The sequence below is a fragment of the Solanum lycopersicum genome, chromosome 8 (assembly GCF_036512215.1).
Source record: "Solanum lycopersicum chromosome 8, SLM_r2.1".
NCBI lineage: Eukaryota > Viridiplantae > Streptophyta > Magnoliopsida > Solanales > Solanaceae > Solanum > Solanum lycopersicum.
The window spans coordinates 9,044,406-9,116,494 of record NC_090807.1 but is presented as its reverse complement, the minus strand read 5'-3'; the positions used below and the strand labels follow the sequence as shown (position 1 = coordinate 9,116,494).

Sequence of the window (72,089 nt, the reverse complement as noted above, 5' to 3'; positions counted from 1 at the left end):
TATTCGTCGACATACCCAGATTCATATCTGTTCTCGGTCATATCCCACTTCATGTTGACAAGCCCGGACCGTTCCTGGGGGAATATCTTAGAGAAAGGTCTTTTGTCATTCTCGTTGTAATCGATAATAAAAGAGCTAGGATCTCCTTGGACGGGTATGACTTGTGTTCTACCAAATTGTCGCATCACTCTCATTGGGTTGTAGGGACGCAATCCTCTGATGTCAGGAAGGACTAAAAATGGAAGTTTGGCCCCTTGTGCTGCTATCCTCTCGAACTTGAAGCTTGGTAACATTCACTTTATGTCTCCTTATTTCAAATCATAAAAAACCTTTGCCCACGCATCCCTGGTGGTATAAATTGGAAATCTTCGGACACTTAGATAGAACTCATAATTATCAAGAGGACTCATCTGACTTGGTTTGGCCAACTCCTATGGCTGGGTGTCGTCCCTTTTAAATAGATGTTCAATCAACTACCATTAAAGTAGAATGTTGCAACCTTGGAAAAACGGGAACCCATTTTTACACAGACTTAAGGATCAATAAATGTCGGCCAAAATTGCTGGGGCCAAACAACAGTACTTCTTTTCTTCTGGTTTTCTACCAATTCTTCTGAACATGACGTTCATTACCATTACTACCCGGGTGTCGATTTCCTTTCTTTCATCTTTAGGGAACACCATAGTTCCTAAAAGGCATGCGGAGAAAGCAATAGCCTGAGTTTTCCTCCAGGTACTGTGATCGTGGAAATCATTCGGGAATAGTCTGATATAGCTATCATGCCCTTATCTCTTGAAAAATCGCATTAGTGGTATATCGTGGGTCCCTAACCAGTTTGCATTTACATGCAACAATATGTCCTTTAATTCTTTACTACCATGGCGTTCACTACCATTACTACCCGGGTGTCGATTTCCTTTCTTTCATCTTTAGGGAACACCATTGTTCCTAAAAGGCATGCGGAGAAAGCAATAGCCTGAGTTTGCCTCCAGGTACTGTGATCCTGGAACTCATTCAGGAATAGTCTGAAATAGCTATCATGCCCCCATCTCTCGAAAAATCACATTAGTGGTGTGTCGTGGGTCCCTAACCAGTTTGCATTTACATGCAACAATATGTCCTTCAATTCTTTACTCGTTGGCCTATCTGGAAGAAGGATGTGATGATTCAGACATTTTTTCCTTTTGCCACATGTCCCAACTGAGTCCAGACAGTCCTTAATTTTCATGGGCATTTTTTCGATGTCTCTAAATTGAAAGACCATCTTCTCATCATCCCAGAATCGAGTGATGACCTCGATAAACGTGGTTCATACTTTGAAGTCCATTATTAAAGGTAGGTGACCCAAGTAAATCGAGATTTCTCTCTTTTGACAATCTTTGAGGTTGCCCACCATACTCGGAGAATGTCGGGCGTCTCGGTGACCATGTTGAAATTGAGGAATTGACTTGAAATCTATAAAAACATACAACTAGTTAATTGTTAACCCCCCCGATACAACAATCAGTTAAACACGCAATACATCCTTCAGAACACATATATATGATTGTCTTATCGAGTTGTAGGCTTTTTGGACTCATGGTGGTCTTTCTAATGGGCCCAATACTCCTTGGGTGTGGGTCATCTTAGGCAAATGCGCTATTTCGTGATTGAGTTTCGCTCTATCTTAGTTTGACTAAGAGTGGGTTGTATTTGGAGTGGAAAGGGTAATCCAAGCGGACTACTTGGGCTGGGACAGTTAACGATCGTTGACTATCAAGTAGCCAACTACACTCGTCAGAGTGTCCCGAGAAAATTTTGGTTAACGAACTACTGCGAACCCGCATAATTGTCCTTTAGTGGAAACAAAACAATTGTCATTTGACGGAATTATGATATGCCATGAATGCAATGAAAATTTATGAAAATTTAAACATATTCGGCACAAACATCATTTAACAAGTAAAAATAATTAGTCAATCAGTCAAATCTTATGGTTATAACTTAATTAACCCCAACAGAGTCGTCATTTCTTTTTTATGTTTAAATATATATTTATTTGGTAAAAATGGTGAAAAATGACTAAGTTTCAAAAAATCAATTAATCTTATTATTTAAGAAAAATCAATTTTCCAAATTACGGAGCCGCCACTTGATTTTTGATAAAATCAAGAAAAATTTTAATAATTAATTTTCAAAATAAAATCAATTGAAAAAGGGTTCGAAGTTCAAATGTACATCCCGAGAAGGTGTTAGGCCCTCGGGATGCCCGCTAACTTTCGGTTGACCGGCGATTTGACTAAAATGACTTTTCAAATAAATTATAAAATTTTTAACTAAGTAAAGAGAAAATTCGTTTTATATTTATTTTAACAATTTTATTTATCATTATTTTCTAAAGGATACATTTAGAGTAAATTAACCTAAGGGAGTGAACTAAATGGTGACAAAAGTCAATAAAACAAAGTAAATAAAATAGTAATAAAAATTTATGATTAAATAAATGTAGTAAGAAATGACTATCTTTTAGGAAATTAATAAAATTCTACCAAAATATTAGTCAATCCAATCAAATAATAAATAAAGGAAAAATTAGTAAACTAGTCAAAATAAATAATATATTTAGTAAAAATATCCATACTTTATAAAAATTAGCAATAATGTCATTAATTTAAAAAATTTATGTGTCCCAATTTTCCTCCTATTTTATCTCTCTTTTTCAATTAATTCTATATATCTTTTTTTTTAAAAAAAATCATTCTCTCTCATATTTATCTTTTCAAATTGTTAATTCTCTCTCCCATTTAATTTTTTTTCTCTCTCATGGTTATCTTTTCTGATTTTCCTCCAACATTCAAGTTGCAAATATTTTCTGCCATATATTTTGGTTGTTTTTTTAATCAAAAATTGGATAAACAAGAATCCCTTTGATTAAGGTATCTCTAATCTTTATCCTATTTTCAGATTTCTTTTCTAATTTTACTTTAGTTTAAATCTTAAAAAAATGTTGTTTGTATTTTTCAATTTCCGTTATGATTTACTCTCCAATGGCTGAATCCAAGAGGCTTACTAGAGGTATTCATCTTAATCAATTAATTTCTGGTGATTTTTCATCCTTTAATTTATTTATTACTTAACAAATAGTGTATAATGTATGATCGCTGCTAAAATGAGGGAAGAAAGAGTGTAAGAACATTTACAAGAGTCATTGGTGTGAAAAACCTTCCTCAAATTTAGAATGCATGAATGTAGAATCTTTGTCTACTCGTGAGGATCTTGAAAAAAGACGACGAAGATCGGATAGTTTTCGAACAATTTTCTATTAGTTTATTTTGTATTTATAGTTCTTTTTTAGAATTTGGTATGCTTTCTCAATTTGTATTCAAACCACTATGTATACTATCAATATTTGTATTTATTAAAAATTTCATGTTGCATGATTTATGAATCTTGTATTTGTCCCTAATTTGTATTCATCCAGATGTATGTCAACTAGTTATGTATTTTATTTATAAGAAGAACAACTTTCTATTAGTTTATTTGTATTCTAATACAAATACAAATAATAGACATATTGGAATAAATACGACTTAGAAAAGGAAACAAGATTTTGAAAAGAAAAATAAATACACAGTGAAAAATATATACGAATACAAATGTATTTCTTAAATAGCTATATTTTATTTGACATACTTATTGGAATGAATACAAACTAATAAAGAAATACAAGGTTCATTATACAAAATACAACATGAAACTAGAATGGATACTAATACAAACGGTATACATATTGGAATAAATACAATTTAAGCAAGGATACAAATTTTTTTTAAAAAACAAATACATTGTGAGAAAAGTATGACAATTACAAATAACTATAGGTGTTCAAGTTTATAAATTAAAAAATAAATAAATTTAATGGATAAAACTATAATGTATCATCATAAAGTTTCATAATAATAATTAGTGAGAATGAGATATTATATTTTTTGATTATGATTTTCATAACAATAATTAGTGAAAAATTGATATTGAAATTTTATAGATGTGGTACTTCTTTAATTTCGTGATTTTTATGTGAATAATTAGTGAAAATTGGATATTTATTTTGGTTAATAAAAGTGTTTAGAAACAAAAAAAAAAGATTACCAGAACTGAATATTAAATTTTTTTAGAACAATGGAGAAAAAAAAGAATTTTTTATAACATGATGAAAAAAAGAAAGAAATAGATAAAAGTTGGTGTATTTTAATAAATTGTAACTGATGAAACTTTTAACATTTGTTCCTTTTTAAAAATAATAATCTCCCCTAAATTCATCTCAATCTGTTATATAAAAATTATATTTTTTAAAAATAAAACAAATAATAAGAACATAAATAAGATACATAACAAACTTGAATTTTGAAATTCTTACTAAATATTGAAAGTGTTGTTAATGAACCCTCTTAAATGTTAAAATATTGACCATTTAAAAAATTTCCCACAAATAAAAGAGAGAGAGAACATTTGAATTTGGGCTAAATACCCAAAAATTCATCAAATTTGGGCTTTGCCCCACCTATCTTATATTAATTTATTTAAAATGTGGACGTCGGCCCTTATCCAATAATTCAAACCCTGCAGAAAATGTTGGCCTTTGGGCCTATTAAAATAATTTTCAAAATGTCAATATTTTAGCATTTAAGAGGACTCATTAGCAACAATTTCAATTTTTTATAAAAATATCATTTTAGTTTGTTATGTATCTTATTTATGTTTTTATTATTTATTTTTATTCAAAGAATATAATTATTTAATAAGAAAAAGGAGAAAATTAAGGGGGGGGGGATATTTCAAAAAAAGGCAAGCATCCTTAATGTTCTCATCAGTTACATTTTCAAATAAAATTTAAATTTTGTTTTTTTTTTCTCCAGAATTTTTTACCTTTTTAAAATTATATTCATTCCACAATATATTCTATTTATATTTATTATAGTTTTTTATTAGTTTTTATTCATTCCAATAGGTATGCCGAATTTATCTATATAGTCATTTAAGAAATATATTTATATTTTCATATATTTTTTCCCTATATAGTTATTTTTTTCTTCAAAAATCTTGTATGTATTCATTTCAATATGTATTTTATTTGTATTTCTATTTATTCTAGTTTTTATTTAGAATTTTGTATAATAATATATAAAATACAAAAAAATTAGTATGATGAAAAAGTGAATGAAATATAAAATTGAAAAGAAATAATTGAATATTTGGTGTACTCATTCTTAAATAAAATACATAACTAGTTGACATACCTATAGAATAAATACAAATTAGAAAAAAATGTCAAATTCAGTTGACATACCTTAATTAGTTTGTATTCATTCCAATATGTATGTCAAATAAAATGTAGCTATTTAAGAAATACATTTGTATTCGTATATATTTTTCACTGTATATTTTATTTTTCTTTTCAAAATCTTGTTTCCTTTTATAAGTCGTATTCATTCCAATATGTCTATTAATTGTATTTGTATTAGAATACAAATAAACTAATAGAAAGTTGTTCTTCTTATAATTAAAATACATAACTAGTTGACATACATTTGGATGAATACAAATTAGGGACAAATACAAGATTCATAAATCATGCAATATAAAATTTTTAATAAATACAAATATTGATAGTATACATAGTGATTTGAATACAAATTAAGAAAGCATACCAAATTCTAAAAAAGAACTATAAATACAAAACAAACTAATAGAAAATTGTTCGACAACTATCCAATCTTCGTTGTCTTTTTCAAGATCCTCACGAGTAGACAAAGATTCTACATTTGCGTTCTGAATTTGAGGAAGGTTTTGCACACCAATGAGTCTTGTAAATGTTCTTACCCTCTTTCTTTCCTCATTTTAGCAGCGGATCATACATTATACACTATTTGTTAAGTAAAAAATAAATTAAAGGATGAAAAATCACTAGAAATTGGTTGATTAAGATGAATACCTCTAGTAAGCCTCTTGTATTCAGCCATTGGAGAGTAAATCATAACGAAAATTGAAAAGTACAAACAATATTTTTTTAAAATTTAAACAAAAAGATTTCTGAAAATAGGATAAAGATTAGAGATACCTTAATCAAAGGGATTCTTGTAGATTCAATTTTGGATTAAAAAAACAACCAAAATATATGGCAAAAAAATATTTGCAACTTGAATGTTAGAGGAAAATCATAAAAGATAACCATGAGAGAGAAAAAATTAAATGGGAGAGAGAATTAACATTTTGAAAAGATAAATATGAGAGACAATGTTTTTTTTTTAAAAAAAAGGATATATAGAATTAATTGAAAAAGAGAGATAAAATAGGAAGAAAATTGGGACACATAAATTTTTTAAAATAATGACATTTTTGACATTATTGCTAATATTTATAAAGTATGGATATTTTAACTAAATATGTTATTTATTTTGACTAGTTTACTAATTTTTCCTTAAAATTTAGCTGAAGGGCCCTAGCCTATTTCTTTGAAAAAAGAAGGGAAAATTGTATATAATAGCAAATTAATAACCTAAAATAAACGGAGTAGCTAAGGTTTGATTTATTTGTGCTTCATAGCAAACGTTTGCAAAAATTTGTCAGGCGTCTCTCTCCCTAATATCTCGCTCACCTTTCTCACTGTTTATACAAATACAGGTGTACAAAAATTGTTTCTAATTGTATAAAGCAGAGAAAATTGTATAAATACATATATTTTTGTTCCCCTCTCTCCCCTCTGCAAGATCTCGCTCGCCACTCTCCCAAATCTCGCTCGCCACCCTGGCCTTTCTCACTTATACAAATAGAAGCGAAATGTATAACTTGTGTTTCTGTTTGTATAAAGCGTGAGAAAATTGTATATACACATGCAAGTACATATATTTTCATCCTATACACTTATAATTATACAATAAAAATACTCCTCTGCCCAGTTTATTTTGCCTGTCTCTCTTTCTCATTTTATATAATTTTCAAATTGTATTTAATTTCTCTCTTTCTCGTTTTATACAATTCGATTCAATTGTATATTCCTTGTCAAGTCTCTTTTGTCTTTCTCTCTTTCTCATTTTGTACAAATTCAAATTGTATATAATCGTTCTATGCACTTATAATAATACAATTCGTCTTATACACTTCGTCTTTATACAGTTCTCTGCCCAAGTGTCTTTCTCTTTCTTGTTTTATACACTTCGTTTTATACAATTTGCTTCAACTGTATGTGTATAGCGAATTATACAGTTTCTATGTTTGCTATGGAGCGCAATTATGCAAACTTTGCTATAACATATATATATCAATTTTTTATTAGCTATATGTGAAAGTTGCCCTTAAAAAAGAATCATGGTATACAAATGATGTATACCGTTGTATACGGTATATATCCAGTTCCATTTTGGACTTTTTGAGCCCTGTATTTTTTTGAATATGAATTATCGCAATTCCACCTGTATTTTCCATATTATTTTGGCGCGTTTGTACCTGTACCATTTTTCTACCATTTTATTACTGTATATTGCTGCCCAAAAGGTGTACACGGGATGTATCATATGCACGTATTTATTCACTATTCCTGTATTTCACTTAAATTTGACGTCCCTGTACGCTAACCTGCAATTCGTATTTTATACCTATTTTTTGTATCAAGCGTCTATATATCAGTGTATATGGATGGTATATCGTCCTGTTTTTCAACTTTCGAAAGCTGAAAGTTCCTTTTCAGCAGCATATTTCGCTGCTATCAACCTATATTTCAAATTTTGGTCTCCTGTGCACATTTCAACTTGTATATAGGTATATAACATATGTATACAGCAGGTATACATCATCTTCAACACCTGCAAAATAATTTTTACAGCACCAACTTTGCTATATTCCGACCAGTACACCAGTTTGAAAGGAATCTACGTCTCGAGGAGGATATTTTGAGCCTTAATGTCTCAAGGGAAAAGTGCAAGAGATGGGAATCAAGTCCATGGGGACTCGAAAATGGTTTCACATGCAGTAAAACAAAAATGGAGAATTTGCACCTTAAGCAAATGACTAGAACAAAACAATCATAGAAGAGGTGAGCTATTTTAGAAATATGAGTTAGGAAAGGGATACAAAATCTCAAAATACATATCATATGAAAGCAAAACAGGGGATTATGTAACACTAATCAAGTATAAAAAAAATAAACAAAGCCATCATCCGTCAAAATTTTAGTGACTATTTAAGGCTGTGTAACTGTTTCAAAACCCAAAAGAAATCACAAGATAGGATGCAGCAAACAGGCTGTAGATCAAACATAGAGGGGGAATTGATCCTTTCTATCGTTCAAACCACTGAATACACATAAAGGGCACATACACATATGTTCTTAAGCGTATATGTATATGAAATTTTGTGACTCGTAGCTACTGCCTTCCTTTCCCTTTCAAACTATCTTCTCCGAAATCAGTATCTCTTCCAAGTTAAGAATGTTTTTTCAAAAAAATTTCTTTCCCTTTTTTTCCTCTCCCCTTCAACTGAAGGGAGAGCCTCCTTTATATAGGGGGATCGACAGAAGAAGAAGAAAAAACGAGGGAAGAATCGTATTAGCAACCCCAGGTTTGAATTCATACCCCCAAATATTATCCAATTCCTACGAATAATCCCGCGATTTCACAGCCTTTCAACAGAATAGGGAGAGGTGGAGGGCTGGATTGTCTCTTGCGTCCTTGTCGAGTGACGTGGCGTAATCTCGTCATCGTCAGGATGATTAGTACGACCTGCAAAGCAACAATTGGGAACGTACTAATTTCAGAGAGACGTTGGGGGGTTTGCTCGCGTGGGGAGAGCGACATTGACATCCTGTTGCGCGCCTGGCTTTCTTCGTCGAGGAGAAAGGGAAAAAGGTCAGTGAAGGGGAAGAATGAATTGGGTTGAGAATGAGTTTGGGGTGGGTTGGAAATTTATTGGGCCTGGGGTGGCTGAATTTTTTTAAAAAAAAGGCCTGGGAAGAGAGGTGGGCTGGAGGGAGATTAAAGGGAAAAGGAAAGGAGTGGGCCGGAAGGGCAAATGGGCTGGGAATTAAAGTGGGCTGCTGAAAGGGAATAGAAGGGAGTGGGCTGGAAATTAAATAAAAGGCTATGGGCTGAAAATTAAATTAGTAGGCTGGAAATGGGAATGGGCTATGTCTTGGAATTTAAGGAACAACCCAATTAAATGCATACTAGAGGATTTCATTAAAATTCAAACGAATTAATATCGATTAATTAATAAGATTCTTAATTTCAACAAAATAAAAATAATCAATTTTAATTATAAGCTGGCGATAAAAAAACTATAATTTAAACTAAATTAAATTAGTAGGATACTAACTAGAAAATTAAAATCCCTTTGAGATAATTTTAAAATATTTATGGAATATATCAAATATATTTATAAAATATGTGAAATATATTTATTAATTATTAATTATAAAAATCGACAAAGGTTATTTAAAATGGCTTATGAAAATATTTGAATCTTATAAAAACAAATTATTCTAAATTGTTTGGAAATTAAGAAGCTCGTGAATTAATCGTATCAGGGTGGATCAAAATTGAGTGTCAACACTCATGTTTTGCAAGGGAAATTTTCAGTCCATACTACTAATTCTAAAGAGCCTCAAAAGCTTTTCCAACACATTAGGATTTAACACAAATATTGATAAGTCTAACATTTATTGTGTAAATGTGGAGTGGCATGAAGATATATGTGACCTGATGGATTTCATAGAGGAGATCAACCTTTCAGGCACTTAGGAGTACCCATTTCAGTAAGGGAAGTCTCAAAAATTGATTGTGAAACATTGGTTGATAAACTGACAACTCTAGTAAGAAGTTGGGGTTCTAGGAATCTATCTAATGCAGGGAGAGTAACAATAGTCAATGTTTTCCTCTTTCATATACGTAGCTATAGGTCTACAATGTTTAGTATGCCAAAATAGGCGCTCAAACGTATAACATTCATTATTTCAAAATAGGTGCTCAAACATATAACAACTAATTGTAAAAGTTTTATGTGGATAAGGAGGTGCCACTCTAATAGACCTCCATTAATTGTGTGGATGCTGTATGTCAAGCAACGAGTGATATGGCTGAGACTGACTAAGTGCTTACAATGGGATGAGGAAACTATTGGGAAGTATGTGTGGAACATAGCTCAAAAGATAGAGCTAACATGTAGGTTAAATGGGTAAACCAAATCTACCTGTGAGATGGCGAATGGTGGGAGTACGAGAGCCCAAGTGAAAGTTGTGGTATTAGAAGAAAATTTGTCACATTAAATACACATACAAAATGGTTGGCTTACACATACTTAAAGTACACTATATGAATCAGATATAAACGGAGACGTGGGATCACGACAAATGGTCATAGAGAACATGGATATGGGGCAAAGGAGTCCTCCCTAAGCATAACTTATTAGTTGGTTATCCCTAATTGAAAGATTACTCACAAAAGATTGGTTGTGGAAACTAGGACTTAGCCAAGATGAAAAATGCCTAATATGTGGAGTTGAGCGAGAAAGAGTGGAATACTTATTTATTTGAATATAGATATTTAAAGACATGCTTATGCGATTTCATTCAATTGATCTTTAGCAGAATCATAATGGGAGTTGAAGGGTATATTGGAATTTAGTATGAATAATTTAGTTTATTATGTACCATTTAAGTTATATACCTATAGATTAATTCTATTTGCACAATCAGTAGTTTTTGAAAATGTAGATAAACTAAGTAGGCAAATTTGAAAAATGATACTACTACTATGGACAAATTAAAAGTGGACGGCTTAATCATGTTTTAAAAAAAATTTCAACAAAACATGGCCGTTACGGGCATCTGTACTTTGTTTTCAAACTTAAAAAAAATGTAAATTGTTTAACCGTGAAAACAAAGTGGAGTTGTTTTAAACTTTTGCGAGTAAATTAGAGTGGAAAAAAATATAAAGAACACATTTTTGTCGTTATTTAGATTTTGAAAATTATGGAAGTAGAATTCTAAAATTTTATTTCAACGCTAGACAAAAGTGAAAACTTTTCGTCTGTACAAAATCTGAAAAAATCACATGAAAAATAGTAATTATTACCTGTAGAGAATCTCCAACAATGATGAAAGATGAGTGCTCATCAGGTGGAACTGAGACCCATTTACCATCTTTTAAGTGATATTTGAAGTCCATTTATGTTATTAGTCCTATTGACTTGTATAACTTGTGGATCTATATGCTCACCAAACCAATTAAACAAGAGTCACTCTTTTCATCCGACTCAACATATTTTTTTTGCTCAATCTTCAATTCCTCTGCTAACTTTTTGAGCATAACACATGCTATATTTCTAATTACTGTCACCATCCAAACCGTTGTGATTGACACTCACACTAACCCTCCGGTGAGAAAACCATTACTATAACTCAAAGTAACAACTCAACCAAAAATTAAGGCATTCGAAGACATGGAAGCATGTTTAAATACTTAAAGGAAAATAATTAGAGTTCCCATAAACTCCAAAAGTCTTATAAAAACAAATGCGTAATAATACATAGACCTAAAAGTCAATGTAGCAAAACATCTAAAGCTCAACAAGTCTAAAAAAGTGGTACAATCTAGGAAAATATAAGAAATCCTAAGTACTAGTCTAAGACCGAGACGTGGACATAGACGAAAATAGAACTCATGGCAGGCCAAAAAAACTGGCTCACCCTTGAATTCGATTGATCACATATCTTCTAATCAAGGTCTGTTAGTAGTCGCCTGAAGATGTCATGTACTCAACAAAGAAAGATAAAATGTAGTATTAGTAATCTACCACAATGTAATGGTAGGATCATGCGACTATCCACTAAGTGCAACATACATAAGCCATCTCAACATAATTAACATGCATACACTGAACATACACAATATCTATATAATTTTCGAACAACATGCAATTTCACAATTTTTAAGATATAAACTTATGTCAAGCGAATGGTCCTCTCAAGGAACCTACATCCAAACAGTTAGTATATCGGTTCGTGGTACCCATTAGTGTGTCGAATCGTGAAAGTAGTTCCAATGTTTATGCCGATACGTGGCAATAACTCCCAATTAGTGTGTTGGAAGGCAACACTCGATCCATTCAACAAGCTACAATCGCAATCACAAAGTACATTCTCATAATCATACAACCAACACATGATTCATGAAATTAAATTATTCATCTATCCCCATTTATTATTAATGTGATGAATAATGACACATTCACATACATACATGTATCATAATGAAGTATGAACAAACATATATCAAACAACATCAATCAAAACCATCACGTACCTCAAACAAAGCTTGATTCCCTTAAAAACTTGATTCTTCCCTTTTCAGATTCTTTCTGACTGTTGTTGATCTAAAAACAATTAATATAACATGGGGGTAAATAAACGATGAATAATTACCCGAATTAAAGTCAACACTATCAACCCTTGATCAAATCCATGATCCCAATATTGCAATCAGGGATTTTCCCACCATCTAAACAGTTTCAAAATGCTTCCACAACAATAACGACCCACAAATTTATATTTAACGGATTGAAAAAACAAATTTAGGGAGTGAAACCCTTACCTTTAGCCTCAAGAATGTTGGAAAACTGTCAAGAAAACACCTGGGGGTTTTCATTAGATCTCAAAGTCGAAAAGTGCAGAATAAAATGTTTTGGGTTTTAATTCTGACTTAATTCGCGACTGTCCCACCATGGGGGACCTAATACTGCTACATCGGCCCCGCCCTGGAGGAAATATTCTTGCCACAATTGATTGCATGGGACCAATAAGTCGAATTAAGAGTTTCAAACTCCTATTTCACAACAAACCTTTAACTCACGCTACTTAGAAACTAGACGTTCACACTAAGATCGATTTTGGAAACTCTACTCACCCGAATTCAAATCCCTAAAGTTGCACGGGTTACTTAACGTCTTATCTATCTACTTATGTGATTAAAATCATAATCAAAGCACCACTTGATACCAGATTTCCCTATACGTCAGTGATTCTGATTTCGTCCAAACCTGGACTTGGTTGGGAAATTCCAACTTACAACTAAAAAGTTTTTTGGCCCAAAATTTTTCCCTATTCTCCTCTTTATTTCAAGGATGCTACAGTTTTAGTCTAGCCCTAGTTTTACACATCGCCAGTGGATGTTGTCCCTAGCGTTTCTTTCATACATTTATTCGAAGCTTTGTAATAAGGTCATTTTGGAAAGCTACTATGATATGTTATTCTTTGATTTGAATTGATTCTGTAATTGTTAGATGGTTGTTTCTTTATGTTGAGCTTAGTATATGATGAATTCATGAAAGAACTATATGAAGTCTATGTATACGTCATACATTTAAAAGTTTTAAATTTTTCGCTAAAATTAACCATATGAATGTGATGAATGCTAGATGAGGCTTGTCTGCGACCTTTGAGAGGTCAACGACGCCGGTTGCGATTTGGATTCCAGAATCCGGGTCGTGACACTTAACTCTTGGGATTCCTTTTCCAAAGTGGTCCTTCCAAAGTTGATTTCTAAATTACTCAATTCCACGGGGTTTTCCAATTCTAATGAGTTGTCTTCTAAACTTCAAATTGATGATAAATTGTGATTTCCTATGCCCAATTGAGTATATATTGTTGATTAATTGATGTTAATTGATAAAATTTCGTATTTATCATGTTCCATTCTCCAAATTCCCCAATCTTGGATCTTGGTCATGAATTGATGAGAATTGAAGAATAAATTGATTATTAGACTTGTTTTATCTATTCTAATTCATGTATGGATTGACTAGGGTAATATATGCTTGTGGCTGGATTTAATTCTTGATGAATTCATGATGAAACCCATTCCCCCCTAACCTGGGTTATGAATATCTATTAATTGGATAGTGATGATACAATTGACCTAGTTCTTGTGTTAATTACTATTGTTTGATGTTACTACACCTATTGTTGGATGTAATGGGTTGATTGATGGTAAGACCATGATGATGTCTATTGAAGGTGATTGATTAAGTCTTTATGATACTGACCTTTACTCAATTATGATGGCTTGTGATTAATGATGTAGTTCAATTGAATCATGACTTGTGATTAACCTAAGTAGGTATTGGTATGATGATTAATTGAAATGTCTTGACTATGTGATTGAGAGATTATGCTTAAGATTAAATGACATAAGGTTGGTTATGAAGTACCTATGTGCCTTATTATGACATGATGATGATGTTATGCTAATCTCACATGTGAGGGTTGTCATGAAAGGATATTCTCATGCAATTCGTAACAAGCTAATGACAATGATTACACAATGGATTGGACCCTATGACTGGTATTAATGTATGATGATTAATAAAAACATTAAAGACATTTCAAAATGAGACTCTAGCTTAGCACAGAGTGAACTTGAGTTAGGAGTGTCCCTTACCACATTGGGAAGGTAGGATCACTAATGTACTCTTGAGATTGGAGACTATAAAGCATGTAGTATAAAGAGGGTCCCAACTATATCTCCTAGTTCTTGAACTATGTTGCCCACATAGAAATACTAGATAGTGGATCCACGTAGTTGCTCTATTCATGTTTTGGTACTACCTTCACAAGTAGTACGCCTTCCTTCAGTGTAGAGTTCCATGACATCGGATTCCACATTAGCTCATTTGGTCTATGTCGGTTAGGGAAATATGTTCCCAAAAGGTAAAATAAACTAAAGGAATGAACTCTAACTAGGACAACCTAAGGGGTTTAGCTTAGTCTAGGTAAGGGTATGGGACTCTACCTAAACATTGCACTAGTTAGCCTTGAAGGAAGTGACAGGAGGATGTTCTTATGTATGAATATGATAACAATGGTACATGATATGTATATGATGAACTTGCACATTTTTGATACTATATGTTGATTACTTTCACTTAAGAATATGTGTTGGTATACATTGTTTAAGTATGATGATATGTACTCTTAAATTCCATGCTATGTAAAGCGGGATATTGGTCATGATTCTTGTTGGGTTACTTGGAGTAAAGTAATTGGGCTTTGCTTGGTTATTTCACATATTAACTTGATGAGGGTTCATGAGTAATTGTCTTGCTTCGGTTATGTTAAAATATACTCTTATTCATGCTTGTGACTATTATGACATTATGGTAGATTTGCTTTGACTATATGCCCAATTATGTGCTATGTATGTTGACTTGACTAGACTTAGTGTTGTTTGTCTTGTGGTGTACATGCTTTTTACTTGATGAATATGTCTAATTGATTGGTATGGTCTTATTGAAAGTGTATAAAGCTTTTCAAAGTGAATTACATACTTTAATGAAATGTCCCTTTTTAGCATGTTTTCATGATATGTGTGCATACGGTCTCATACTTAGTACAAGTGGTGTATTAATCCCATTTCTTTCTTTTCCCCAACATTTTAGGTTTTGTTCGTTGAAGGACTTCTAGAGACGACTTTGAAGAAGACTTGAAATTCTTAATCATCCAAGGTTGGTAGGTCCTCACTTTCTGAGGGAAATACCACTATCAATCTATGAAGTTGTTTAGTTTTAGGACTCTTATGTTTCTTTCCTTTTCATTTGTATAATAAATGTTGTATGACCTAAGAGTGGTATTATTGTATTGATGTATGGGCTAGACCCAATTTGATATACTATTATTAGATGGTTATGATATGAGACGACTATTTTGAGACTATGTTATATTCTATGTATCTATGTGCAATAAAAGTAGAAGACTAAGTAATCTTCCTATATGAAGGGTCTATGTATGCTCGATATATATCTATTATGTGTATATAGAGGTCAATGTAAACCTCAATGTATAAGTAGTAAAAAGTTTTAAATTTCTGCTAATTTTTACCTATGAATGTAATGATGTAAGATAAGAAACAAGTCTTAGTCCTCAAAGAGGATGATGACGCCGGTTACGCCGGTTACCTCCGAATGCCACCGACGTGCCGTTGGTGAATTAACGGGGCCTCAATGCCTCCGTCGATGGTAACATAGATGAAAGCATGGAAGGCTCATTTTGCATAGTCTCTGAGCTCATCGACGGATGTGAAGCATGGAGGTGCACATTGGTCATTGATTGACCCACGATACGTCGATCATGGTGTCGTCTGGGATGACTGGTTTTGCTGCACGTTTTCATTATCTCATTTAATTAGTTGGATTAGTTAGGAGGTTAAGTAGGGGTTAAGGAAAGTCTAATTAAGTTAGCTAACAACCTATGTAAACTCCTTACCTACTTAAACTAACCTAAACTCTCATAATTCACAAACCCAAACTCTCTTCCTTCTCTCTTCTTTCTATCTATAGGGAAGAATCCATTGAAGACCAAACTAGGGGTGGGTTCAAGGGATGAAAAGGTTTAAATTTCTCCATAAATCTTCATCAATTAGTAAGGTATGAGATTCCTTTCATCTCCTTCGTCAAAGGGTTCCATCAAAGTGATTTCAAAAGTTAGGTTTTCAAGTGGGTTTTTATCCAATACGAAATGGATGTTGTTAATTGATTTGTTTATGATTTATTTTGGATATTATGAATGGATTAACATGTAATTTAACTCAATTATGTTATATCTTGATGGATTGGTCTAGTTTGTAGAAGATGTTCAATTCCCCTTAACCGTAAGTTGTGATCTTGATATGAATTCTGTAATGTTAGTTCAATTGAATTGGTTATTGGTTGAATTACTGCTAGATGATGATATTGTATCAATTATGAATAGATTAGGTTGAATTATAATCTTATCATGCAAGTTCTTGAGTAATTGATCTAGATTATGACTTTGACCTATGTCTTTTGTATTAAGCTATGAACTAGTGTTGGATTGTGATTTAGTGATTCAATTAGCCTTGTTATCACATTGGTTATGGTTATATGATTATAATACACGCTAATTTGGTTGAGTTAAAGGGTTGATGGTAAGATCTTGATTATGAATTATGAAGGAGACTTGGTAAGTCTTGTGATCCCTATTCTTTACTTCAATTATGGTTATATGTGATTAAATCATGATGTTGTATTGGAGTATGTCTTGTATTGAAATTTATGGGGTTGGTATGATGTTCAATTGAAATTTATTGACTATGGTTTGTGAGGTGTTGGCTACGATGTAAATGTTATAACAATGGAGATGATTTAACAATGTGCCTTATATGAAGTTACATGTAATGTGTTAACCTTACTTATATAAATAGTAATGAAAGGATTATACTCATGCAATTCTAATTGAGATATGATGATGATGATTATACAATTGTTAGACCCTATAACCTACATTAAGCTATGATGATTAATAAAGACATTTCAAAAGGGACTTGTGCATAGCACGAGTGAACTAGATTGAGGAGTGTTCCTTCCTACATAGGGAAGGTAGGATCACTAATTTAATCTTGAGATTGGAGACTCCAATGCATATAGCATACAGATGGTCCCAACTATATCTTCTAGTTCTTGAAATATGTTACCCGTATAGGAATACAAGCTAGTGAATCCACGTAGTTGCTATGTTCATCTTTTGGTACTACCTTGGCAAGTAATCCGCCTTCTCTCGGTGTAGGGTTCCATGACAACGTATTCCAATTTGCTCATATCTTTTATGTCGGTTAAGCCAAGACGTTCCCCAAAGGTAAAATGAATTAAAGGAACGAACTCTAACTAAGATAACCTAAGGGGTTTAGCTAAGTCTAGGTAGGGTTATGAGACTCTACCTAAAACATTGAACTAGTTATCCTTGAAGAAGTCTTAGGAGGATGTTCTTATGTATGAATAAGCTTATAATGGTACATGATATGTATATGATGAACTTCCACAGTGATGATACTACATGATGATTGATTTCACTTATGATTATGTGTTGGTCCACATTATTAAAGTATGATGATATGTACTCTTAAATTCCATGATACGTAAAGTGGGATGTTGGTCGTGATTCTTGTTGGGTTACTTAATGGAGTAGGGTTAGGGGCTTTACTAGGTCATTGCACTTGTTGACTTAATAGGGGTACATGGGAAATTGTCTTGCTTTGGTTATGTCATAATAAACTCTTATTCATGCTTGTGACTATTATAACTTCATGATAGAGTTGCTTGACTATGTGTGCATATGGTGTGATACTTATTACAAGTGGTGTATTAACCCCATTTCTTCTTTTTTCTTAAACATTTTAGGTTCCGGTCATTGAAGGACTTTTGGAGACGACTTTGAAGAAGGCTTGGAATCTTTAATCATCCAAGTTTGGTAGGTCCTCACTTTCTGAGGGCAATGCCACTATTAAGCTTATGATGTTTCTTTAGTTTTTAAGACTCTTATATGCTTTCCTTTTCATTTGGATACTAAATATTGTATGAACTATATGTGGTCTTATTTCATTGATGTATGGGCTATGCCCAAATTATTACACTCTTGTTAGATGGTTATGATATGAGACATGCTTTTGAGACTATGTTATATTTTATATATATCTATGTGCAATAAAAGTAGAAGACTAAGTAATCTTCCTATACGAAGGGTTTATGTGTAATTAATATTTATCTATTATGTGTATGCAGAGGTCTATGGAAACCTCAATGTAGAAGTAATGAAAAGTTTTTAAACTTTTTGTATTTCAACCTATGAATGTAATGCTGTAAGCTAAGTGTCTAGTCTTAGTCCTCATAGAGGATGACGATCCCGGTTACGTCTAGGGGGTGCTCTCCGAATGTAACAGCTTCATTCGACCAAGTGTCTTACCTTGGGGCACTCCTGTCTTTTTTGTGAGGAAGAAAGATAGTTCCATTAGGATGTGCATAGACTACCGTCAATTGAATATGTAACATTCCAGAAAATATACTCGTCTAGTAAAGAGTCTATTAAGTTTTAAGATAGGTTTTGGGGTACATAGGCTTCCCAATGCCCAATATTTCATAATATTGGGCATGTTGGAGAATATAAGGTTAAGGGTGTTAGCCAATTTCTATGTATTAAGATATACCTTGATGTTCAATTGCTACAATCCAAGCTTATTTAGGAATTGTACCTGCAATGATGACCCTAAGCTAAAATTTTTGATTTCATAGCTTACACAAATTAGGTTTGAGACATCTAAGTGTCAAGCCTAGGTACCATAGCACATGATAATTTAATCATAGAGTAAGCAGTGCCCAAAGATATAGTGAGGATCCTTGGGACAACAATAAATGACCAGAAACATATGTGCAATCACATGTGCAAGAACATGTGCTAACCATCCAAGGGACAAGCCCAACCGAATTTGGTTAGGGCGTTAGGGGGCAGGCACGCGCACGGCTCAAGCCATGTGCGGCCTAGCTTCCTAAGAAACTATAGGCTCTAACTAACTTACCTAACTATCTAACTAACCTAGGACTAACCTAAATTAACTAACTAGTGCACCCGACATCATAAGACGTAACCGGGTGACACTAGCCTTGTAACCAACTCAAGAAACATCCTAGTACCTAACGTACGATAATACAAAGGGGTTAATTATGGTCCTAATGACTTAGGGGTATTCTAGTAATTAGCCTAGGTCACTAAATTAATTAAATCAGAAGTTAATTAATTAATTAATAAATTAAAATCAAGGTGGAAACCCTTAGAAAATTTCCAGATTTAACTAAGTGAAATGATCTCCTATTTTTAGTCAATTTAGGAGGGGCATTTTGGTAATTAGCTAATTGATTTATTTAATTAACTTAATTAACCTAGTGTAATTAGTCAATATCAGTTCCTAAGACTTAGACACACGTTCAATCACTAGAAAATTCACGACTCATAATAGTAAGCAGACATAAGGAAAACCAGAAAATTCTCCTTAGGCTATTTCAAAGCTATTCTTCAAGATTTTTGTTCAAAGTGCAAGCTGATCTTCGTAGATTCAATTCTACAGTAAGGTATGGTTTTCTCTCCTTGAATTCCTTCTACAAGAGGTTTTTCAAACTTTTTGAAATCAAGAATATCGAAAATGGGGTTGTTCCCAATAAATCAAATGTTCATCTCCCTAGTTCTCCCGATTTTCGATTCTTGTAATTTGTATGATGTAAATTTTGAGAATGTTGTTTGTATGTGGTGCTAAATGATGATTAAGTGTCTTTTTACATTATTATAATGTCAAATGAAATCTACATGTTAGATCCGAATACTGAGGGTGTTATCTACATGAATGTTAAATTTTATATTGCCTACTTGTGTTCGAGAAGATGAAATTGTTATAAGTTGTACATTGAATCATTTCATAGGCTAATCAAAGGTTAAAAGTTGGATTGTTCAACATGACAGATTATTATAATGTATTTATGAAGTAATTGGCATGTCTAATGATAATGTTATGACAAGTATCTAGTGAAATTGTGAATTATGCCAACAAATTAACTAGCAAAACTATGTCCATCATATTACTTCCAAATCATGTAAAGTCATATCAATATCTAAATCAATGAACTCACAACATAGGGTATGCCAATCAATGGGACAAGCCCCAACATACTCTACCCACACGAACTTGTGAACGTAATAGCATTGAATAAATAGTTATTTTCATAAAGAATTGTACAAAACTACCAATAAACGTTGAACAAGTTAAGGTGAGTAATGAAATAAATTAAACCTCAAGTTATGAAATTGACCTAATATAGAGTGTTGAAAGAAGTGAGTTAAGTCTCAATTACACTTAATTGATTATGTCAAAAACACTCACATAAGAGGGTGCTAGAGTCCGTGAGGCAAGTTTGACTCACAACATGATGATAATGTAAAATTTAAGTTCATATTCATAAAGCAAATAAAGGGATGACCAGTCATCCATAGAGTCAAGTAAACCTCATAACTAGAAGCAACCTTCCATAATGTTTGAGTCAACTCTAAGAGATAATAAAGTAAAATAGATCTGAGCTTAGCACCGATAGACTAGCAATGAGCTTGTGCCAACACATGTAAGCCTCATGAGACGAGATCACAAAATAGGTGGACCAGCATCTCCGTTTGTCTCCTAGTCTTCGAACCATATTTTCCAGTATAGGGGAACTTGATAGTGGATGCCTAAACCTAAGAATGCTAGGCAGTTTGATTTCACTTTGGCCGGTGATTTCACCTCTTTTCGGTGTAGGGAAGACATCGAATTTCATGTTTAACTCATATAATCAATGTCGGTGAAAGATCAGGAAAGTATTTGGTTCACTTTAGCCATGAATCCCTCTTTTCGGTGTGGGGAAGACACTGACTTTGTTTCACTTTAGCTGGTGAGCCCCCCCTTTTTAGTGTGGGGTATACACTGGACTTGGTTCACCTTAAATGGTGAACCACCCCTTCTCGGTGTGGGAAGACACTGGATTTCATGTAAGCTCGCATGATCTACTTTCGTTGATGCTGAAGAATACTTTAAAGAAATTAAGAAAGAATGAAAGTAGCATGTTCACACTGACAATAGATCAGAGAAGTAGAAACGTAAGTTCAAAGTGAGCTAAGTAAGTAAGAACTTAAGAATGTCAATCACCAGCATTTGATAAGAGTGAATTCTTATCAAGTTAGTGGTTTATGCAAATATTGGAGTATGAATATATGCCTCAAATATTCACATATTAGGTTAACAACCAATTAATGGGCATAGCCGATAAAGATTCGCTTATATATACATTTATGCCCAATTTAATAAGAATGGAAAATATAATAGTAAGTAAGGTAGACAAATCATTTCCTTAGTATTTTGGATTACTTACTCGATTCATTGTAGAAAAAGACCGAAAAATAAACTATGGCTGGAGGGAAGAGCTCTCGGTCTAAGGGAGCAATTTTTTAAGTTTTGTTCAAGTTGTTCTAAAATTATGTTCATAATTACAAGGTATTATGTTAATATATAAAATGAGTTGTATGCTTAATTGAATGAGAACATGTCATATTCATAGCATGAATCAGAAATAACGATTTAGGAAAGTAAAGTGACATAACTTTTCAAAAACGGCATGTTGCTTTAGGAAGAGCTTTCCTTGATCATGCATAGTCCTTATGTGTTTATGTGCATACACCCATACTTAGTACAAGTGTGTACTAACCCCATATATTATTACTATTTTTATAGGTGCAGGTTCTAGAGAGGATTGAAGATTCGACGAAGCAGTTTGGATTACCAATCTCCCGACTTTGGTAGGTCCTCTAGAGTTAGAGGATGCTACACTTTATTATTCTAGCTTTAGTACAATAGACAAAGCTGGTGGATATAGTCCCTAGCGTTTCATTGCAAACATTTGTTCAAGAGTTTGTAATAAGGCTGATTGGCAAGCTATTATAATTTTTATGATTCTCTATTTCGATTGTTTAATCATTAATAAATGGTTGCTTTAGTTTGAGCTTATTAGTATATCACTCTTATGCAGTAATTATATGAAGTCTAAGTACACTTCAATAAGCATTAAAAAAATTAAATTTTCTGCAAATTTAATTGTATGATTGTGATGAAAGCTAAGAAGAAGCTTGTCTGCGACCTCTCAGAGGTTAACGACGCCGGTTGCATTCGGCTTCCAGAAATCCGGGTGTGATAGAATAAGTTTACCATACAAAATAAATATCCCTTTTTGATAATTCATGATCTTTTCGACCGTCTTCAGGTGTTTCATGCTTCTCAAAAATTGATCTCAAATCAGGTTGTCATTAGTTGAAAGTTAGGGAATGTGATATTCCAAAGACAACATTCAGAACCACATATAGCATTATTAGTTTTTTTCATGTCCTTTGGGTTGACCAATGCATCTGCAACATTCATGGATCTTATGAACAAAGTACTCAAACCTTATCTAAATGTACTTTTTATCATCTTCATTGATGATATACTAATCTATTCAACGAATTAAGAAGATCATGCTAGTCACCTCAGGATAGCCCTTCAGAATTTGAGAGATAATAAGTTGTATGCTAAATTCTCAAAATGTATGTTTTGGCTTAAGAATGTGGAATTCTTGGCTAGATAGTTTCTGATGATGGAATTAGAGTTAATACCAAATGATAGAAGCAATTCATAGTTGGCCTAGACCCACATCTCAAACTTATATTAACAGTTTCTTGGGTTTGGTTGGCTATCATAGAAGGTTTGTTGAGGGTTTTCGTCTATTTCATCTCCTTTGACCAAGTTGACTGAGAAGACAATTAAGTTTCAATGGTCTAAACCTTGTGAGAAAAGCTTTCAGGAATTGAAAAAGAGGTTTACTACTGCCCCAATTTTGACTTTACTGGAAGGTACTCAAGGCTTTGTAGTGTATTGTGATGCATATAGAGTTCATTTGGGTTGTGTTCTAATGCAGAATGGCAAAGTTATAGCTTATGCCTCTAGACAGTTGAAAGTTCATGAGAAGAACTATCCAACTCATGGCTTAGAGTTGGCTGTTATTGGATTTGCCTTGAAGATATATATGATGTCACTATTTTGATGGTGTTCATGTTGATGTATTCACTAATCACAAGAGCCTACAATATGTATTCATTAAGCGAGAGCTTAATCTTACGCAAAAGAGGTGGTTAGAATTGCTCAAGGTTTATGACATGAGAATTCTTACTACCCAGGCAAGGCTAATGTTGTTGTTGATGCCTTAAGCAGGTTGTCTATGGGTAGTACTGCCCATCTTGAAGAAGAGAAGAAAACACTAGCAAGATATGTGCATAGACTTGCACACCTATGAGTACGACTCATGGATTCCACAGAAGGAGGAATAGTGGTAACGAATGGGGCTGAATCATCATTAGTGTGAGAAGTGAAAGAGAAGCAAAAACAAGATCCTATTTTTCTTGAATTTAAGCAAATGATCATAAGCAAAAAGTATTTGCTTTTGAACAAGTGGGAGATGGTGTGTTAAGATATCAAGGTAAATTGTGTACATATGGTGGATGGACTCCAAGAGAGCATCATGGAGGAACAACATAGCTTTAGATATTCCATTTATCCGCGTTCCACAAAAATGTATCATTTTTAACAAAATTATACTGGTGGAATGGCATGAAGAAGGGCATTGTCGAATTTGTTGCTAAGTTTCCAAATTGTCGACAAGTTAAAGTAGAGCACCGAAGTCCTAGTGGTTTTGCTCATAATATAGAACTTCCAGAATGAAAGCGGGAGATGATTGATATTGATTTTATGATAGGGTTACCAAGGTCTCGCAAGCAGCATTATTCCATTTGGGTTATTGTCGATAGAATGACAAATTCATCCCACTTTATGTCGGTAAAGACTACTCATTCAGCAGAAGATTATGCTAAGTTGTATATTCAAGAGGTTGTAAGACTTCATGGAGTTCCGCTATCCATTATTTCAGATAAAGGGGCACAATTTACTATACAGTTTTGAAAATCCTTTTCAGAAAGGTTTGGGTTCAAAGGTGTACTTAAGTACTACCTTTCATCCTAATACAGATGGGAAAGTTGAGCGCACTATTTAGACCCTAGAGGATATTTTGAGTGAATGCATGATTGATTTGAAAGGAAATTGGGATGATCATCTACCCCTAATTGAGTTTACCTACAACAACAGTTATCACGCTAGCATCTAGATGGCTCCATATGAAGGTCTTTATTGGAGAAGATTCATATCTCTTATATGATGGTTTGAAGTTGGTGGAAAAGGGTTCATAGGACCAGATTTAGTTCATCAAGATATCGAGAAAGTGAAGGTGATTCAAAGAGGTTGAAGACGACCCACAGTTGTCAAAAATCCTACTCTAATGTTAGGAGAAGAGAGTTGGAGTTTGAGGTAGATGATTGGGCTTACTAGGAAGTTTCACCCATGAAGGGTGTTATGAGGTTTGGTAAAAAAGTTTCAAATGAGAATATTGAGATCAAAGATAACTTGTCTTATGAGGAGATTTCGGTGCAAATCCTAGATCGCCAAGTTTGAAAGTTGAGAACAAAAGAGGTAGCATTAGTCAATATACTTTGGAGGAACAAATTTGTTGAAGAAGCTACTTGGGAAGCTGAAGAGGACATGAAGAAGGGATATGCACATCTCTTTGAATCCGAAGAGAATGCAGACCAAGGTACTAATTTTCTTCTAGTACTATTGGTTGCATTTGCTTGTAGGTGTTTGAACTTGATGTTGATACCATAAGTCTAGTAAAAGTAACCTCATTCGAGGACGAATGTTCCCAAGTGGGATATATTGTAACATCCCGTAACTAGAAAGAATTAGGAAAGAGTTTAAAATCTGAAAATACTTATTTTTGGAAAGAATTAGAAAATCTGGAAAATGCTTTAGTTAAAAGTGAGTTTTGGTCAACTTTAAACGGACATAAATCCTAGATATAAACATCCCTTTGAATAATCTTTCCAACGTTGCCGAGTTTGCGCAATTTCAGTATTGTATAGGTGAGTTATGCCTTCCGGAAGTTGGGTTGTTAGATTAAGGAAATTCCAATGCCAAATTATGGAAGGGCAAACTAGTTTTTTCCTTAATTAAATTTCCTATTTTGGTTAGGGGATTAATGGGGTAAAATAAGACTTTACTCAGTTTAGAAAAAGCAGAACTTATGTTGAAGCTTGGAGAATAGAGAAAAGAGGAGATAATCAAGAATTCACCAAGGACGTTCAAGTTTTGCGAGTGAAATTTAGCGGGGGTGATCCCTACTAGGTATGTTAGATCACATAGTTATGGGTTAGTTCACCCACACTCCAATCTTATTTCAATTCAGCGAGTTTAAGTTTTTTAAATGTTAAGAAAGTGAATTCTTGATGAATATTGTTGAAAATTTGTTGATTTCTTAATGGTTGTGTTCTTGAATTTTCTAGATGGTTTGGTTCATGTTTCCGAGTGTAATTTATGGTCGAATTTATTGTATGTTGATAATACTAATTATCCTAAGTGTTTGGTGAAAGAACCAACAAAGTTTAGAGTGTTTAGAGATAAAAAACGAAAGAGGAAAGTCTAGAACGCATGGGTAAGGGGGTTGGGGCGTCGCGACTCTCAAAGCACCACAGAACAATCTCTGTACGTAGGTACTTGGGGGAACCGCTCCAGCTAGAGTGTCCCACCCAGCTAGGTGTAATTTGAGGGTTGACGGCGCACGTACCTGAGCTCCATGGTCGCAGTTCTCTCCATTCTTCCCCCATCATTCCGTACTAGTTCCTAAGTGATGTACCTATGTATCCTAGTTGATTCTAGCACTCTAAGGTACATCTAAATATCATGAAACAATTCATAAACATCATATCATGAACATTGAATCCATAATCCAATTCAAGGAAAGCTAAGCTCAAATTCATAAAAGTTAAGAGCCAAGTCTAAAAGTTAAGAAGAAAGTCAAAGCAAAGTTATTAAAAGTTTTCAAGTCTTTCCCAATGTTTTAAATTTGTTTTTAAGATTTAAGTTTCAATCTGAGTAAAGATTAAAGAGTTGAGTTCATTTCTCAAAAGTTATAAGGGAACTAAGTATTACCTAAGAGTTTATAAATGTTTTCACATTTTCGATAAGAGGAAACTAAGATTTCTCGAAAGATTTTTGACCAAGAAAAATGGAACATTGGTTCAAAAAGAGATTTTCAGCTAAGTGTTGAGTATTATATCAAACCAAAGAAAGAAATTGCTTTCAACACATATGAGCTAAGTATATTTTTGGGATTAGTATTGAGTACCGATATAGGGATACGAGTTCATATTAATTGAAGTCTCCATAAACCATCGAGTCATTATTAATATCAAAGGGCCATACTTTTTAGATGATCACTTTAGTTAAGATAGTGGATCCACTAAGTTAAGTATTTCTATGCAATGGTAAAGTATAGGAAGTTCTGGCAGCGTGCGCAAGACGTTGTATCACCACTTAGGCTCATAGTAGTGGTTGTCGGTTAGAGAATCTTCTACAGAAACTAAGACCAGCCTCTTAATTTACATCATTGCATTCACAGGTCAAAAACATTGAAAATTTAAAAATTTTCATTACTTCTAATTGGAGGTTTACATAGACCTCTACATACACATAATATATATATTCGTATCTAGTATACATAGACCCTTTGTATAGGAAAATTACATAGCATTCTATTTGCACATGAGTATATAAAAATATAATATAGACATAATAGTCATAAAAGTTGTCTCTTCTCATAACCATCTAATAAGAGTGTAAGAACTTGGGCACAATCCCATACATCAAAGTAAGAATGTCTCACATGGGATATACAATGTTCAATACTAAAATGGAATGAAAGTACCATAGAATTCTTTAACTACTAAGAAACTCCATAAGCTAGATAGTGGCATCACCCTTGGAGAACGGAGACCTACTTTACTTGGATGATCAGGATATCCAAGCCTTCCTCAAGTCGTCTCCAAAGCACCTCAATGATCGGAACCTTAAATATTGGGGAAAAGGACGAAATGGGGTTAGTACGCCACTTGTACCAAGTATGAGACCATATGAACATATAATATCAAATCATGCTAACATTTTTATCAAAACATGCTACTTTATTCTTTGAAAAGCCTTATTCATCATCAAAGGAAAACATACAATTCAAAAAGGCATATTCATTCTGTCAAAGCAAATAACATGCCTATAAACATACATAAACTCATAATCTAATACAACCCTATCATCAAGCAATAACATCATTAGCATTGATACGAGTTTGTCATATCATGATAAAGAAGACTACTAACTCACAAATCCTCATCAAGACAACAAGTGCAATGACCAAGAAAATCCCCATAACCTTACTCAATCATATGACCCAACAAGAACCATGACTAATATTCAACTTCACATATCATAACCTTTGAGGATACATAACATCATACATTTAGCAACATAAACCAATTGCATGTTCGTAAGAATATCAATCACCATATAATATCATATGCATGTAAAGTCATCATATTATCATCTTCTGCATTCATTAACATATACATAAATAATATCAACCTTCTATAGCTTCCCTCATGGTAAACTAGTGCAAGGAATAAGTAGAGTCCCATACCCCTACCTAGGCTAAGTCAAACCTCTCAAGTTATCTTAGTTAGTTTGTACTTCATTGCTTCATTTTAGTTTAGGAAACTTTTGTCTTAACCGACATAGACCACAAAAGCTAAGTGTGGAATCCGGTGTTATAAAACCTTACACCGATGGAAGATGGTCTACCGGCGAAAGTAAAACCAAACATAACCTTAGCAATCTAGGTGGATCCACTAGCTAGTCTTCCTATGGGGGAAACATAGTTCAAAAACTAAAAATAGGTATAATCCCTCTACATACGACTTGGCAATTAGGGCCTCCTCTCATGGGAATCCATTGTATGAGTATTCCTCTTTGGGAAGTCAAAACCACATGTTGAACTATAGGGTAAATATTTCTCTTTGAGAAGTCATCACCTCCCATTGTCAAGTTCACTCGGTGTTAAGCTAAATCCCTTTATTGAAATGTCTCTAGTGTCTTTATTAATCATCATATCTTAATTTAGGTCATAGGTTCTAGACCTTGTATAATCATCATCATCATAGCTCAATAAGAATAACATGAGTATAGTCCTTTCATTACAATTCATATAAGTGAGGTTAACACATTATATATCACTTCATAACAAGGCACCTTTGTAAGCATCAACATCCTTATAACATTCACATTTTACTCAACCTCACAACCATAGCCAAGACATTTCAATTTAATCATCATACCAACCCTACCAATCCTAATCCAAGGCATACTCCAATACGAAATCATGATTCAATCACACTAAATCATAATTTGAAGTAAAGAATAGTGATCATAAGACTTACCAAGTCTCCTTCATAATTCATTACCAAGGTCTTACCATCAACCCTTACTTCAACCCAACTAGGTCATAACATCAACATAATTCAACAACCAACATGATAATAAGGCTAGGAGAATCACTTTATCACAATTCAATACTAGATCAAAACTTAGGCCAAGATACTTAGGTCAATTCACAACTTACTTCACAACATAGATCACTTATCAAGAACTAGTATCAAATACTACAATTAACCTTAATACATATATTATAGATATAAAAATATCATCTAATAGTAATTCAACCAATAATCAAGTCAATTGAATCAAATACAACCTAATTCATATCAAGGTCAAACCTAGGGTTAAGGGTTAAGGGACTTCTCTACCAACTAGACCTAACCTTCAAGATATATCATAATTAAGTGAGAGTCCATGTTAATCTATTCATATTTTCCAAAATAAACCATAAACAAATCAATGCATAACATGATTCTCGGGATTGAGAAGAACTCACATGAAAACTAAACTTTTGAAAATACTTTGAAGGATCCCTTTGAGGAATATAGTCTCAAAGGTGAATTAGATCACATACCTTAACGTTTGATGAAGATTTTATGGTGAAATCGTCCCTTACAGCTCCCAAAATCTCACATTAGCTTGTCTTCAATGGTGTCTTCCAATAGAGAGAGAAAGAAGAGAGAAGGAAAAGAATTTTCTTTTTGAGAGTTGTAATTAGACTAATGGGACCGGGTCTTTATATGGTGGTTAATTAAATTAATATACTTCCTTACACCCTTAATTAACTACCTAACCCCTTCAATAATTAAATGAAACTAAGTTAAAACGTGTAGGAAAATTAGACCCATTGACGGTACGTCTGTGAGTCGACGGTCACTATGCCCTTCCGTGCTGGACATCCGTCGTTCTTATCAGAGACTATGCAACTGGGGTCCTTCAACAAAAATTCTAAGTGTTGTTCGATAGTATGCAAAGACGCCCCGTTGATCCACACATAGATCGTGGACCGTGTCTCGTGGTTACACACTGCCCAGGCAATGTTGACACCAACGTGCAGGGGTCTTCCTCAAGGGACCTTGGTTGGTCCTTGGGGAGTCATACCCGGACGTTTCGACCATGAATCAACTTTAACACATGTTATGCACCCTTTCACAAAATTTCATAAATTTCCGAATCCTAAAAGCTAGTCAAATAGGCTAAGGCACACTAGTACCTTCTTGAACAAATTTCCAGACGTCATGGACGTTCTTTGACATTTTGGTTTCTAAACTTCCTAAATGACCTATATTCATTAAAATGACCCTTAAAAAAGTGTCTAGACCTCATGACACTTTTGTTAGGCTTTAATACATGTCTTAGATTTTTGAAATGTTACATTATCCCCCCCTCCCCCACTTAGGAACATTCGTCCCCGAATGACACTAAAACTCTTTTGAAGGAAGGAATAAACTCAACACTAGCAGCCCAACCAACAACACTACATAAAAATATCAACCATATCTAAATTCACAAGACAATTCAAAACTTTCAATATCTGCACATAAGACTCAATTATCACATTATGAGGAATTTTATTCTCACAACAACATGATCTCAATATGATTTACATGAGTCAGTTATGCCAAATTTCAGCCCAACAACATGCTACATATCATTTCATAAAGACTCACCAATCATAATGCAACACATAATTCAAACAAACCAAAAAGCAAAATTTCAAGCTCAAGTGCACAACTTCATTTTAAGTCACTGTAAAGCAAAAATAAAAAATGCACATTTTGCGACACTTCACTAAAAATCAAAACAATTTCAGTTTTAGTCATTATATTGATTATTAGTAAGAACTACTAACCTTAGTTATCAAACCGATGACGGTAACGGGACTTCATGTCGGCCTCGGCCTCCCATGTTGCACCCTCAACTAGGTGCTTTTTCCATAACACTTTTCGGAAACTACTGCTTTGTTCCTCAAGATCTTAACTTGTCTATCAAGGATTTGAATCGGGACTTCCTCATAAGAGAGATTATCCTTGACACCAAGATCCTCAATATGAAGAATAGACTCGGGATCACCGATACACTTCTTAAACATAGAAACATGGAAAATCGAATGAACCGAAGCCAATTCACTAGGGAGTTTCAATTCATAGGCAACCTTACCAACCCTTTGCAAGATTTCATAGGGAACCACATAACGAGGACTCAACTTACCTTTCTTGCTAAATCTAACCACCCCTTTCATAGGTGAAATTTTCAAATACACCTTATCACTTTGTTCAATCTCCAAATCCCTTCTTCTAGGATCGGCATAATACTATTGCCTACTATAGGCTGTTTGCAATCGGTTCCTTATGATATGAACTTTCTCCAAAGTCTAATAAATAAAATCAAGATCAAGAAGCAAAGGATCACCGACTTCAAACCATCCAATAAGATATCTACACCTTCTACCATACAAGGCTTCATATAGAGCCATGGAAATGGATGAATGAAAGTTATTAATATAAGCAAACTCCACCAAAGGCAAATGGTTATCCCAATTCCCCTTGAAATAAATAATACAAGCCCTAAGCATATCCTCAATTTATTAGTACCCAAACCTTCTTGGAATGACCTCGAAAACCTAGATGTGAATTGTGCACCCCGATCCGATATGATGGATAACTGAATACCATGGCGACACACAACCTCATCTATGAAGATCTTAGCATAATCTTCCATCAAATAAGTAGACTTCATGGGAATAAAATGAGGGGACTTGGTCAACCTATCTACAACCACCCATATAGAGTTAAATTGCTTTTAAGTTCGACGCAAACCCACTACAAAATCTATATTGATGTCTTCCCACTTCCAAGTAGGAATTTGGGTTTCTTGTAGTAAGGCACCCATCTTTTGATGTTCGGCTTTTACTTGATGGCAATTTGGAAAATTAGCAACAAACTCCTCTATTTACTTCTTTACCACCAAAATATTTCCCTAAAATATACATTGATGTCTCTACAATATATATCTATATCTATATATCTATCTATATACATACATACATATACATACATACATACATATACATACATACATACATACATATATATATATATATATATATATATATTGGATGTGTCGTATTGCTTTATATTGAGTTAAGTTACACATTAGTTGAGAAGAGTTAAGGTAAGTGTTTTCTTCATATCCTTTTCAAGATTAAGTGGTGTTTAGCATTCCAACTCGCATACTTGTACATTCAATATACTAATGTTAGTTGGCCTGCATCATCTTATGATGCAGACGCAGGTAACTAGGATGGGCATTCTGTGTGCCGTTGATCCAATGAGTAGCTCAAAGTCAATTCATGAGCCTTCTCACATTCCGGAAGACATCTTTTGTCTTTCATTTTCTAGTTTTGAGTTGTTAGGATGATTAGGGTCCTGTCCCAACATCTCTCTTTGTTTTAGAGGCTTCATAGATAGATAACACTACTTTTTTTTTCTTATTCATTTTAGTTGGATACGGATAAGACTTAAGTTTTTGTTTTAGCTAAGTTATTACCTATTTAGTTACTTCATGAGCTATATGTCTTGTGTTTAAGTCTTCCGTTGAGTAAGTAAGTTGGGCCAAGGGTCCGCTCGAGGCTAGGAATGGTTTTAGAGTACCAATCCCGCCCAGGATGTAGGCTAGAGGCGTGATAGCTTCATTACATGGTTGTTCTTACATTAAAGATTACTCACAAAAGATAGGATTTGGAAACTAGGACTTATCCAAGATGAAAATTCCTAATATGTGGCGTTGAGTGAGAAACAATAGAGCACTTGTTCTTTGAATGCATATAATCAATGACATGCTTGTGAGATATCCTTCAATGGCTCGGTCGCAGAATTCATAGATTGGAGCTGAATGGTATATATAGAAGACTTTATATAAGCACAAAAGGAAAAGGATGTATAACTCTATTGATGGGGATCTTAGCTTCACTAATCTACAAGATTTAGAAGACCTGTATCATTGTTGTATGGGAACTCAAACTAGTGCGACCACAAAATAGTAATGTGGGTTTTGCAAGGACACCTTCTTGTGTAGGAAACTGAATCAAAGGCAAGAGTGGATAGATTACATACTTAAATGGACGACTAAATAGCTACTATATAGAAGTAATATTGTTGTATTGAGCATACTAGACGACATAATTTTTAAGATTTTCCTTTCGCTACAATGTAAATGTTGGTGTGGAGATCAATATAATGTTTTTCTTCACAAAAAAACCCACAAACTATTCAAATTCCATCGAAAGGACCCTCAAGAATTGTTTCGAATCATGTACTTACAATGTAACATTCCACAAAATGTAGTTGTCTAGTGAAGAGTCTATTAGGTTTAAAGAATATGTATTGGGGTATATAGGCATACCAATGCCCAATATTGAGTAATATTGGGCATGTTAGGGAATATTGGCTTAAGGATGTTAGACAATTTCTATGTGTTACTTAAATAGTAACTTAAGATATGCTTTGATGTTCAAATGCTCCAATCCCCAAGGTTGTTTAGGAATTGTACCTGCAATGAAGACCTTAAGCTAAAAAAAATTGATTTCATAGCTTACACACATTAGGTACGAAGAATCCAAGTGTCAAGCCTAGGTACCATAATACATGATCATTTAAATTTATCATGTAGATTAAGGATTGCCCAAGGACATACTGAAGATCATTGGGACAAGAAGTGCGCAGCAACACATCTGCAAGCACATGTGCTACCAACCAAGAGAACAAACGACCAAGCTCAACCGAATTTTTTTAGGGCGGTTAGGGGGAAGGCGCGCGTCGGATCAAGCCACGTGGGGCCTAGCTTCCTAACCAACCTTAGGATCTAACTAAATTACCTATCTAGCTAACTAAACTAGGACTAACTAAAATAAACTAACTAGTGTACCTGAAATGCTACGACCTAATCGAGTGACATTAGCCAAGTAGCTAACTAAAGAAACATCCTACTACCTAACCTAAGATGGTCCAAACGGGTTGGTTATGGTCCTGGTGAATTAGGCGTACTTTAGTAATTACCCTAGGTCACTTAATTAATTAAATTAGCAATTTAATTAATTAATGAAAACTCATGGTCAAACCCGAACCCTTAGAAAATTTTAAGAATTTGGCTAAGTCAAATGATCTCCTATTTTTAGTCAATTTAGGAGGTACATTTTGGAAATTAGCTAATTGATTTATTTAATTAAGTTAATTAGCCTAAGTTTAATTAGTCAATATTCAGTTCCTAAGACTTAGAATCACATTTAAATAGGCAAGGAACTCTCGACTGAAAAACAGTGAACAAACATGAGGAAAACAGAAAAATACTCTCGATTCTCCATAGGCAATTAAAAATGAAAATCTTCAAGATTTTCATGCAAAGTAAAGGGTGATCTTCGTAGATTTAATTCTACAGTAAGGTATGGGTTTTCTCTCTTGTATTCCTTTCTCCAAGAGGCTTTTAAAACGTTTAAAATTCAAGAAAACCGAGACTAGGGTTTCCCAATGAGATTGTCAAATAATAATCCCTAGTTCTCCCTATTTCTTATTCTAGTAGTATGTATAATGCAAATCTCGAGCATGTTGTTGGTATGTGGTGCTAACTGATCAATATGTGTAGGTCTATGTGATTTGATAATGTCGAATGAGACCTATAGGTTAGATCCGTATGATTAATATCCACTCGAAAAAATGAAATTGTTATAAGTCGTTTATGAAATTTAGTTTACTGTTGAAAGAAATGAAGGTTTCGATTACTGTTTGTATTTTACAGTAGATATGTTTGTAAGTGTTTGCAATGCAATGTTTCCAAGAAGAAATAAGAATGAGAATCAAAGCTAGTTAATGAATCCTCAATGCCAAATCAACTTTATAGCTTGGCCAAACTAAGCAATGAATTGTTCCTATGAGAAAATCAAATGTGAGAAGTTGTCTTGCTTAAAATGATGAGATTACTATAGCATATACTTGAAGTTAATTTACTAGGCTAGTGATAATATCATGACAAGTGTTTAATGAATGTTTTGTTTATGCCAATAAATTGGCTAGTAATATTATTTCCAAAATGTGATAAAGAGTTGGGCAATGACTAAGTCATACGAATCTTATATGGCCAATAAAAATTATGATTTCCTTGTAAGGCCAAATACATGTTAAAGATTGACTTTAAAAGTTGTAACTCGATGAACTCATAACCTAAGGTATGTCAATGATTGGGACAAGTCCCAACATACCCTGTCTAAATGAACTTGTGAACATAGTAGCACATTGAATAAGTCCTTATAACTTTCATAAATAAAGGTACAAGACTACCAAATAACATTGAACAAGATAAGGTGAGTACTGAAAGAACTAAAATTTTATGAGTTATGCAATTTACCTAGAATGGGGTATTAAAGGAAATGAAAAAAGTCTCACTTGTACCTAAACAGTTATGGTAAAGATACTCACATAAGAGGGTGTTAGAAATCGTGGGGCAAGTCTCATTCACACCATAATGATAACGTATTTTCACATTCATCGAGTATAGAAAGGGATGAAAAATCATTCATTGAGAGCTAAGCATACCTCATACTAGAAGCAAGTTTACATAATCTATGAGTCACCTCTAAAAGTTGTAAAGTATAATAAATTGAGCAAAGCATCGATAGACTAGTAATGAGCTTGTGCAAGCACATATAAGCCTCATGAGATGAGACTACCACCAAGGTGGATAAGGGTCTCCAAATTCTCCTAGTCTTTGAACTATGTCGCCAGCATAGGTTACTAATTAATAGATCCACCTTAGAAAGCTAGGAAGTATTCGGTTTCACTTTGGCCGGTGAACCACCTCTTTTCAGTGTGGGGAAGACACTGGATTTCATGTTAGCTCACATGATCTATGTCTGCTAAATGCTAAAGATTTCTCTAAAAAAGTAAGAAATAAAGAAAGAAAGAACTAGGAAGATGAGAGGTGTTCGGATAGGATTACCAAAGGTGAGGTTAGACTAATTAATTATGTAAGTCATTTTTAGTCATTGCACAGAAAGATCCCAATGGAAGTCTTAAAAGAATATCTTAAGTCAACCTAGCATGTTCAAAGTGAATGTGAGATCAAAGAAGAGGAAATGTAAGATCAAAGAGAACTAAGTAAGCAAAAACATAAGTATGTCAAATCACCAGTGTTCGATAAGAATGAAGTTTTAACAGCTATTGGCTTATGACAATAAAGGGAGCAAAACATAATGACTCATTAATTGGAGTATGAATATATGTCTCAGCATCTTCATATTATGCAAATGATCAAATAATGGGCATATCCAAAAAGATTGGCTTATAAAGACTTCATGCCAAATTTAAAAAGAATGGAAAGAATAACTTGTGAATAGGGTAGCCAAATTATCTACTTAGTCTTTTGGATTACTTACTTGATTCATTATAGAAAAGGGACTACAATGAATCATTTCACTCGTAAAGGAGATCATTGAACTACACAACAAAAAGAAGAAAAGGCTGAAAAATAAACTAAATTTGGGTAGAGGAGCTCTCGGCTTAAGGGAATCAAAATTATTAAATTTTGCTCGAGTTGTTCTAAAATTATGTTCATGATTCCAAGTTCTTATGTTCATATAGAAAATAAGTTGTGTGCTTTAAATGCATCAAAATATGTTATATTCATAGCATGATTCATAAGTAACGAATTAAGAAGTAAAGTGACTTCACTTTCCAAAAATTGCATGTTGCTATTGGAAGAGTTTTCCTTGATCATGCATAGTCCTTATGTGTTTATGTGCATACACCCATACTTATTATAAGTGTGTACTAACGTATATACAATTACTATTGTTATAGGTGCAGTTCCTTGAAGAAGATTAAAGATTAGTTGAAGCTGTTTGGACTAGTACCTATAGACTATGGTAGGTCCTCTTGACTTCGAGGATGCCAACGCTTTATTCTCTATCTTTGGTAGATTAGACATATTTAGTGGATATTGTCCCTAGCGTTTCCTTTCAAACATTTTTTCAAGCTTTCGTATTAAGGACGGGTTGGCAACTATTAATGATATTATGAATTCTTCATTTCAATTGTTCAATCTGTTTATCAATGGTTGTTTATTTTGAGCTGTTTGTATATCACTCTTATGTAAAAATTATATGAAGTCTAAATACACTTCTCCAAAGTTAAAAAGTTTTAAATTTTCCGCTACATTTTGTATGATTGTGATGAAAGCTAAGAAAAGGCTTGTCTGCAATCTCTGAGAGGTTAACGATACCGGTCTCATCTAGAGAGAGTGCTCTCAGGGAGAACCCACATGCTGGCATCATGGCTAGTAGACTGAGATATTTCACCAGGATGAATCCTCCAATCTACTTCGGGTCCATAACCAATGAGGATCCCCAAGAGTTTGTGGACAAGGTCCACAATATTCTCTGTGTTATGGGTGTTAATGAAGAGGAGAAGGCTGAGTAGGCTCCATACCAGCTCAAGGATGTGGCTCAGGTATGGTACAAGATGTGGGTAGATGGTCGAGCACCAGGATAAGTTCCCATCACTTGGGACATTCTCAAGAATGCATTCCTGGAGAAATTCTTTCCTAGAGAGAAGAGAGAGGCTAAGGTTGAGGAGTTCATCAACCTACGTAAGGGAGGTATGTCAGTCAAGGAATACTCCTTCAAGTTTGTTAAATTTTCCAAATATGCTTCTTCCCTGGTGTCCAGTAGTAGGGATGAGATCAGCAGGTTTGTGACTGGTGTATCGGAGGATCTGGAGGAGGAATGTTAGGAAGCCATGTTGCATGATAAAATGGACCTTGATAGGTTGATGGTACATGCACAAAAGGTGGAGGAGAGTATTTGGATGAAGAGAGGCCGAGAAGGCAAGAAGCCTAGGCCCTCGGATCAGACTGGTTATAGTATTGGTAGGAGTTCTTTTGGAGTCCAGGACAAGACCAAGTTCAAGAAGGGGCACCAGAACTCAGGTAATCCTACTCCTTCCAGAAACACTACTGCCAAAGGGGACATATCTGGCCCCATGAAGGGAAATGATAGAAATGCCCAGTGTGACAGAAAGTTGTGTGGTAAGTGTGGTCGTTTGCATGGAGGTGAGTGCATGGTAGGTTCTTATGCCTGCTATGGGTGCGACAAGAGTGGAAATATGATCAGGGACTGCCCACATGTGAAGAATCAGCCCAAGGAAGATACTCACCCTCGGCCTAATCCTACTGCTGCAGTCGAGCCTCCCAAGAGGAACATGTTCTATGCTTTGAAAGGTAGAGAGGAGCAGGAGAAGTCAGGTGATGTGGTCAATAGTAACTTGCATGTCATTACTTTTCCTGTGTATGAATTGTTTGATCCAGGATCCACCTTGTCTTTTGTTACTCCTTTAGTAGCTAGTAAATTTGACTTGCTTCCTGAGATCTTGCATGAACCTTTTCTAGTTAGTACTCCCATAGGACACAATATTAGAGCTGAAAGAGTATATAGAGATTGCTCAATTCTTGATAGAGTTACCTATGCTAACCTAGTAGAATAAACCATGCTTTACTTTTATATAGTTTTGGGTATGGATTGGCTCCATAAATGCTCTGCTACCATAGATTGTCGAAATAGGGTAGTAAGGATTCGGTTTCCTAATAGTTAGAGCTGGAATGGGAAGGGCATAGTTCAAATCCAACAGGCCAAATAGTTTCCCATCTTAAAGCCAATAAGATGTTATCTAACAGGTATTTATACCACTTAGTTAACGTTAATGACTTAGAACATGAAGTTCCTTCCATAGACTCTGTGTCCATAGTGAATGATTTTCAAGATGTCTTTTCAGAGGATTTACCAGGGATCCCTCTTAAATGCGAAATTGACTTTGGTATTGACTTAGATCCCAACACCAAACCAATTTACATTCCTCCCTATAGAAAGTCTCCAACTGAACTCAAAGAGTTGATCAACTTCAAGGTTGAAGTTTCTTCTCTAAAATAGATCTTCGTTCACGGTATCACCATCTTAGAGTGAGACAAGAAGACATTCCTAAGACTGTCTTTTGTACTAGGTATGGTCATTACGAGTTTCTTGTCATGTCATTTGGTCTCACTAACGCACCAGCCTCGTTTATGGACCTTATAAATAGGGTTTTCTGTGAATACCTTGATTATTTTGTCATAGTATTTATAGATGACATCCTGATATACTCTAAGACCAGAGAAGATCATGAATAACATTTGAGAATGACATTGCAAGTACTCGGGGAACATCAGTTGTATGAAAAAATCAGCAAAATATGAGTTTTGGCTAAGATCTGTGACCGTCATGTGGTGTTTGCCCAGGGTGTAGAGGTTGATCCGAAAAAGATTGAGTCACTAAAGAACAGGCTGAGACCTCTTACTCCTACAGACAATGGCGTTTCTTGGGTTTGGCTAATTACTATCACAGGTTTATTGAGGGCTTTTACGTTGTTGCTGCTCCATTGACAACTTTAAAAAGAAGAAGGCAAAGTTTGAGTGGTTTGGAACTTGTAAAAGAGCTTCCAAGAACTCAAAGACTGATCACTACAGCCCTAGTCCTCGCATTACAGAGGAGTGGTGATGGGTATCTGGTGTACTGTGATGCTTCTCGCGTAGGTATGGGATGTGTTCTTATGCAGAATGGCAAGGTGATTGCATATGCATCAAGACAGTTGAAAATCCACAAGAAGCATTGCCCTACCCATGATCTTGAGTTAGCTGTTGTGGTATTTGCGTTAAAACTTTGGAGACATTACTTATATGGTGTATATGTAGATGTATTTACTGGCCCCCGAAGTCTTTAGTATGTTTTTACACATAGAGAATTGAATCTCCGTCAGAGATGATGACTAGAGCTACTCAAGGATTATGACATGAGTGTCCACTATCACCCAGGTAAGGACAATGTACTGGCCAATACTTTGAGCCGATTGAGCATTGGCAGTGTGTCTTATATTGATGATGAAAAGAAGGAGCTGGTTAAAGAGGTACACCAATTGGCTAGGTTAGGTGTACGGCTAGAAGGTACACCAAGTGGGGGTGTTTCAGTTCATTCCAGTTCTAAATCCTCATTTGTTATAGATGTTAAAGCTAAGCAGCATCTCGACCCAGTACTCATGGAGTTGACAGACTCAATATTGAGTAAGCTGAATGAATCATTCTCCGTAGAGGGGGATGGTGTGCTTGGATACTAGGGCAGATTGTGTGTGCCCAATATTGATAATTTGAGACCTAATATTACTGAGGCTCATGGCTCCAGGTATTCCATTCATCCAGGTTCCACCAAGATGTATTAGGATCTCAAGGAGATCTATTGGTGGGAAGGTATGAAGCGACATATTTCTAAGTTTGTGGAGGGGTGCCCCAATTTCCAACAGGTTAAGTCCGAACACCTTAAGCCTGGAGGTCTTACCAGTCGATTGAGATCCCAATATGGAAGTGGGAGGCTATTAATATGGACTTTGTGGTTAGTCTGCCCAGGACCAGGAAATTGCATGATTCCATTTGGGCCATTGTTGACAGAATGACTAAGTCTGCTCACTTCATTCATGTGAAGTCTACTTACAGGGTCAAAGATTATGGCAAGTTGTATATTAATGAGATAGTGATGTAGCATGGGATCCCTTTATCTATCATTTTAGATAGGGGATCCCAGTTCACTTCTTACTTTTGCAGATCTTTTCAAAAGACCTTAGGTACACAGGTCAAGCTTAGTACTGCTTTTCATCCTCAGAAGGATGGACAACCAGAGCGTACAATTTAGACCCTTGAAGACATGTTGAGAGAATGTGTTATTGAATTCAAGGGGAGTTGGGATGATCACTTCCCACTGATTGAGTTCTCCTATGATAATAGCTACCATTCCAGTACTGGGATGGCACCTTTTGAAGCACTGTATGGTAGGAGATGTAAGTCCCCCAGTTGGGTGGTTTGAGGCAGGAGAGTCTTCCATCCTTGGCCGTAAGATCATACATGAGGTTATGGAAAAGGTGAGAATGATCAGGGATAGATTGCATACTGCTTACAGTCGTCAAAAATCCAATGCTGATAATAGGAAGAGGGCTCTTGAATGCGAGGTAGGTGATCAAATCTAGCTGAAGATATCACCCATGAAAGGGGTGATGAGGTTTGGTAAGTAAGGGAAGTTGAGTCCAAGGTATATAGGTCATTATGAGGTCTTACAGCGAGTAGGGAATGTTTCCTATGAACTGAAGTTTCCAAAGGACTTGGCTTCTGTTAATCCAGTGTTTCATGTTACGATGCTTACGAAGTGTCTAGGTGATCCAGCATCCATCCTACCTGTTGAGGGGTTACGATTCAATGAGAACCTTTCTTATGAAGAGGTCCCAATTGAAATTTTAGATCGCCAAGTGAAGCAGCTGAGGAACAAGGAGGTTGCCACCGTAAAGGTGTTATAGAGGAACCACCTTGTTGAGGGAGCAACATGGGAGGCCGAGGACGACATGAGATCTCATTACCCTCAGTTGTTTAGTTCTTGAGGTTATATATACTCTTCCTAAGTCTAATTTTGTTTATGAAACTCTAAATTTTAGTGCATTAGTCATTTTTGGTGTTTTAAGTCCATAATTGTGTGTTTCATTTTTGCAGTATATGAGTTAATATGAGTTCATGCTTGCATTCATGTTGTTGTTTTGTATAGCGTTGACATGATTTTTGTGTCCCATGAGTTGTGATGTGCATTAAGATAAAGTGAGATTGAGAAGGAAGTTCCTCTATCTCAGATATAAAGCTTCAGATAAGTTTTGAGTAATATGCATCATATAAAGTAAGTTGTGAATAATATATTCACAAAGAGTAAAGTTTCAAGTATATTGATGTGTTTTTCGAAAATAACCTCTTTGATTCAAAATGATATGTAGTGTCATTCGGGGACGAGTGTTCCTAAGGGGAGGAATAATGTAACATTCCAGAAAATGTACTTGTCTAGTGAAGATTTTCTTAGGTTTTAAGAATATGTATTGGGGTACATAGTCATCCCAATGCGCAATATTAAGTAATATTAGGCATGTTAGAGAATATTGGCTTAAGGGTGTTAGCCAATTTCTATGTGTTAACAAGTAACTTAAGATATACTTTATGTTCAAATGCTCCAATCCAAGTTTGTTTATGAATTGTACCTGCAATGAAGACCATAAGGTAAAATAATTTATTTCATAGCTTACACACATTAGGTGCGACACATCCAAGTATCAATCCTAGGTACCATAGCACAAGATCATTTAAATTGATCATGTAGATTAATCAGTGCCCAAGGACATAGTGAGGATCCTTGGGACATGAAGTGCGCAGCAACACATGTGCTATCGACTAAGAGACGAAACGACCAAGCCTAACCAAATTCGGTTAGGGCGGTTAAGGGGTAGGCGTGCATCAGGTCAAGCCACGTGGGGCCTACCTTCCTAACCAACCTTAGGCTCTAACTAAATTACCTAACTATCTATACAACCTAGGACTAACTTAAATAAACTAACTAGTGTGCCCGAAAACCTAAGACCTAACCTGGTGACACTGGTAGAGTAGCTAACTAAAGAAACATCCTAGTACCTAACCTAGGATGGCCAAAGGGGTTGGTTATGGACCTAGTGACTTGGGGTACTTTAGTAATTACCCTAGGTCACTTAATTAATTAAATTAGCAACTTAAATAATTAATTAAAAATCATGGTCAAACCTGAACCCTTAGAAAATTTTCAAAATTTGGCTACGTCAAATGCTCTCTTACTTTTATTCAATTTAGGAGGGGTGTTTTGGTAATTAGCTGATTGATTTATTAAATTAAGTTAATTAGCCTAAGTTGAATTAGTCAATATTCAGTTCCTAAGACTTAGCCTTGCGTTTAACTAGGTAAGGAACTCTCGACTGAAAAACAGTGAAGAAATGTGAGAAAAATACTCTCGGTTCTCCTTAGACAATTTCAAGGCAATTCTTCAAGATTTTCGTGCAAAGTATAGTGTGATATGCGTAGATTCAATTCTACAATAAGGTATGGGTTTTCTCTCTTGGATTCCTTTCCCTAGGAGGCTTTTGAAACATTTGAAATTCAAGAAAACCGAAACTAGGATTTCCCGATGAAATTGTCGAATGTCCATCTCCCTAGTTCTCCCTTTTTCCAATTCTAGTAGTATGTATAATGCAAATCTCGAGCATGTTGTTGGTATGTAGTGCTAACTGATCATTATGTGTATGTTTCTGTGATTTGATAATGTCGACTGAGACCTATAGGTTAGATCCGTATGATTAATGCCTAATTGTGTTCGAGAAGATGAAATTTTTATAAGTCGTTTAGGAAAAATTTAGTTTACTGTTGAAAGGAATGAAGGTTTCGATTACTGTTTGTGTTTTACAGTAGATATGTTTGTAAGTGTTTGGAATGCAATGTTTCCAAGAAGAAATAAGAATAAGAATCAAATCTAGTTAATGAATCTTCAATGCCAAATCAACTTTATAGCTTGGGCAAACTAAGCACTGAATTGTTTATATGAGTTAATCAAATGTTAAAAGTTGGCTTGCTTAAAATGATGAGATTACTATAGTATATACCTGAATTTAATTGACTTGGCTAGTGATAATATCATGACAAGTGTTTAGTGAAAGTTTGGTTTATGCCAATAAATTAGATAGTAATATTATTTCCAAATATGATATAGCGTTGGCCAATGACTAAGTCGTACTAATCTTATATGACCAATGTAAATTAAGATGTTCTTGTAAGGCCAAATACATGTTAAAGATTGACTTGACATGTTGTAACTCAATGAATTCATAACCTAGGGTATGCCAATGATTGGGACAACTTCCAACATACCCTATCTAAATAAAATTGTGAACATAGTAGCACATTGAATAAAAACTTATAACTTTCATAAAGAATGGTACAAGAATACCAAATAACATTGAACAAGATAATGTGAGTAATGAAAGAACTAAAAACTTATGAGTTATGAAATTGACCTAGAATGGGGTGTTAAAAAGAAGGGAGACAAGTCTCACTTGCACCTAAACAATAATGTTAAAGATACTCACATAAGAGGGTGTTACAAATCGTGATATAAGTCTCATTCACACCATAATCATAAAGTAATTTCACATTCATCGAGTATAGAAAGGGATGACAAGTCATCCATTGAGCTAAGCATACCTCATACTAGAAGCAAGCTTGCATAATGTATGAGTCAACTCTAAAAGTTGTAAAGTATAATAAATTGAGCAAAGCACCGATAGACTAGTAATGAGCTTGTGCAAGCACATGTAAGCCTCATGAGATAAGACTACCACCAAGGTGGATAAGGGTCTCCAAATTCTCCTAGTCTTTGAACTATGTCGCTAGCATAGGTTACTAGCTAGTGGATCCACCTAAGAAAGCTAGGAAGTGTTCGGTTTCACTTTGGCCGGTGAACCACCTCTTTTCAGTGTAGAGAAGACACTGAATTTCATGTTAGCTCACATGATCTATGTCGGTTAAATGCTAAAAAATTCTCTAAGAAAGTAAGTAAGAAAGAAAAAAATAACTAGGAAGATGAAGGGTGTTCGGATAGGATGACCAAAGGGTGAGGTTAGACTAAGTAATGATATAAGTCATTCTTAGTCATTGCACAGAAAGATTCCAATGGAAGTCTTAAAAGAATATCCTAAGTCAATAGCATGTTCAAAGTGAACGTGCTATCAAGGAAGAAGAAAGGTAAGTTCAAAGAGAAATAAGTAAGTAAAAGCATAAGTATATCAAATCATCAGTTTTCGATAAGAATTAAATTTTAACAGTTATTGGCTTATGCCAATGAAGGGAGCAAAACATAATGACTCATCAACTGGAGTATGAATATACGCCCCAACATCTTCATATTATGCAAATGATCAAATAATGGGCATAGCCAAAAAGATTGGCTTATAAAGACTTCATTCCATATTTAACAAGAATGGAAAGAATAACTTGTGAGTAGGGTAGCCAAATCATCTCCTTAGTCTTTTGGAATTACTTTGGTTCATTGTAGAAATGGGACTACAATGAATCATTACACTCGTAAGTAAAACATAGGATCAAAGGAGATCATTGAACTACACAACAAAAAGAAAAAAAGACTGAAAAGTAAACCAAGTGTGGGGAGAGGAGCCCTCGGCCTAAGGGAGCAAAATTATTAAATTTTCCTCGAGTTGTTCTAAAATTATGTTCATGATTCCAAGGTCTTGTGTTCATATAGAAAATGATTTGTGTGCTTTAAATGCATGAAAATATGTCATATTCATAGCATGATTCATAAATAACGAATTAAGAAAGTAAAGTGACATCACTTTTCAAAAATGGCATATTGCTATAGGAAGAGCTTTCCTTGACCATGCATAGTCCTTATGTGTTTATGTGCATACACTCATACTTAGTACAAGTGTGTATACAATTACTATTTCTATAAGTGCAGGTCCTTGAAGAAGATTGAAGATTAGATGAAGTTGTTTGGACTAGTACCTCCAGACTTTGGTAGGTCCTCTTGAGTTCGAGGATGCCTACGCTTTATTCTCTAGTTTTAGTAGATTAGACATAGTTAGTGGATATTGTCTCTAGCATTTTCTTTCAAAAATTTGTTCAAGCTTTCGTAATAAGGCTGGTTTGAAAACTATTAATGATATTATGAATTCTTCATTTCAGTTGTTCAATGGTGAATAGATGGTTGTTTATTTTGAGTTGTTAGTATATCACTCTTATGCAAAAATTATATGAAGTCTAAGTACACTTCAACAAAGTTAAAAATTTAAAATTTTTCCGCTAAATTTAACTATATGATTGTGATAAAAGCTAAGCAGAGGCTTGTCAGCGACCTCTGAGAGATTAACGACGCCGATCTCATCTAGGGTCTAGGACCCGGGTGTGACATACAAGCCAAATATGCTATCAAACTAAACTCGACGTACTGAACTCAATGAAACCATCAAAACATGAATCTGGGTCTCCTTTACCCGAAACTTATGAAAGTCTCAATAAACTAATATAATGCTTAAAAAGACCAAACTTCCATTGAACCTCCAAAATAATAAACAAAAACCTCATCTATGCCTATTATCCTAAATCCATGGAACCATCAAAAATTTGATCCGAGCATCTGAATTTCGAACATTGACCAAAGTCAATCCAAAGACTAAAATCATAACAACTTGAAAATGAGGATCTCAAATCAGTAAAACATTTCAGAATCAGAAAACGACGACACTGTACGATCAAATACCTCGTTTTGAAGCTGATGGAGCTGATGAAATTTCAATCAGAGACTCAAAACTTCGGACTATTACTAAAAACACCTTTAAACAACTTAAGCCTTTCCACTCATAATTTTCAAACTTTTCAAACAAATTTTAAACTTAACTTCATAAACTCGGCTTAAATAATGACTTAGGACAATTATGAGAAGGGGTAAAATGATAATTTTATTAAAAAAAATGACCTTCCGGGTGATTAAATGTAGTTGAATATCAACGACACCCTTCACCGTTTTGATTTTGGCTTAGTACTTTGAATTTAGAGCTATACCGGAAACTAATTTGGTTGAGCTAGATAGTGTTCTCTCTCCCTTCATGTATATTTTATTTCATGACACAAAAATAAGTAGGTTTAATTTTATTAGGAGCATTGCATATTCTGCAATTTTAATGAATTGTAAATAGTTTAAGTAGAGTCTTATAACTCATACGTTAGAGGAGAATTTAGAAAAGAAATAATAAAAATGGATATTTAAATTTTATGCTTTTACAGCATAATGTCAATGAGTTTTAATGATTTTCTCTTCTTCTTTTTTATAATTTTTTTTTGTTTATTTTTAATATTTCCAATTTTATCTATGAACAAATTTGAATGTAACAAGAAAACATCAATTTTATCTAGTCGAAGACCTTTGGGTAAAAATAAAATAAAATTTGAGACCTTTAATTATCCAATGGGAGATTAGTATATCATTGTTACATTATAATAAGTTATAATATTGAGTTTATAGGAAACTATACTATATAGATAGCTAGACAAGGGACAACCGCTTAACGACATCCAGGTATGATTGATTATGTGTTTGGTATCAACCAAAATATTTTTTTAAAAAAATAATTTTTAATTTTTTTGGATTGATTAATTTTTTTTAGAAAAATCATGTTTCAAGAAAGCCTCGTGAGATATGATCATTATTACTCCATTAATGATCATTTTAGTGAATTCGTGTAATTTATGTATGAGAATTTATCTATTATTTTCAGTTTTCAATCGGATGTGTACCAACTATTTTCTACATATTCAAAATATAGAGTTGAATCGATAAATATTTACTTATAACTAATTTAAAATTAAAATCACCATTTAAATTAAAATCAATGTCGAATTCTAGATATTCAAACAAAATATAAACTAAAGCGAAAGAATACAAAATGAAACTCACAAGATGTCCTTAGATTATATATAATTTGCGCAAACAAAGAAAATTGATATGCGCAAATAAAAAAGTTAATTCATCAAAATTGAGACATGAAGAAAGAACCTTATTTTATTTTGAAATGGTAAAATAAATAAAAAAAAACTACATTATCCACCCAAATCAAAAAAATGTCACAAGGTTCTGCTAAAGTATACAAAGAAGTGACACGATGACAATTACATGGCATTTTATTGTACAACCATAGTTATTTAAATTAAAAACACAAGACGATGAAACAAAACAAAACAAGAAAAATCTTGGTTTTTACAATCTTGGACTTCCAACCAAAACCAAAATCTTTCCAAACTTGTCTATTGGATGATAAAATTCTACAGTATGATTTTTTCTAAAATTGGCAATTTTTTATCATATGGTACTTTAATATTCTTTTTATAGAGTCCTAGCCTATCAGCACTCAACTTTGTCATGTAGGTAGATTTCTTGTATTCTTGCCATGTAAATTCCTTGTACAAACTTTCTTCTCCTTCTTCCATTAAAGATGATAAAGGCAGTATTTTTTCATTCAAAGGAGGCCCACCAAAATAAATCATTGACAATCTTGACTTTACACTGTTTGCCAAGACTCTATGTTTTACACTCTTAAACCTTCCATTAGTCAGTACCTGCCATAAAAACATGCACAAACAAATTAAAATTAATCAACCACGAAATTCCAATTTGTGAAAAAATAACACCTTTTGTTATAGATTAATGCTATTTGTACAATCAATAGTTTTTGAAAAATTGGAGAAACTAAATAGGAAAATCTGAAAAATGATATTTTTAGTATGGACAAATTAAAAGTACACGGTTTGATCATCTTTTATCATGAAATTTGAAAATTGGAGAAACAAAAACAGTTTGTTTTTCAAATTTTTGCAATAAAACATGGATGTTACGCCTACACACTTGTTATTTTCAAAAGTAAAAAAAAAAATGTTTAGCAATGAAAACAAACTGAAGTTGTTTTACACTTTTTGTTGAAAAAAAAAAAGGTAAAAAACTCCTTTCTGTTGTTATTTAAATTTTTCAAAACTATGAAATTTTTCATGTATACAAAATTCCAAAAAAAAAAATAAAAATCACATGAAAAATGTTGGTACTAGCTAGTTGTAATTATTACCTGCAGAGAATCTCCAACAATGATGAAAAATGAGTGCTCATCAGGTGGAACTGAGACCCATGTACCATCTTTAAGTGATATTTGGAGTCCAGTTGTATTGTTAGACCTTATAATTGATATTACTTGTGGATCTGTATGCTCACCAAAACCAATAAAATTTCTACCACCTTTCAAATATGCTTCAATTTCTGTGCATGGTGGATAATGGTTTATCCTAAAACAAGAGTCACTCTTTTCATTCTTTAGCATCCTACTCAGCACATTTTTTGGCTCAATATTCAAACCATCTGCTATCTTTTCTAGTACAACACATGCTATATTTCTAACGGATGTCACGTATTTATTCAGACCATACCTATAGAATATAAACACAAGAACGTCAAAAAATAATCGAAAATATTATTGATCCTTCTGAAATTAAGAAGAAAAAAAACTATATAAATACAAAACAAAGCCAATGAAATTGCCTCTTTTTCTTAATATAATTATAATGGTTTACTCGATAACGACTACTGATGATCAAAGTATAAAAAATTATACCTAAAAAAAAAAATCAACTTTTTCATATAATAAAAATTTAAATCACACGTGTAACTATATGACTTTAGAATAACAAGTTAATCAAATCAAATCTTACTTGCTTGTATAATTGAAAAGATCACCGATATTCAGAATATTTACTAAAAGAATAGGTATAGTCGGTGACAGATTTGCCAACAGCACTATAGTAAAAAGTAAGAAATGTTCTTTAAAAGTCTAAAATGCCTATTTCTGTTTCAATTTAAGTATCACAGCTGAAATATATTGAAAAATTATTTCAAAAATAGATCTCAATTTTTAAAAAAAACAATGAAATCTCAACATGACAAGACAGACACAAAAAAAAAAAAAATAGAAATAGAGGGAGTATATATATATCAAAAGTTGTAGAAATTACCAGAAAAGATGAGGAGTTTGAGGAATGGTGACGGATTTATCCGAGACGAGTCCATCGTTTAGCGGCAATAGAAGATATTCAACCCAACCGACATCGCCAAGTGAGCCAATTCTCTTGTTACCATAACCGTAAGGGGAAGCAGGACCGGCTTTGTCCTTGTCACACTGTGGTAAATCAAACAACTGTACTGCATCACTTTCCAATTTAATTATCGTTTCATCAGGAACACCGTGATTGATGATCTTAAAGAATCCGAATTCTTCACATGCTTTTGTTATAAGGAATTTAGCATTTGGATCTAACATGTCAATCACTGGAATAACACTACTACTATTATTATTACCAGAGGTAGATTTGCATGTTCTAAATAAGTTTGAAGAATTTGGAAGAATTGGTTCATAAGATGAAACCACCATTTTCGAAAACAAGATTTTTTTGATGAATTGGGAATTTTCTTTTCTTGTTGTTATTGTAATGCATGAGAGCAAGGCGTTACAAACTATTTATAGTGTACAAAGGAAAGCCATCTGGGGTTAGTGATGACAGATGTTCTCTTCGATTTGCTACGCAGTTTATGCCATCTGGACATCCGTTTTTTTCTTTAATTAAAAAATAAATATATTCTAAACTATTATAAATGATATATAGATATCATGCGTCGTATTTTTAGATTATTTATATTTTTCTCATACAAAAATTAGAAGATTTACATATTTTATACTATCGGACATACATGTGTTATAATCTTATTCATCGCTCAACCTTTAGTAAATATCATATCAACGTATAAGATTGTGCCATGTATTTTTATTTAGTTATCCTTTAGAGTAAAGAACATTTAGGCTTTAATTTTTGCACGATAAGAACATCAACATCCTAAAATTATAAAAGAAAAAAAATATCAACATATTATTTATAATATTCGGAATATATATATCATTGTTTTTCACTATTTTTTTTTAAAAAAAAGGAAAGAAATATGACAAATTAAAGAGGACAAAAAGGGATTTTTTTTTTATACTGTCACGTAAATGTTGCTATTTTTTTATTTTTTGGTCATGCTAGTCTAGTAACATTGAAGACCTGTAATGTAGACCAAGAATAAATCCTGTAAGGGTTGTTTCGTTGATTACGTAGATATTAGATATAGTGCTTGTGTCAGCATAAATTTAATATATGTTATTTTTAGAAAAAGTTTTTTGACAAAGATGAAAATTTGGAGTAATCAATTGTTTTAAAAATATTTATGAGTTGCTAGTTATTATGATTTGTAATATATTTTATCATATTTTTATTTAAGATTATTACTTTATTTATTCCACGTTACTTGGTAAAAATAAAATTTTAAAAACTAAATACTAATTTAGTATATTTAAAATCATTAATTACTACATCATCCTCTCCTTATATAAAGCAATAAAATAAAAATCCTAGAGAAGAAAATATTGAAATTATCGACCTACCCTAGAGATACAAACAAACATGTTGACGAAGTCTTACGTGCGTGTAGTCTCTTCTAATATGCGCAGTAATATATAATTTAATTTCAGTAACATTTTTGCATATATAATACAAAGTTTAAGTGGTTAAATACGAAAACATGATTATAGTTTTACTAATAATGCAATATGTAATCGCCCTCATAACAAAAAGAAAAAAGTAAGCCATATATCTAAAGTTTCATTTGGTTAAGAGTTTAAATAATACTAATAATAATTTGAAATTCTATTACTAATGTGTATTTCATTAGTTGTAGAAATAACTTAATCTATGATATTGAATATATCGCAATACAAAATTAGTCTGTGAGGATATCCCACAATAAAAATTATTGAAATTCTATAGAAAATCGAGCAAAATTTTCTCTATTTTTGGGCATATTAAAAAAGATGCCTCAATTAATAGTTAATCAGATATACAATGGCCAAATCAATCAAGATCTTCATCAACTATCATTCACAACACAATATAAGCTATATCCATCTTCGAGTACATGAAAAAATGCAATACTAATCTCAAGATTATAATCATGGAAGAATATTTCTAACTCTAATTAAAATGATTATAGAGTGAATCTAAGAGTTTGAATAAAATCATAAAAGGCGTTCACACTAAATATCTAGTGGGAGAGCAAACTATCAACTGACATACAACCAACAAAATAACTAGGAAAACAATTTTTCAAGCCTTTCAAACAAATGTTCAAAACCAGAAAGTGGAAGTTAGAAATATTCATGACATAACCCTCCTAAAACCTGAATGTCATGTACTAAAGCATTAACATAATCTGGAATATGGTAATGCAACCTTAGAAATAAAGCAGATTAAATCCGAAAAATGGGTTAGAATAGAAAGATGAATTAATGGATGCCCAGAGGAAGCACTCACAATTGGATTTAGAAAACACTAGAGTCACAACTAAGACTGGTCAACGGAATGGGACGTTATCGGTACCGTTTCAGGTACCGTTCCGATTCGTTCCAGTTCGTCCCGTTTCAGTAGCCTACGGGACGAGACGAGATAGTCTGAACCGGTACACGGAATGGGACGGAACCGTGATATCGTACTGGTGTACCGATACCGGTTCATCCCGGTTCCGGTCCGGTCCGGTACAATTTCGATTCAATTTACTTAATATATATTAATTTTTTTATAGTTTATATTTTATATGATTTATATTTATATTTTCTATAAATTATATTATATATTTTACCAAGACCAAAAGTTGATTACAATCAATCCATGACTGAGTTAGAAAGAGGATTTACGGGACTATACAACTATTAGTATTACATTCGAGACTTAGTTGAAACAGAACCCTTCCTAGAAGGTGGCTGCGTAAACTATGTACTCTACTAATAGTTGTAAATTGAAATTGTAATTTGTTACAAATTTAAATAAATTAAATTGATACTTTTTAATTTTTATAATTGTTTTATCCTTATTTCAATTTAATTTTTTTAAAATTACAAATTTTATTTATTTAATATTTACAAGACACAAGTTATAAATATAACTTATAAAATAATATAAATGAATATAAGTAATAACTTATAAAGTATAAACTTCAAAAGATTTAAATTTTGAAAACTTTATTAGACTTTACTTGCAAACTTAACAATAAAAAAAATTAATAAAATATTTTTAAAATAAACTTAAGTAAAAAATTATAGTATAAATTTAAAAACTATTAATTTATACTTAGCAAAAAAATTATATTTTCGTAATCCAAAAAATAGCGTCCCGTTTATCCCGTCCCGTTTATCCTATTCCGATCCGTTCCGATTCGTTCCGGGTCCATCCCGGTATATAGTGGAACGGGACGGAATCGATTATTCATCCCGGTAATTCCAGTCCGATTCATTCCGGTATCGAACAACATACCGATCAACAGGTTCCGTTCCGGTCCGGTACCGGTTCCGGTCCGTTGAGGTCGCGAAGCAGCCACTACAATATGTCATTTATTCAATAAAGAAACACCAAGTGCAAAAGAAGAACATAAAAACTATAGTATACTGATTGAATCACCCTCCTATTCCAAATATATAAAATACAAACAAAATAGCATTAACTTAGTAAGACAAGACAATACACAATATAGCTCAATTAGTAAGATCAACATGACTCTTACTCCTCATCTTGATTTGATAACTAAAACAAATGTGCTCACACACATTATGAAACCAACACGCAGAACAATCACATGTACCAGATGTAGTATTCAAGCATACTAATGTGAACTTGTACCACACATGATACCCAAGCCAAACAATAGATATCATGTACTATGGATGATAGTCGAACTAACCGATATATGTACAAGGTGTGGTACCTAGTCCAACCAAGAGATATCATGTACTTGGTGTGGTATTCATGTCAGATGATGATACGTACCATGCATTGTACCAAAGCCAACTAATAGTCTCACATCACACGATCAGAGCCATAACAATCAGACTTGTAACACACAAGCAAATAAAAAGAATTCATTGCATGAGATTGACAACAAGATATCATTTCAATTTTATCGCTTTTCAATTCCCTTATCATATATTGTACAAGTTTTACTAGAAAGCAGTTAATCATGCACAAATGACATAAACGAGAAATAATTCAATCATCACCTACTTCAACTCAAGCTTTAAATTTTTATTGAACATGAGTCTTCCTCTTCTCATAAAGTCTAGATTGTTCTTGGTCTATAGAAACTCAATTATAAAATAATACAAAACCAAAAGGGTCATAAATTTAAGTGTATTATATCCTAAACATAAAACACATGTCAATTTCATGATATTTCCACCCAAATCAAGGTTTTCTCACCTTTAATTCAAATAAACCCTCCCATAATGTCACTAACATGGATTGTAAAGCCTAGTAGTCAAATATCAAGCTACGGGAGTAATTTATTTACTTTTATGGATGATTTCAATGAAAAACTATGAAAAATTTTCTAGGTCGCCTTTGAACTTCCCCGAAATATTCTTGAATGGAAATGGACTATTTTAGGGAGTTCTCTGCATTTTTGGCGACTTATGCCGCCATAGCAGTCTAATCTCACTATAGTAGCAACACTGTAGCGAGAAATAATTCCTGTAGTGGTGGAACAAAATCAGCATCTAAAGTGACTTGCACAAGGAAGAACATCGGAAATTTTCTCAAATTAGCCTACTTCTTAATACAACTTTGATATATTGTGGATTTATGGTACTTATAATGCTTTAAACTTGAGTTTTTGCATGTCTTTTAAGCATTTGTTAGTATATTTGATGGTGTTATTGTCTTTATTTTGAAACAAAATAGGTTTTGGTAGCTTTAATTGAGAAGATAGTGTTAGAAGCATGTTTTGGTGATTCTACAAGCCAACTACGAGTCATATGCGGAACTCGTAAATAGGGTCAGCATGAATAAAAAACAAAGTTGAAGTTATGAGAGGGGATCATGAGACGTAGGATATTCTAAAAGGTGTAGGTCCATGGTCATAGAAAAGATGAAAATTTAAGCTCCAATATTGGGATTACGAGTGAACAAGACAGACCGTACAAAGGTTTACGGACTGTTGGTCCTGTCCATAGAAAACATCCTAAGACATGCTTTGAGGATTGCTTTCACGAGAGGGACTCTACGACCCGTAGGTCGTAGAAAAAATTGTTAAAACATATTTTTTACTTAGTTTCCTTAGTTTATTCTGATTATGATTAGTTGTATTTAATTACAGTTGATATTTTTAATTTCGAAGTTCGGTTTTTTTATTTTTGAGAATTAAGTTGTGAAACACTTTTTTTCACTTTTTACTCTTATATCACACCTTTCATTCATCAATTATTATTTTGCAACTTCAATTCAAGATTCCAGAATTCAACTACTCTTATTGTAAGTTCATGGTTTATCTTAACCAAATCAATATGAATTGTTATCACCCATGAGCAACTAATTCCACAACTAGGATTGTGGGAACCACGAGAAAGTAACAAACTAAACCTAATAACCAGCAATTCAATTCTTGATAGTATTTATGCATGTATTATTTTTCTCTTCGCTTTGATTGATTTTTAATGGATGCCTACGTTAGAACTCATCCTATTCTTACTTGACGAACCAAGGGGTAAAAAATGGAAAAAAAAATTATACAACTAAGATTTCAGGCTACGAACCCTTATCTAATAGCTTGAAACAAACCAAGATATAGTTAATCTGAGGTCAAGGGTAAGGGTTAGTAAAGCATACACCCATAAAATGCATTGTGAAAGTCACTTATTTAGGGAATAAACTACATAGATGATACCTAACTTACTGACTTTGCATGCTAAACAGTATACAATGTTACTACTATAAGCTTTACTGAATTAAAGACATGTGGGGAACACAAATACCTAGTTTCATCTTCTATTGATTATTGCAAACATAAATTAGGCTCACTTTGGTACTTGTTAGTACAATTTTTCAATCAAGCTTTTGTATCACAAACCCCCTCCCCCATTATGGATATAACTCGACTAAAAGTTCAATTAACAAACAAGTGTGCTAAGACTAGACAACATTCCTCGTGGGAGCAAACCTAACTTTTGTTGGATTTCTTATTTGAACAATGACCTCTTATACTTCTATTTGGAGGTGGAACTTGAGCATATCAACCTTCAAATCTTGACAATCCAAACCAATTCATGTATGAAAAGTTCAATATTGGGAGTTAAAGTAATTCGAATTTATTTCGAGAAAAATTCTTATGGGCTCTTTAGCATTTTAACAAGATGGAAAACAAACTCTACTTAGACGCTTCACCTAACCCTTTCCCTGAATTTCCCTAGGCATCATTTTGCTTAGATTTCATCCGAGCCTGGCCTACCCTGAAATTTTTAAATCACTACTCTAGGAGTTCTTTTCACTCGATGTTTTTCAAAAATATCTCACTCATAATTGCAGGAAGGCTATTACAATAAATACCATCTTATGCATCGCTCATCTCTAAACTATCAAACAAGAAAAAGGTGAATTAAATCAAGAAAAGGTATTACCTAAATTCTCAAATAATTGATGGTACTTGTCCCACAAATCCCTCTCAGTTTACAAGTGGACTATTTGATCATACAATGCTTCCACTAAACCTTCACGGATTTGATTTCCTTTGTCCTTAATTTCTGGGCATCTCGATCTAGAATAGCAACCGCCTCATCCTCATACTGATGGCCCTTATTTAGCATTATTGAGTTCCATTTGATGTACTCTCCATCCGATGGTCACTCTTCAACACAGATAGATACATAGAAGGTTGAGTGAACTCATATCAAATTGAGCGGCAATGCTAGCCTAGAATCTACTGTCCCCACACTTTCAAGAACCTCAAATGGATCAATATATCAAGATATTAGCATACCCCTTTCATTGGTGACACTTTCAATATAATATTCTGTCTAATCTTAAATGTCATGTCCCTCACTTTACGAACTGCATATTCATTTTGTCTTCTTTAGCTTCCAACGGCTTGGTTTGGATACTTCTCACCAATTCTTGAGCTTCCCTCAGCATGTTCACACCCAATGGTTTCACATCTCTTGCTTCAAACCACCTTATAGAGACCTACGAAGCTTTCCATATAGTGCTTCGAACAGAGCCATGTCAATACTAGCATGGTAGTTGTTGTTATAATATAATTTATATGAGGGTCAAAATTGATCCCAATGGACCCCAAAGTCAGTCACACATGTTCTCAACATGTCTTCCAATACCTGAATTTTCTTTTTTGACAAACCATCGTGTTCAGGATGAACGGTTGTGCTAAAAGTTAGTTGTGTGCCCAATTCTTAGGGCAATTCTCTATAGAAATTAGAAGTAAATTGTGTACCTCAATTTGAAATGATGGAACGGGGAACCTTCTGTAACCTTACTATAACCTTGATATATATAGATCATGGACAACTGCTGAGAATTGTAATCCACTATGACAGGGATGGAGTGTGCTAATTTAGTTAACCTATCACAAATAACCCGTGGAGTCATACTTCCCCAAGTCTTAGGGAAAGTATTCAAATATGTATCGACACTTGAACAATATAAAAACATGTCCCTCTTCATCCCAAGGCATAAACAAAGTTTCCTTAAATACTCGTACATTTAAATTATACCCTGATAAATCGAGTACCGTGAGCCGTGATCGTCTGTCATCACATTCTTGAATCAAGTTATCAACCTCAGGAACAAAAAACCTCCAGTTAAAACAAAATATCCCACCATCTTCAACTACGACATCCATAGCCTCACCAGAGACAACCTTGTGTCGAGATTGTTCAATTTCTCATCCTAAAATTGCTTAATATTGATTTCCTCCAACTACGTGAGTTTAATTTTGATAATGACCAACAATCTACCCTTCCTAAAACTACTAACATGATGAAATCAGATGCTAGAGTTAGAATCTCTCTACACAAAGGTCATTTAGACACCCCCCCCCCTCCCTTCTCCCAAAAAAAAAAGACAAATTGTCCATGTTAACCACTTTTAGGCTGACTTTGGATACCAACATATAGAACTTTCTTGGATGGTTCTAAATGGTCACATCATAATCCTCCAACAACTCCATCAACCTTCTCTGTCTCATATTCAAATCTTTGTATGTGATAAAATCTTGTAGGTTGTGATGATCACTGAATACTTCACACTTGACACCATAAAGATAATGTCACCAGTTACTGAGAGAAAAAACTACGGTTGCCATTTCAAAATCATATGTTAGGTAGTCTTTCTCATTGAGTTTTAATTGTCTTAGAGCATAGGCTATCATATTCTTGACTGGAATCAATTGGCTATTTGAATATTATTCTGTATAATGACCTTATTTAACTACATGTAGTCTATACACATCCTCATACAGCTATCTTTCTTTTTCAGAAAAAAAACTTGAGCATCCCAAGGCGAAGCACTGGATGAACAAATCCCTCGTCCAAAAGTTCCTAAAGTTGAAGCTTGAGCTGTCTCAATTCTATCAGATCCATACAATAAGGAAAAATAGAGATTAGGTGAGTGTCTAACTCTAAATATCTATAAAACTCAACGTTCCTATCCACAGGCATACCAGACATGTATATATACTTTCGAAAATAATAGTCCCAACTAGCCTTATATCCAAAATAAAGTATATGATCTTTACTGGCTTAGGTCTGTACATAACCTCCCACTCTAGGATTTTCGAACCAGAAACGGTAAAAGTTATTATCTTAGAATTATAGTTTAACACAGCATGATAAGGATAAAATCAAGTCTTACCTAAGATCACATCAAAATGCAGCATATCCAATGTAGCAAAATATTCCAAGTCTTAATAACCGCAAACACCATAGTGCATAAGCGATACATATGAATCACTTTAGACTCCTAACTGGGCTCGAAACATGAATAGAAGTATATAGAGTATCAAAATAAAATAAAGAACCAACGAAAATTTGATAGATACATATGAATAGATAGATCTCGGATCAAATAAACTCAAAGTTGTTCGGTCACAAATGAGAATAGTACATTTTATTATTTCATCAAACACCTCAACCTCAGATCTACCCAAAAGAACGTAAAATTGAGCCATATCCTCAATCTAGGAAGCATCTCCAACTGACCTACCTGCTTTCCTTCCTGTGTAACAGTTACCTATGCCCCCACAAACACCCTATTACTACCTCACCCACTTCAATGACATCCCTTTCTATTACCCTTTTTGTCTTCTACAATTTTATCTCTAGTTTGTTGTTGTATAAGATTACGTGCTATTTTGAAATGGCATAACCTCTTAAAGTGATCCAAATTACCACAATTAAAGCATCATTGACAAAAAAATTGGCCTACTAACAGAAGAACAAGGATCTTCTTGGTCCCTAGGAGACAAAAAATGTTGAACGACCCCAAATTGAATAGGACGAATCAAATACACCAAATGCTTGGGATATCTAGAATAATAACCATAAAATTACCTATACTCATGGGTTTTTTGCCAATAACTTTTCCAATCAGACTTGTACGAACCTCTCTAACTTATTCAAATAGTCAATCACCTCATTAAAGCTACTTCAAAGTCATATGCACATTAGGGACTTGCAAGTAAATGTTCAAGTATTTCACATATAAATGTCTTCTATCCTTCTTTGTGTTGGTAGCATAGTGAAACAAAGCATGAAACTTAGCCTCATAAGCTACAACACACATGTTTCCTTGCTCAATATCTAGAAACTCACCCTTTTTGTGATCTTTAAGAGTGTGAGGAAGATACTTATTTATAAATTGGGCCTAAGTTAGCGGAGGAAAAATAGATGAATGACAAGCCATATGATTACTCCACTACCGCTTAGCAACCTCCCGCAGCTGAAAAGTAACAAAGTGCACTAGAAATTGTTGCACAATTCCAAGCTTAAGAAACCTCTCATAACAATCCAAGATGAACTCAAAAGCATCCTCATTCTCAATACCATGAAATGCTGGAGGCTTCAGCTTAATAAACTTTTTCAACAACTAATGGTCCTTCCTAGTCATGACAAGTCCTGTATTGAATGAAAGAACACACTAGTACTCAAAGCTTTGTCCGTCATGGGAGAGGTGGTTGCAATGGCATGAACACTAGGAGACTGAGTGGACAACACCATGGGAGTGTCTCTAGCACCCGCTATGCAATGAAGGAAGGCCAAAACATTTTGATCAAATTAATTGATTATAGGGGGGAAGTCCTAGACCACCAACTTGTGTTTCCATTTCGGGTTTAACATCCTCATCATACTCTACCTCCATATACACTTCAAAATAAGTCTAGATTTGGAGGAGGGGTCAGGGTATAAACCCAACAACTTCTTGATATCTATCACTCACATGTGTTACTCTCCTCTACTCCAACCCCTTCTTCTACAACATCCCCTTCCTCGTCCTCACACTGTCGGTTTCACTATTGAAGTTGATATCCTCATCTATTATGTCTGCTGTCAATGATGTGTCATCGATTTATCATTCTTTTGATACTTAAAACTAGGATTTGTGTAAGTTCTCAAGTATGTTTTAGTAGATATGATGTGTTTTATATTTGTTTTACATGAAAAATAGCAACCAAGTAAAGATATAGGAACTATTTATACAAGTTAGTGGGACATACAAGGCTTGTTTACGAGTCGTAATGGTTTCCGTAGATGAAGCTTCAGAGATTTAACAAAATGGTATGATTTTTATTAATGTGCAATACAGATAAGATTCTCATCCATGATTTGTCGAATTAGATCATAAAAAATACTTAAAGTTCGAAAGTACCTTGAAGTGCACGAGTAAGCAGGATAAGCCATAAAAGCATCTACAGCCTATAAAACTTTATCCTACTTGAGATGTTGTGAGTGAACTAAAAAAGGTTTTAGTTTGTGAAGGAAAGTACGAGTCATAAATGTTTTGGTAGATCTTGCTCATGGAAAAGGATTGTGACTATGTTGTGACTACTATCTACAAGGGAGGTTCTATGAGCCGTAAAAGAGACCACGACCCATAGATGGGTTCGTAGATGTTGGCGAATCCAATTTTATAGTTTGAGATGGATAGGTTTTTAATGTCTATAAATATTCTGCTCTTCTTGGTTCAGAAAATAGAAGTAAAAACCTCCTTTGTTTTTATTCTTGAATTTTAGAGCACAATTACATTTTGATTTTAATTCAAGATTCCGGATTTCTACTTTTCACGTTGTAAGTTTAAAGTTAGGCTTAGAGTATTTATCGTTGATCATTATCATACAAGCTGAGAGTATTTATCATTGATCATTATCATACAAGCATTAGTAGCTAAATCCACAACTAGGGTTGTTACAAAGTTGCCTTAATATTTAGTAAACCTTAAAGAGTATGTATGCATATATTCTTTTTCAATTCACTTTGATTGTTTTTCAATGGTGGTCAATGTTAGAACTCGTATTTTTCTTATTTTCCATATTAAGGAGGTAACAAGTGGAAAAAGGGATCATATAATGAAGAATTGAGGCTATCAATCTTCATATAATATCTTGACCTTATCCAGGATAGCTAATTTGGACGTACACCAGTAGAAAGGAATATGGCCCGATGATATTAACTAATATAGGGGACAAACCACTTAGGTGAACTTCACTTATTGGTCTTGCATGATACACACTAGAAACGATTACAAATATCTAGTCTTACTTAGTTATGAGATCATGGAGATCACAAAACCCCAACTTCATCTTTTATTGATTCAAAACATGTGAATTTTCTACTTTGTTACTTGATACTTGTGACAACATTAAAGCTACTTTGTTACACAAAATCTCCCACTCTTTTAGAAATAATATGACTAAGAGAACGAATAATAGTAATTTAACTATGTCCGAATATTATTCATCGTATGATCGACCCTAACCTTTGTTAGGTTCTATATTTTAACAATGATCGCTTTATACTTATTTTGGGAGGTGTAATTTGCCCATATCAGTTAACCATTTACAAACAAAGAATTAAGGGAGTCAAATACCAATTTTCATCGCCAGATACCAATTGGATCCAAGTCATAGCATGAAGGAAGAAAAAAGTAGATAATTTCATAAAGTAATGTAGCCTCATTAAGAGAAATACAATGTGTTTGTACAGTTCTGCAAGACTCTACTAGAATTTTTTGATATGATGAGATTAGAAAACCTAAGACTCTAATATCAACTTTTCTACAATCCAACCAACATGAGATACACTCACACTAAATCCCCAATGGGAGAACCAACTATGTACTAACATGCAAACAACTAAACAACCAACAATAATAATTTTTTAGGTCTTTAAAATAAGTTTTAATAACAAAAATTCAAAAACAATCACGGAATAACCTTGCTAAAAACTCAAAGTCATGTACCAAAATATCTAGCATAATCCAAAAATATGAGGATGAACCCAAACATAAAAGAGTCAAAATCGAAAAAATGGATAAAAACACAAAGATAAAACTATGGGAGCTTAGATGAAACAACTCATCCTTCGATTTCATAAGGGTCAGAGTCACAATAAGGTCGTATAGTAGCCGTCAAAATATGCCCAATAAATAACAAAAAAAGAGAAAGTTTGGTATTGATGTATTAGTTTACGGTATTCCTAATACATTCACTTAAGAGTTGTGTGTGACTAGAGCCATTTTGCCTTTGTTTTTATGTATTTTTCTTATATTTATAGAAAATAAGTTCAAACTCAGAAAATTGGAGACACAATGGACAAAAATTGCAGAAAAAAGACCTATGGAGGCGAATTACAGATAGAAGGTCAAGTCACACCTCATAGATGAGTACCGTAGAAGGGCAGGACATGAATTGATGAAGATCATGGAAATCTTGACCAAGTGTGGAACCACGATGGTGATTAGCAGACCATAGAGTGATCTAGGGACCATACTGCAGCTCTATTAAAGTGATCAGAGAAGGGTTCCAGTACTTGATGTTGAAAAGTCTAAGTATGAAGCGATTGAAGAGAGATAAGGGTCGCCGTTTGACTTACAATCTGTAAAGCTGGATCATAGAAGCTAACAAAGGTTTTGGAGACTTTCAAGACTAAAATTTTATCTAAGTATTAAGCATAAAAATAGACCTACGGACCGTAGAATGAATTGCAGACTGTAGGTCAGTCTCGTAGATCAAAGATGCGTCTTTTTAAACAATTATTTCCTTATTTTGTTTCATTTCTAGTTTGGACTTATTTCTCTATATATACGGTATGTAAACCTTGTTTTGGGGGGGTTAGACTTTATTGTTCCTTTTTTTTTTGGAGATTAACTTGCAAACCTTTGGAAATTGTTAATTTCTAAAGCACGTTTTAATGATTTTGGTATTGCAATTCAAGTTGAGATTCTGGGTTTATTCTTATTCATATGTAAGTTCATGATTCTTTCATCCAAAAATATGAATAGTGTTCTTGCTTATATGGGTAGCTAAATCCACAACTAGGGTTGTGAAAAGCATGACCGATTAACAAAGTATGATTAGTAACTAAGAAATCCGTAAATAATTTTGTTGCATGCATTGATAATTCTTTGGCTTAGAATTCTTTTAAACGGTGGCCAAAGTTAGAACTTGCCTTGTTACTACTTGTCGGTCCAAGGAGGTATTTTATAAGAAAAACATTATCAACATAAATTTAGTCCGATACTATCTAACAGTCTAATGTCGATTGGTGAGGGGGTTAAAACTATGCCATACATCGGTGTGATGTCTAATTGAGATAAAGGTAAGGGTTAGTAAATTGTACACACGTAGCCGGACCAAGGTGCAGGATGAAATTCTCTAGATACCGGACCAAGTATTTAAAGATACATAACTTACCAATATTGATAACAACTAAAGTTTCAATCTTTCTCACTAATTACTTACTTAATTTTCCAAAATTGCTCCACAAATCTCCCCATCTTTAATTATTTGTTTCAAGAAATACATTGGCTAATCGAATATAATTGTTAGTTAAGTTTAAGACTAAACCATTTTACTCATGGGATCGACCCCAACCTACTAGTTGAGTTCTTTACTTGATAACGATCGCTTATACTTCTTTAGGGAGGTGTAATTTAAGCGTATCAAATTTTGGCATTGCAGCCGGGAAATTTTAGAATTTTAGTTTTTGTCTCTCTTAGGGTCCAACTCTAGTGTATGCCAAGTACACAGAGTCAAGGAGAACCATTCATTCCCTACTATCCAAAGCTTAATCGAACACTACGGGGAATGAATAACCAAGGATTACAAGTCAACCCTATTGGAGGAGAATCAGGTGAAGGTGTTGGGATGCAACCTCCGTGGGAGGTTAATGAAATACCCAGGCTCCAATTGAAAATGGTCTAGGAGATGCACTGAGTACATAGGAACCACGAGGGCCACAACCCCAGAATAACTATAGGGTCAATTTTACCATAGATGATTCTAACGGACCTCTTGTCCTGCCCCCTTTACTACCAGCTCACGCCTTTGTGGTAACTAGTAGCTTGATGCAAATGTTTACAACGAGAGTCTTATTTGCAGGATTGGTGTTGCATGACACTCATTCTCACATAGACAAGCTCAGAATGGTTTGCAAAAGTTTTTTAGTTCAACCAGACTGGGACATGGATGTTGTTGGGCAGCGAGTACTCCCTCATTCATTGATCGGCGATGCAGTGATTTGGTTTAATGAACTCCTTAAAATTTAATCTACACATGAGAGCAATTAAGGAGGCTTTCTTAGCGAATTTGTTTTGAGTGTCCAAGAAGTTGAACAAAAAGGATAAGCTCAACAACTTTCGTGGGACTATCTGGAGAGTCTATGTGTAATTCTTGGGATATGTTCTCTACTTTCATTAGAAATGTTCCTAACCACCGCATTGATGATGAGTCGTTGAAAGAGTATTTCTACTAAGGGTAAGATGACAATGGTAAGGTGGTGCTTGGAACTATTGTTGGAGGTTTGTATGGTGAATGCACCTTTGAGTATATTGCGGAGAAACTGAAGAAGATCTTTTGGAACAACAAAATTTGGAGCACTAGATAGTTGGATACTGAAGAAACACATTTACAATCCAAGCCACAGATGACAGATCCGCAGACAACATTCGTGAAGAGATGGAATGGATGAGAACCGAATTGGGGTTACTGTTCAAACAAGTGAATAAAGGTGCTGAGAAGGTAAATGATGTGAGCTATTTTAATAGACCGCCACCACCATCTGAGAAGTATTTCAACGAAGAGGATGCTTATGCAGTGTATGATCAAACGGGGTTTTCTTTTCTCCAAATTACCAAGGATCCAACATGGATCATTGGCGCCAAGGTCAAGGAATTCAAGGTCAAAACAATGGAAATCACAATTGATGGGGTCAATATGTCCGAGATAGGAGCTACAATTGCGACAACTACAATCGGAATAGCTATTGCAATAGAAATGATTAGGTTGGACCTTATGTTCCTCCTCAAAATTGGGAATCTGGTTCGAGGGGATCTAGAAGTAATATGTCATGTATTGAGTATGTGATGCATAAGATGATGAAAAGGTTTGATGCGACAAATGAGAATGTTAAGGATATGCGGAATGACTTGTCTGGTATTGGTCAAAAAGTTGATTCCCAAGCAGTGTCCATAAAGTACCTTGAGGAGAAGATGATACATTTGTCTACCAAAGTGAACCCATGCCAATATAGTACTCTTCCAAGAAGCACTATCAAGAATCCAAAGAATGATGGGCATTACATGGTAGTCACTACTCCCCGGGTAAACAAACCATTGATCCACCGATGTCGTCTGGAGTGGAAATTGATAATAGTAGAAATAATTAAGTGGTTAGGAAGAAGGGTGTGATAGATAAAGAGGTAGTGGTTATTGAGGAAGTTGTTCCCATACCTAGGCCTCCGCCTTCTTTCCAATAGAGATTGGTGAAGACGACAGAAGAAGGAAAATACCATAGGTTCATCACTATATTGAAACAATTTTCCATCCGTTGATAAAAACTTTAGAGAACATGCCTAGGTTTGTTAAGTTTATGAAGGACATGGTGACAAAGAACAGATTTATGAGTTTCGAAGATGATAATGAGTTTCAACATTATAGTGATATTGCTACAAGGTCCCTTGTGCAGAAAAATGATGATCAGAATGATTTTACTATCCCATGTACCATTGAATTATTGCACTTTGCTAAGGCATTATGTGATCTTACTACTAGTATTAATCTTTTGTCATTGTCCATTTATAAGAAGTTGGGACTCAGAGATCCAAAACCAACTACAATGTGGTTACTCATCGCCGATAGAACTTCTAAGAGGCTTATTAATGTACTCCATGACATACTAGTAATAGTGGAGTCATTCATATTTCTGGTTGTTCATTATTCTTGATTATGAGGTTGAATTTGAGGTTCCCATTATTCTTGGGAGACCATTCCTTGCCATGGGGCGTGCTTTGGTCGATATGGAGAAATGACAAATGAAGTTTTGACTTAACAATGAAGAAGCGACCTTCAACATTTGTAGATTTATAAAGTAGAGTGGTGAGATTCAATCGGTATCTTCTTATAACATACATATTTTAGAGTGGTTCTGAGGTGAAAATTGAGAAGAGACTGGGTGTTGAGGCATTAGCATCAGTCATGTTGATCTTTGAGAGTGATTGCATTGAAGAGTATGACGAGTTAGTGGTCGCATTTTATAAGAGAAAACATCTTTCGGAGCCAAAGAAATTGGAGTTAGTTATGAAGAATCGTGAGTCCCCACCCGCGAGAACATCTGTGGAAGAGTCACTAAGTTAGATCTCAAGGTTCCATCTTCACATTTGATGTACGCGTTCTTGGGTAAATATGACACTCTGTCAGTCATTGTTGAGGTGGATCTTAATGGGTGACAAGTAGAGTGTTTGGTATCAGTGTTAAAAAGGTTCGTTATTGGGATCTATCCTGGTATTTTTTTCTTATAAAATACATCTTATGTTATATCATAAGCGTAGTATTGAGCATTAGAGGAGATTGAATCCACCCATGCAAGAGGTTTCGTTAAGAAGGAGATCATCAAGTGGTTAGATGCCAGAGTTATCTATCCCATTGCAGACAGTAGTTGGGTACACCCAATTTACTATGTACCTAAAAGGGTGGTATTATTGTAGTCCCTAATGAGAGAAGCGAGTTTTTCTAGATGAGGTCCATGACCGGATGGAGAGTTTGCATGGACTATCAAAAGTTGAATGCTTGGACAAAGAAGGACCACTTTTTGATGCCCTCCATGGATCACATGTTGGATTGACTTGCAGGAAAGGGTTGATATTGCTTTCTTCATTATTATTAGGGCTACAATCAAATCTATAGCATGAAAGACCTAGAGAAAACTACCTTCACTTGTCCTACGGGATCTTTGCCTTCAAATGCATGTCGTTTGGGTTGTGCAATGCTTCTGTAAACTTCTAGTGTTGCATGGTGTCGATTTTCTTCAACATGGTCGAGGACACTATTCAGGTGTTCATGTATTATTTATCGATGGTTGGAGACTATTTTGATAAGTGTTAAGATAATTTGGCTGAGGTACTGAAAAGGTGTGAATATTGTAACTTGGTGCTAAATTAGGAGAAGTGTCACTTTATGGTGAAAGAAGGTATAGTGTTAGTGCATCGGATTCTGAGAAAGGTATTGTGGTTGATAGACCTAATGAGGTAATATAAAAGCTTCCCCCACCTAAATATATAAAAGGTGTGAGAAGTTTTCTTGGGAATGCATGATTCTATAAGAGGTTCATAAAAGTTTTTTCAAAAATTGGATATCCATTGTGGAAACTTCATGAAAAGGAGAGTAAGTTTGATTTTGATGATGTTGTTCTAATAAAATTTGGAGAGTTGAAGAAGAAGTTGGTCTCTACCCCCATCATTATTGCTCCAAATTGGAGAGAACCGTTTGAGGTCACGTGTAATACAAGGTGGTTAGAGCTTGGCATGGTATCGGGACAAATGTGTAAGAAGATACTTCATCATATTTACCATACAAGCGAAGCTCTAAATACAGCCCAACAGAATTACACCGTGACCGAGCAAGATCTTCTTACAATGGTATTTGCATTCGAGAAATTTTGATCATATTTGCTTGGTACTAAGGTCATAGTGCATAGTGACCCTTCGACATTGAGGTATTTGATGGACAAAAAAGATGCAAAACCGCGACTGATTAGGTGGGTGTTGTTGTTGCAAGAATTTGATTTTGTGGTGAAAGACCACAAGGTACTGAGAACCAAGTGCCGATCACTTTTGTAGGTTGGAGGATGAAGCTTTGCTTGATCAGGGTGATGCGATCCCAGATGAATAGGTATTGGTTGATTCATCTCATTCCTTAGTTTGCCGATTTTGCTAATTATTTGACAAGCGATTTGGTACGCTCAGATTTTTTTTCCACCAAATGAATAAGTTTATGCATGATGTGACAAAGTTATTTTTGGATGAGTCGTACATATATCATAGTTGTGCTGATAGGATTATTCATCGATGTGTTCTTGAGGTTGAGATGTTTAGTGTTCTTAAGACGTGTCATTCATCGCCCATTGGTGTGCATCATAATGGTGTCCAGACTGCGCACAATATTGTGCAAAGTGGATTCTATTGGCATACCATCCACCAAGATGCTCATGACTTTGCACAGTCTTGTGACAGTTGCCAAAGGGAAGGTGGGATTTGGAAAAGGCAAGAGATTCCTATGAATCCATTATGGTAATTGAGTTGTTTAATGTATGGTGCATTGACTTATGGGGTCACTCATGATCTCTTATGGGATGAAGTTTATTCTTATTGTGGTTGATTATGTATCGAAATGGGTGGAGTCGATCGTGCACCACATTCATGAAAAAGAATATTTTTTCCAAATTTTGCACCCCAAGGGCGATCATTAGTGATGGAGGTTTCCACTTTTGCAATATTTGTTCAAATCACTGCTTGAGAAATATGGTATCCGCCTACAAACTAGTGGACAAGTTAAGGTGTCCAACTAAGACATAAAGCAAATTTTAGAGAAGATTATGAATGCCAATAGAATGTTTGGTCAAGGAAAATTTGTGATTCTCTATGGGTCTATCGCACTGCACACAATACTCACATAAGTATGTCTCTATACCAACTCGTATATGGTAAGTCTTGCCATTTGTCCATAGAGCTAGAGCATAAGGCTATGTGGGCAATGAAGAAGCTAAACTTAGATTGGGGCACTACATTAACTCAAAGAGCCAATGACTTGAATTTGCTCAATGAGTTTCGCCTAAAAACCTATGAAAGTGCAGCCTTGTATAAAGAGAAGATGAAGAGGTACCATGATCAAAGGATTGAAAATATAGTTTGTGGTTGGAGATCTTGTGCTTCTATTCAACTTTAGGTTGCGCTTATTTTCGATAAAGCTTAAGTCCAAATGCATCGGGCCATTTTTACTCAAGCAAGTGTTGTTACATGGAACGATGGAGCTCAAAAAAATGAGGGAACAAGGTCAAGGTGAATGGGTAGAGAATCAAGTTTTATATGGGGAATGCAGAAAGTATGCAAGAAGTGATTGAGTCCTACTACCTTGATGAACTCTGAGTAATCACGAGGCCTACGTTGTGTCGCGACGTTAAATCAAGCATTGCTTGGGAGGCAACCCAAGGTGTAAAATCTAGCCAACTATAGGTTTAAGATTTATGTTGAGTTGTTTTATGTGCTTATTTGATTCTTTGTACCAAAGTAATTAGGTGTTAATTTTGGTTTTAGTGTTGTCTAGATATAACATAGGGTCGGTGTCTAGAAAGTGTCCTGAAAATACAAAAAGAATGGCCTAATGGTTGCTACATGTGAAGATGTGCAAGATAAAATCTATAGAAAAAGGTCTGGTTTAGAGGTCTGCAGATTTCATCGACGGTCTATAAGTCAGTCTACGAACTGTGAATGGTGCCAGTAGATCCCAGGTAAGTTCTTAAATTTTTTAAAGTATGGATTCAATCTATGATCCCAAATTACGAACCGTAGATCAACCTACGGACCATAAGAGAGGTCTCGTAGATCCAAACCCTAGTCTGACCGACCTGGCCCCAATTACCCCTAATTTAAAAACCGAAACTTTCAAATCATTTCCCACTTTCATCATCAATCACAATTGAAACACCTCCCATATTCCATTTTCTCACCCTTGCCCCAATTCTCCAATCCTCCCATTATCAAAGATTTTTCGTGTACGGGTAAGGTAAAAACTAGGTGCTTTGTGGTCATTCGTAGTTTCAACATACAGTAACACCACTCCTCGTTGCTTCTAAGGTAATAGACTTACCCATCACTTTGAATTTCATTTCATAGATTGAATAGTGAAAGTCGAGAGTTCGATCTTGACCTTGGGTAGATGATCGCCAATAAATGCATGATAAAATTGTAGTATATACACCCTTGGGAGGATGTGAGAATTACTAAGGGTGCTTTCACTAGAGATGTGCGCACTACTAAGGGTGGCCTCACTGTTGTACCGGAGTCCCAAAACTAGACCAACCCTCTTATTGAGGATTCATCAGTGTTATGCACCACAGGTTTGCTTCACCCAAATCCATGACCTTTTATCGCTTTTGTGTGCATTGGGGACAATTAATCCTATTTTTGTTGGGTATGGGGTAAATGGATTGTGAGTGATAGGGTGAATTCTGAGTAACCCAACTCACAATCCTCTGTTGGGGTTTTCTTGTCTGTGTTGTTTTGCCTTAAGTGACTACGTATTTTTTTGTTGAACCGACATGTGTTAGGATTGTATATGTAGAAGCATGAGAAAGAATAAAGCATGATGGCATAGTGAGTTGAGCATTAAATAACACCCATCCAAAAGTTTGAATCTTGTGCTAAAATCTATTGGTTAGAATAAGTTGAATGTGTTGGCTATGAGTAAGACATGATAATGAACCAAATTGATGTCATGACTTAAGATTTAACTTGAACCGAGTAATCTGATATTCAGACCATGTGCCAAGAGTGTGTGAGATAAATTGATTGTTCAAAAAGTATTGCTCCAATCTATAACTTGCCCACTTTGTCTTGTGACGATAATCCACTCTAGAGTCTAGGAAGTGATTATAGACCTTGTTCTAAAAGGTCCACTAAATGCGTAAATGAATCCAACCAAATGACATGAATATTCTCGTTGATCTAAATGATTTGAGACTTAATGAGACTACTTCTTTCAAAATGCCTAACTCGCCTTCCCATAATCTACTGTGTTGGCCCCGGTCCCTCCTTGGACATGTGCACCTAGACTTAGGCCAAAAGTCTAAGTTGAGGGTGGCTAATGCAAGAGTGACCTCAATCTTGGTCAAGATCTGTCATCGGATATATTGCACCTAACCTAATGGAAAATTCATAAGTTGAGTGTGGATATGAAAGAGGAAATCAAAAGAAAACATGGGTATGAAAAGATTTTGGTGTTGAAAATGAAAAACAAGAAGAGAAGAAGGAAGGATGTCTAAAAAGGGGAAAAAGAGGTAAAAGCCTAATGTAACATCAAGGAGGGCATAAAGTCATCAAAAGTACCCAAAAGTACTACACCAGACCCCCGAGCCTATGTCACAAGCCGAGAAAGTCTTTTAGTGATGCTAGAACCTAGTTTGAAGAGTCTAAGCAGTGAAAATAAGGACAAGCCTATGATATGGAGCACTAACTGTGAATAGAAATTACTTTTGAGTGTGAGTGTTGAATAAACTCTTGTACTAAAAAAATCATATTGATGGTGTGAAAACGGGGTTTAAATTGGAGTAAGGGTATTAATGATATTGTTAGAGAATTGGTACCTTGTTGATAGTAAAATAGTGCATGTTGAGTGTTAAGTGGTGAATTTTTGTCATATTTGGATCCACACAAATTCTCTTGTTTAAATCATGAGAAACGATTTGCACACAAAAAGAGAGTTGGGATCGAAAGACATATGATTGCTTGTGCTTCAATTGCTTGCTTCTACACAAGTGTCGTTTACAGTCTTAGTGTGTCGCTTGAGGACAAATAATGATTTTAAGTTGAGGGTGTTCATGTACCTACGGTATTTCTACTATATTTCACTTAATAGTTGTATGCTTTTAGAGACATTTTACATTGGTTTTATGTGTTTTTCTTGTATTTTGGGAAATAAGTTTAGACGCGAAGAATTGGAGACATAATGGATAAAAGTGCAGAAAAAAGACCTACAGGGCAACTTATGGAACGTAGGTCGAGTCACGCCTTAGAGATGAGAACCTTAGAAGGGCAGGACAAACATTGTGAAGATCACGAAAATCTTGACCAAGTGTGGGACCATGATGGTGATCGACGAATCATAGTCTGATCTACGGACCGTATTGCAGCTCCATTGAAGTGATCAAACAAGGGGTTCGAGTACCTAATTTGAAAAGTCTAAGTATGGAGTGATGGAAGGGAGTTATAAACCGTTGTTTGACTTACGGTCCATACTGATGGATTGTAGAAGCTAACAATCAGCGAGATCATTTGCAGTGGCAAAGGACAAGGAATCGTTAAGGGGATACCTCAAAGTAAATAGAAGAATCTATTAAGTTCAACCTCAACAAAAAGTTCCTTTTGAACTTCATCATTTCCACCTTACTACACACTGTAGATGATGACGATTAGGAAACAGACAAAAAAAATAAAAAGTTATATGTGGAGGAATGAAAGACTTACTACTGAGAACACACTAACTCCGGTGATGCAAAATGTTGATCATCCAAAGGATGAGCTTGATAAATGACATATGGAAGGGAAGCAGAAACATGGAGGCGGACCACCTGAGTTGTGGAGAATAGAGAGGGAAAGAATTAGGAAACCCTGCTTT

The 72,089-nt window shown here is 34.4% G+C and overlaps 2 protein-coding genes across 2 annotated transcripts; one reads left to right on the top strand and one right to left on the bottom strand.

Annotated features, from left to right (window-relative positions):
- Nucleotides 1–39,652: 39,652 nt before the first annotated feature.
- On the top strand, nucleotides 39,653–41,197 carry LOC138337808 (uncharacterized). Its single transcript, XM_069288237.1, has 6 exons — nucleotides 39,653–39,956; nucleotides 40,039–40,103; nucleotides 40,195–40,367; nucleotides 40,455–40,531; nucleotides 40,635–40,855; nucleotides 40,964–41,197. Exons 1-6 carry the CDS (start codon nucleotides 39,653–39,655, stop codon nucleotides 41,195–41,197), a joined length of 1,074 nt encoding a protein of 357 aa, XP_069144338.1.
- Nucleotides 41,198–47,285: 6,088 nt separating this feature from the next.
- On the bottom strand, nucleotides 47,286–49,791 carry LOC101260363 (gibberellin 2-beta-dioxygenase-like). The gene is made up of 3 exons (XM_010326452.4): nucleotides 49,302–49,791; nucleotides 48,365–48,719; nucleotides 47,286–47,864 (listed from the first exon to the last, which is right to left on the bottom strand). Exons 1-3 carry the CDS (start codon nucleotides 49,715–49,717, stop codon nucleotides 47,571–47,573), a joined length of 1,065 nt encoding a protein of 354 aa, XP_010324754.1. The 5' UTR covers nucleotides 49,718–49,791; the 3' UTR covers nucleotides 47,286–47,570.
- Nucleotides 49,792–72,089: the final 22,298 nt, after the last annotated feature.

Coding starts and splice junctions, on each gene's coding strand:
- LOC138337808 (XM_069288237.1), top strand. CDS start 39,653: ATGAGTGTCCACTATCACCCAGGTAAGGACAATGTACTGGCCAATACT. Junction 39,957..40,038: donor ATTCTCCGTAGAGGGGGATG/GTGTGCTTGGAT, acceptor TCATGGCTCCAG/GTATTCCATTCATCCAGGTT. Junction 40,104..40,194: donor GGAGATCTATTGGTGGGAAG/GTATGAAGCGAC, acceptor AGGTCTTACCAG/TCGATTGAGATCCCAATATG.
- LOC101260363 (XM_010326452.4), bottom strand. CDS start 49,717: ATGGTGGTTTCATCTTATGAACCAATTCTTCCAAATTCTTCAAACTTA. Junction 48,720..49,301: donor CAAACTCCTCATCTTTTCTG/GTAATTTCTACA, acceptor TATATTCTATAG/GTATGGTCTGAATAAATACG. Junction 47,865..48,364: donor TTGTTGGAGATTCTCTGCAG/GTAATAATTACA, acceptor TTTTTATGGCAG/GTACTGACTAATGGAAGGTT.